The sequence below is a fragment of the Heterocephalus glaber genome, unplaced genomic scaffold, assembly GCF_053883595.1.
Source record: "Heterocephalus glaber isolate CG9 unplaced genomic scaffold, H.glaber_assembly_v1.0 deba00001662, whole genome shotgun sequence".
Lineage (NCBI taxonomy): Eukaryota > Metazoa > Chordata > Mammalia > Rodentia > Bathyergidae > Heterocephalus > Heterocephalus glaber.
This window is the reverse complement of record NW_028258403.1, coordinates 1,124,028-1,196,116: the sequence shown is the minus strand read 5'-3', so window position 1 is coordinate 1,196,116 and position 72,089 is coordinate 1,124,028. Positions and strand designations below refer to the sequence as shown.

Below are 72,089 nucleotides of genomic sequence, written 5' to 3'. Positions count from 1 at the left end.
TGATTGAAGGGACACTTTCAGCTGCTGATTCTGTAAGACTGTTAGACAGGAGCGAGTCAAAGAAATTTTTCAGAGGACAAAATTATCTAATCTTGCTTATTAAGATTTAGAAAGTTTAACTTGCACTTCTGGAAAAGCAAAAGAATATCAAAAATTGTTGTTTGGTTTACTTCTATTAGTGATACTTCTTTTTGTAAGCATTAGAATGCCTTCTTGGCAGCCTGTCCGGCTTAATAAAATGTTCACAGAATTAAGAAATTAGTGTACTCTTTAAAACAGAAGAAATACTTCAGAAACCTTGGCCTTCAATTGGAACTTTTCTAAATCAGAATCTGTATTGTCTCCTAGAAGGTCACAGTAGGCTGGCTTCCCAGGTAGGTCTATTAACATAACCATGATTCCTGTCTAGGAATCATATCCCCACTAATGTTTCAAAAATTATCTTTCTAATAAACCACCAAGGAACTAATTTTGACTCAGGTTTATGTGAAGGGAGGCTGATCTAAGCAACTAAGTAGGGCTGCTACGCTCTACATATATAACCATTCATTTTTTTCCCATTAAGTTTATTGGTACATTTTAGGTATAAAATACAGTTGCATTCATCATTGGGATCTTGTACCATTACATGAGTATCTTGGTTCTTATTTTTTTCCCCTTCCCTTGCCCTCCCTTCATCCTCTTCACCCTTTCCTATTTGCAAAGACTTTGTTTCCATTTTTTTCCTTTTCTCATATTTTTCTTTTCCCTTTTTTCCTTTCCCCAACCCCTCCCACTTCCCCTGCTCCTTTAGACCTTTATTTCCTGTTACACAGTATCAATTATACATTTTTAAAATTACAATATCAAGATCTAGGAGACATTACCACAGATTTTACAGAATTTAAAAGGATATAGAAAGCATATTTCAAAAATCTGTTTTGAAATAAATTTGACAACTTCTAAGAAGTACCTTGGAAGACAAATTAATGAAACTAACTCTGGAGGAAATATAAAATTTGAATAGCACCTATTAAAGAAAGTATATTCCTAGCTTGAAAACCTACCTATATGACAACAGCAGGCTCATAAACATTTTAACTGATAAATTATATCAAACAATTAAAGCAGAAAAAAGAAGAAACACTTTTCCCCTCATTTTAGGAAATCAACATTGTGCTAATCCTAAAACTGGATAAAGATAATAGAGGAAAAAAGTATGAACATAGATAGAAATTGTTTAACAAAGCGAACTATTAGAAGTCAGATCTGGCAGGATGTAGAAAGTGGTTTTGTTATAGGGATGGCAGTGTTGGTTCAGCATTGGAAGATCCACCCCCAAAAGTCATCATTTTAACAGAGGAAAGGAAAAAGCCATATGATCCTGTCAGTGGTTGGAGAAAAAGTATTGGACTAAATTCTACAGCTGTTCATGGTAAAAGCTATCAGGAGACTAGAAGTAGAACAGAACCTTCTCAACAGATTAAAGACATTTACTCCATACTTCCGGAAAGTATGACTTATATGAATGGAGAAGATACAATGCTTTCTCCTTAAGGTGGGGAACAAGGGAAGATATGCTTACTCTTCATCTGTCCATTAAACTTTGAAACCTAGTCCCCATCAAACTAGTCTGGCAATAAAATGACACAATTAGGGTAGGATTGGCAAGGTAGAAGCAAAATCTTTATATGTAGATGAAATGATCATCTACAGAGAAAATACTAAGAAATCTCTAGGAGCCCCTAGAACTTGTATTTGAATTTAGCAGGATTAGAAAACACAAGGTATATATAAAAATTCAGGTCTGTGTATACTTGCTATAACTGAAGACTTGGATATTGAAATTTAAAAGTTATGTAAGAGTACAAAGGACCTAGAAAAGCAAAAAGAAGGAAAAGAAAGTGTAGGATGACATTTAGTACTTAATTTTAAGACTTCTTCTAAAGCTACAATAATCAAGGCAGCATTGGTGCAAGGAAAGACATATAGATCATTGGAATAAAACAGAGAATCTAGAAATAGAACCACACATATATGGTCCACTGAGTTTTGAAAGATTATTTAACATTAGCATTTTATAGAATATAAACTCAATTCAAGAGCCGAGAAAGAGATAGTGTTTTCAGCAAATGGCACTAGAACACCTAGCATCCGTATATAAAAAATTAACCTCAACCCTTTATTTCCATACATGAAAATAACTTGAAGGGATCTATGAACCTAAATAAGAAAGCCTAAAAGTATAAAACTTTAAGAAGAAATTATAAGGAAAAATGTTTATGAATTCAGGGTAGGCAAGAACTACCTAGAATACAAAAGACATGAAGTATAAAAGAAAAAAATGATAAATGAGATTCCATCAAAATTTAGAACTTTAAATGACATCATTAAAATGAAAAGTAGTCCTTAAACAGACCATATTTACAATGGATGTAACCTATGAGCAGAATATATAAAGAATTCTTAGAGCTCATTAATAGACAACCCAATTAAAAAGTAGACATAAGATGATAAATAGCCAGGATAGCACAAGGAAAGGTGTGCAACTCTAGAATCAGAAAAGTACTAATCAGTACAATAACAAGATTGAATTATACACTCATTACGGAGAGGAAGTTAAAAGTTTTAAAAGCCTTGTCATGACTTTTTCTTTTTGTTGGATTCTCCCCCTTTGCATTTAATTTGTCATGCCCAATGGATTCATTCTGCTGGGTTTCCTGGGGTTGTGATCCTCATTGTCTTTTCCTAGGGTATTGTCTAAAATTTCTTGGAGTGGCGGTTTGGTATTCATGAAGTTCCTGAGGTGCTCTTTATCATGAAAGTATCTTATTTCTCCATCAATTTTGAAAGATAGTTTTTCAGGGTACATCAGTCTGGGTTGGAGGCTGTTTTCCTTTAGGGCTTGAAATACATCACTCCAAGCTTTTTTTGCCTTGAAGATTTGAATTGAGAAGTCTGCTGTGATTCTGATGGGCTTTGCTTTGTATGTGATTTGTTTCTTTTCTCTCACTGCCTGCAGAATTTATTTCTTCTGTTGGATTTCTGGAATCCTAACTATTATATGCCTATGTGTAGATTTTTTTGATCAAGGCTAGTTGGAGTCCTATATGCCTCACTTATCTGTATGTCAAGTTCTTTCCCCCTGCTTGGGAAGTTTTCTGCCATCACTTCTGTGAACATTTTTTTTTATGTCATCTGCACTCTCTCCTCTTTCTTCACTGACTCAATTCAGTCATATTATTCTTCTTTGCATTGTCTAGTAGCTGCTGGATTGATTTCTCGTGTTCCTTTACAATTTTAAAGCAATTTTTCTTTTCTTGATCATTAATTTCAAGCTTTTCTTCTATATCTGAAATTCTTTCCTCACATTGGTTCATTCTGCTGTGCAGACTTTCAATGCAGTTTTTAATGTCCTGGAAATCTGTTTGCATCTGTTTTAAGGATTCCATTTGTTTCCTGTGTTGGGATTCCATCATGTTCCTCAGATCCTCTTATTTTTTTATCTGTGTCCTCTCTAGATTTATTAATCATGTCTTGCGCCATGAGCAAACTCTTTGCTGTTATCTGAGTAATTATTTCTGATTTCATTTTTCCCAGATCCTCTTTTGTCATCAGTTCAGAGAGTCTAGGTCATTGAGTATCAGAGTGTTCCATCTCGTTTCCCTCTGGGGTTGTTGTAGGTGATCCACAAGTCTGTTTGTGAGACTTGTTTACATGTCTTCTCATTTCCACGGGGAGAGGGTTGCTTCTGGCGCTGGCTCACCTTCTCTGCCCTAGGAGCTTGGGTTGGCAGCGGGGGAGCTTCCTTCCAGGTGCTGGGACTGGCTCAGCTTCTCTGCCCTAGGAGCTTGGGATAGTGGTGGGAGAGCTTCCTTCATTACCATTCATTTTGATGAAAACTGACATTCAGCAAAGCAAGTTTGCAATTTGCTTGCAGTCTTTAGGGAACATAAGGAATGCTATTATATCTTTTCTTATGATCAAATTACCACAAGTTAAATTATAAAATATCATTTGTACTTATTGTTGCTCTATTGAAAAGAAACTGTCACAGTGGATTCTCATTTCCCATGTTAATAGATAAAAAACAATGAGTAAATGCTATGGAAGAGGAGTAGAAATATGTTCAGTGAGGTAGATACCATATTCAGTTGGGCATGATGAATTGGAGGTGCCTCAGTAGAGATCAATAGCAGGAACGTGGATGTACAATTTTAGAGATCCAAAAATACATCTGGTCAGCAAAATCTGTCATAATGTATCTGTTTGCTCAATCTTTGTATTGCTATCAATATGTCTTTGTTCCTTAATGTATAGATGACAGGATTCAAGGCAGGGGTGATTGCAAAGTCCACAATAAACAGGTATTTGTCAATTGGTGACGTGGGGAAAGGCCACACATACAGAAACATGCATGGAGTGAAAAAAAGAACAACCACAGTGATGTGAGCTGACAAAGTGACAAGTGCCTTGGATAAACCTCCTGAAGATCGTTTCCAGACTGTGACCACAATAAAGACATAGGAAAGGAGAAGCAGGAAGAAAGTGCCTACGATTATAAAGCCACTGTTGGCAGCAACAATAAACTCAAACTTGGTTCCGTCTGTGCATGCAAGTTGTATAATCCTGGGAAAATCACAGTAAAAGCTGTCTATTTTATTAGGACCACAAAAAGGCAAATTTACAACAAAAGAAAATTGAGACATAGCATGGACCACTCCTACTACCCAGCCAAGAGCTATGAAGGAAACACACCTTTTAGGGCTCATAATGTTCAAGTAGTGAAGAGGCTTACAGATTGCAATGTACCTGTCAAATGCCATGACTATGAGCAACACCAATTCCATTCCTCCCATGATGTGGATGAAGCATATCTGTGTCATACATCCTTGGAAAGAAATTACATTGTGTTCACTTAAAAGGTCTGTGATCATTCTGGGAACTGTGACTGAGGAAAACCCCACATCATTCAAGGAGAGGTTAGCCAGCAGGAAGTACATAGGAGAATGTAAGTTAGAATCAGCAATCACCAAGAAGACAATGAAGAGATTTCCCAGGATGATCCCTAAAAAGATCAAGGAGAATGCCAACATAAGAAAAACTTTAGTTTCCCAAGAAGTAGAGAGTCCCAGCAGCACAAATTCAGATACTGTGGAGCTATTTAGTTTATCCATTCAATGAGAAAATGAGATGGTTTCAAATCTCCTGTGGAAAGAAAAGGATGAAAAAATCAGGATCAGTCACACTAAGGAAACAGATTTATAGTGAGGGGAATGATTACATAAAACTAATAAGAAAATGATAAAATAGATGCACAATAATATGTTACCTTCATTCTTACTCCACGACTAGATTTTTTCTGTTTGCTTTGCTTCTCAAGGATTTCTAAATATTTTCTCTGACCTCTTTCCTTATTGTTGTACCAGCATAATAATCTCAGGTCTAGTACTCCTTAATGTTCCTGGACTAACTTGCAGATTTTCTACTGTTGAATATTTTGTTTCATTGATATACAATAGACAATTTTAGCTTAAAAATTTCTTTTTAGCAAATTCTGCTCTTATGTATGTTTAGTTTCTGAGTACACAATTTGTCATGGAGGTGAAGTACTGACAGATTATTCATAGTTTCCTCATGATATATTATTATCATAGTTCATACATGATATCCATATTTAATATCTTATGGATATAAATAAGAAATTCATAATAATTAAACATTTGTTTCTGAAAATTATAGTATTGATAGATAACATTTATTATATGCTTCCTTCAGATAGAAGTTTGTACTAAGCTATCTTTTTAAACTGCACAAAATTCCATATGTAGATACTATTGAATTAGACCCATTATATAAATGAAGAAACTGAGTTTCAGTGGGATGCAGTGTGTGAGCCAGGACTTGTAACTTACAGGACACCAATCATGTTCTTGGCCAAGGTACTGTGTTGTTAAGAAGAGCTCCTTCCACTACATTTGGGACTTATCCAAACATCCTCCAAGCAAACTTGCTTCAACTTTTGCATCCCTTTACCTACCAACATAATAAACTTTCTTTATTAATGGGAAAACTCTGAATTTGGGATTACATCTAATTACACTTTCTCTATCCAAATTTTTCTTTATTTGCAATTGAATAGCATTTTTCATTCAATAGTCAAAACAAGAAGATGCCTTTTTTACAGAAACTTTAGATTCCTGAAAACTTATACAATGTTCAGTTTTCAGTCATCATTTTCCTTTGTTTCCCTACAGGATTGAATGCTATGAAGGCCTTGTTTCTGTAATTCTTCCTATGTTTATCTTCTTGGCTTTATAAAACTACTACCTTCCCACCTCTTGCCAACAAAAATTTTATTTGTTTATACTCTGAGCTAAAATCTCTCCAGAAGATTTTTGAAGGAAGCACCTTTATCTGAGATCAGAAACACCCCATATGGTGTTTCTAAACAAATTGTGACAATCTTGTTTTCCATAAGATTGGTTGAGTCTAATGATTCATTGAGTTTTAACAAAATAGATGTGAATTAACATTTTTAAACTTGATACTAAGAAGTCTTTTCTGAGTTGACTCAATATTCAAAAATTAGATTCAACTTTACATGATTTCCTGAACAGCGAATCTGTCATTGATGTAGGGCTGGGGTGGCAGAGCTTCTGTCTCAGTGGAGAGAATGGGAAGTGCCCACTCACTCCACAGGGAAAGGGAATAATAGATATAAAATCACTTTTAACTGTGACAAAGCAATTCTATGTCATCAAACTATATTGAAAGCAAATAGAGAAAAGAAAAATGTATTTGTAGTACCTATTTACTTTGGGTTTTGCTGATTTTGAGAAACTAAGACAAAAGAGATTTTTAAAATAAGGCACTTTGTTGTACAAAGAGAAAAGAGACAAAAATGTAAATGGCCAGCGGTAGAAAAAGAAATTCATATTTATATTGCAATCATTCCAACACCACTGTTTGCCCTTAGTTTAGCATGTACTTCACTCTCTTAATGTAAATGACTAAATTTTTATTCATTTACTAGTTTCATCCAATGGAGTACGCAAAATTTCAAAGTAATTAGAAAACACCGGCACAAGTTCAATGGTCTAGCCACTATTCTTTTTTTAAAAATTCACTAAGTTTATTGGCACATTTTAGGAATACAATATGATGACATTCATCATTGGGAATTTGTACCTTTACCTTATATATTTTGGTTATTTTTTCCCATTCCCCTGTCCTTCCTTCCACCCCTGCACCCCTTCCTATTTACAAAGATTTTATTTCCATTTTTTCCCTTCCCCTTTGGGCCTTACCTTCCAAGTGAAATAAATAGGACACACATGTGTAAATACCAAATGGTTTCACTGGTGTGAGAAATTGAGAGTGTAAATCAGGATCAAAATGTAGAATAGATAATGTGAAATAGGAAGACAACCACTATTCTTGAAGCTGAGGATCTGGGAAATTGTAAGATTGTAGGATATTGTTTTCATTAACACTTGAAAATTTGATGTAAGAGTTCAGAAGTCTCAGAGATCTTTTAGGAAGAGAAAAACCTATGATGATTTCAGTAAGTGTATCAACTAAAAAATACATTCTGAAGTTTAATCAGGGCTTGTCACATACTTACCCACAGGAATCACCTCCGAAACTACCTCCTTCTTGGTTGATGAAGTTTACTTTAGATTCTACCTTAAGTCTGAAATGAAGTCCAGTTTGTTTTCTGCAATGGTGCACTTTATTGAGAATGTATTCTTCTCAGTGTGGAATACTCAATAGAGTAGCCTTAGGGCAGAGAAACTGTTCAACTGTGTGTTTTAAATAGAGGCAAAATTTGGAAAGACTTTCCCTATTATTCTCCTGGGGGACTCATTAGCCACCAATTTTCTGTAAATTTAGTTCTCAAGTGATAATAATGAACCTTTGTCCAAGCTATATTCAAATTGTACTAGTAAGATACAATAAAAATATTATTAAACATTACTAAATGATATTCAAATGTTTCTTTTTGTTTGGTGTATATAACGTTCTTTCTTTGTTTTGCGTCTAGTGTGTCATACAATTGAACCAAGTTGTGACTTCCAATTCTAAGAAAAGTTAAATAAGTTATGTAGATGGGTACTGACAGCCAGTTCAACATTGGCAGGCTGTCGCTGTGCTCAGAAGTTAGGTTTATTATTGAACATCTGCCACTTGTCAGTTAGAGGAATATTTGGGTCTAATCATTCTACGTGCTTCCTTCATTAGAGTTCTGAAAAGTAACAACTGTAATGTGAAACCATATTATGGGCATATCACTAAGTGATGGGAGGATAATAGGTGGATACTTTGTAATATACTACCCTATTAAAGAAATAATATATGAATACAGTCTAGTTAAGATTCACACAGGGCATTACATTTATTTGTAGCAAGGTCCTTTATTTCTTCTTCCCTATGTTTTTTTTTCTTTTAATGTTTTTAATATATTAAAAAGTAACAGTACAAATTCTGAGATTAGTTTTTAAAAAGGATCAAAGTTTTGAAGGAATGAATTTTATAAACAATTTTGGAATGAAAGGGAAATAGCCTCTTGATACATAAAAAGTTTCAAGGTTTTAAACTTTTAAAAGCAGTAAAATGTTAACATTAAGTTCTTTCCAATGTTCAAACAAAAATCAACTTGGATAATCTCTGTAATAAAATGTGTCCTTGGTACAGGTCTTGGGCACTTGGAAAATGTTAACATTTCTGAAATTTGAGTGACAGAGGCAGCACCTAAAAACTTCATGAATCTTTTTCCCCAAGAAGAATACTTTCAGTAAAACATTTTACTATTTTATGAGTATCCATTGATATTTTTGTTCTCCCTGAAAAAGTAAATTTACATTAATACTGTAATTTTCCATGTAAAAATATACACATATGGATATTTCACCTACAGATACTTAACTTTCTGAGTGACCAGTCATACATCAAACATGATTTAATAAAAAAATTTCTAAAATTTTAGAATGAAATAGCACATGTAGATTTATACTTGTACAAGGTAAAGCTATAAAAAGCATCTCATGGAACATATACTTAAATTCTCTAAATTAACCAACATGATTTATCCTCTAACAATTAATAACATTCTGAAACAAAAAAAAGCACTCGAAAATTATATTTTCTAATTTATTAACGAAATACAGATAGCCACCTGATTAGCTGATAGCTATTCATACAGATTTCCTATTATATGCACCAAAACTGGATTCACTTAGCAAGGAATTTCTTGCAGTACAAAAAATTAAAGTATTTCCTTTATAATCCAAACATCTATGAGGTCTGATCAAAGTATATGGGAATGTTTCTATTTTTAAAATTTGTTACGGTAAAAGACACAATGCCATTATGGCATTATAGAGATGTGTCTTTTACTATAAATTTTTTTTCAAAATCTAAACATTGCATTTTAAAAAATCATGCCTGGTATACAGTCCACCCTTCTGAAGCTGTCTAGATGATTAGGAACTGTGGCACTTTCTTTTGCATAAAACCCTTTCCTCTTCATAAAGCCCTTTCCTCTTCATAAAGCCCTGAGGTGAAAAGTTATTAATGAAATAAGATTGGAGCCACAATTCTTCTCAATTCTGTACTAAAGTGTAGCTATACATTTTAAAAAAAACAAATGTGGCAACTGGAAAAGCTTCTCTGTACAATTTTTCAAAATATTTTCAGCTCAACTTAGTCTAAAGAGCCTAAAATGGCCCTATAAAACAATGTCCTTTTAATATTTGCTAGTGTCGAGATGAGAGCCATATTCCATCTCTGCTACTCTCCTTTCTGTTATCACAGTCATGGCTCCAGCCAGCATGATTCCTATCTTCATGGAGGAAATCTCTGCCTCCTCTGTAATGGTGGTCAGACCCATGATCAGTTTAACTCTGTTCTCAGCTATAATGTCTACCTGCTAGTTAGGGACGAGAATTCTGTCTGATTTTACGATGTGATTGGGTGTATTCTGGCGCCACTGGGAGCTTGAAGACTGGTTAAAAGTATGATTATGTGACTGAACTGATGGTGAAAATCCTGATTGATCTACATGTGGAGAGCCAGATTTCCCACCATATGACATCTGTCTTTAAACATTGTTCATCACTGCTTGTCTCTGATAGTTTTCTGGAGAAGAGAATGATCTCTGAATTATCTGTGATGATGGTGTCATGCTATCTCCAGTCCTTTCATAGCTGGTAGGAGGTAGGGCTTGAATTTCCAACATGATACGGGGAGTATGATAAACTGACATCCTGTGAGGCATGACTGCTTCCTGGTGGAATAGCTCGAAAAGCAGCTCCACAGTCATTTTAGTTTCAAGATTGCCCACAAAGAGAATGCGGTCCACTTCCTCAGCCTCTGCTCCCATGTCAGCGTCACCCCCTCCTCACTCAGGCCAAAGGGTCTTCGAGGCTGATGCAGTGATCTTCCCTATGTTTTTAAATTAATTTTATTAGCACTCTTTAGGTATGCAATATGATGACTTTCATCACTGGAAATTTGTACCTTTACATAATCTCTCTTGGTTCTTATTTTTTCCCCATTCCCCTGCCCTCTGTTTAACCCCTCTACCTCTCCGTATTTACAGACTTTGTTTCCAATTTTTCCTTTTCTCATATTAATTCCCTTCCCTTCTTTCTTTTTCCCAATCCCTCCTACTTTCCCTTCCCCTTTGGACATTTTCTTCCTAGTTCACATTATCTATTACAGCTTTTGATCCTTATTTGCACTTTCAATATCTCATGCCACAGAAATTATTCAGTATTTACATGTCTGGCCTATTTCTTTCATTTGTGTATCACCTCAATATGCATCAATTTACCTATAAATATCTCTAATTTCTCATTATTTAAGGGTGAGTAGTACTCCATTTTATTAATAAAATACACAATTTCTTTATCCAGTTTCCAGTTGATGGGAAGCTGGGCTGCTTCCAAGTTTTAGCTATTACAAACTATGCTGCTATGAACATGGGTGCACGTATATCACTGTGGTATGATTCTTTTAATTCTTTGAGGAAGATACCCAGCAGAGGAATAATTGTGTCAAACGGGACCTCTAATCTATTTCTCTGAGGAATCTCCATACTGATTTCCACAGTGGTTGCACACCAGTCTACTTTCACACCAGTTGTGGAGCATGGTTCCTTTTTCGCCACAGTCTCTCCAAAAATTTGTTATTGGTTGATTTCTTGATAGCAGCCATTATTTCTGGGGTGAGGTGGAATCTCAGCATTGTTTTCATTTGCATCTCTCAAAGGACCAGTGATGTTAAACATTTTTTCGTGTCTTTGGCTGAGAAATGTCTGTTCAATTCAGATGCTGATTTTTGGATTGGGTCTTCAAATTTTGGAGGTGTTTTTTTTTTAAAGCTCTTTATGTATTCTAGATAGTAGACCTTTGTCTGAGGAACAGCTGGTAAAATTTTTTTCCACATTGTGTGTTGTCTATTCATTCTGTTGGTGGTTACTCTTGCTATGCAGAAGCTTTTTAATGAGATGAGATCCTATTTGATGATTCTTTGTTCTAGTACACATGTGATTGAGGTTTTGTTCATGAAATCTTTTCCTAAGCTAATATCTTCAGGAGTTCTACCTAACCTCTCTTCCAGCTGGTTTAGTGTTTCTATTTTAATATTTAGATCTTTAATCCATTTTGATTTTAGTTTAATGCATGGTGAGAGATATAGGTCTAGTTTAAATTTTTGGCAAGTTGAAATCCATTTTATCCAGCACCATTTATTAAAGAGGCTAATTTTCCTCCAGTGAGGGTGTTTGGCTTCATTGTCAAAGATGAGGTACCTGAGTATATCTGGGTTTGTTTCTGCATCTTCTAGTCTGTCCGAGTGATCCTTGGATCTGTTTCTTTGCCAGTACCATGCAGTTTTTATCACAGTAGGTTTGTAGTATAGTTTCAAGTTGGGGATTGTGATACACCCTACCTTGTCTTTGTTGTCTAGTATTTCTTTTGCTATTCTATGGCTCTTCTGGTTCCAAATGAATTTTTGGATTGTTTGCTCAAGAACTATGAAGTGTTCTGTTGGGATTTCAATTGAGATTGGATTAAATCTATATAACAGTTTTGAAAGTATGGCCATTTTCACTATATTGGTTCTTCCTATCGAGTAGCAAGGGATGTCTTTCCATTTTCTGATATCCTCTTCAATCTCTTTCTTCAGATTTCTGTAGTTTTCAGAGTATAGGCCTTTGACTTGTTTCATTACACTGACTGCTAGATATTTCACTTTTTGGATGCTATTGTGAAAGGAGTTCTTTCTCCAGTTATTCTCTGTCTGTTGTGCTTTCTTTCTGTCAGTTGTTCATGTAAAGGAAGGCTATTGATTTTTGTGTGTTGACCCTGTATCCAGCTACTCTACTGAATTTTGTTATTAAGTCTAGAAGACTTTTGGTGGAGTTCTTGGGGTCTTCTATATAGAGTATCATGTCACTTGCAAATAATGGCAATTTAACTTATTTGTTTCCTATCTTTATTCCTTTTATTTCTTTCTCTTGTCTAATTGCCATGGCTAATGCTTCTATAACTACATGGAATAGGAGCAGTAATGGTGGACATCCTTGTTTTGTTCCTGATTTTAGTGTGAAGGATTTCAGTTTTTGACCATTTAGTATGATATTGGCTGTTGGCTTTTCATAGATGGCTTTTATCAGGTTGAGATAGAGACTGTCTATTCAAATTTTCCGTGGGCTATTTATCATGAATCGGTGTTGGACTTTGTCAAATGCTTTTTCTGCATCTATGGAGATGATCATATGGTTTTTGTCCTTGGCTCTAGTTATATAGTGTATTGCATTTATTGATTTGCATATGATGAACCATCTCTGCAACTCTGGGATGAATCCCACATGGTCAGGGTGGGATGAATCCCACTTGGTCAGGGTGGGGTGAATCCCACTTGATTATCTTCTTGATGACCTTCTGCATTCTGTATGCCAGTATCTTAGAGAGGAATTTTGCATCTTTGTTCATTAGTGAAACTGGCCTATAGTTCTCTTTTTTGGTTGAGTCTTTCTCTGATTTTGGGATCAAGGTGATGCTCGCTTTCAGGAATGAGTTTGCTTTTTCAATTTCATTGAAGAGTTTGAAGAGTAGTGGGAATAACTCTTCTCTAAATGTCTTGAAGAATTCAGCAGTGAAGCCCTCAGGGCCTGAGCTTTTCCTAGTTGGGAAGTTTTTAATTACTTTTTCAATTTTGTTGGTTGATATTGGGTTGTTTAGAATTTTTAGGGTTTCCTGATTCAACTTTGGTAATTTATATGTATCTAGAAATCTCTCCATTTCTTCCATGTTTTCCATCTTATTGGTGTATAAGTTCTCAAAGTAGGCATTGATGATCCTCTGGATTTCTGCTGATTCTGTTTTAATTTCACTCTTTTCATTCCTAATTGCCTGGATATGGGCTTTTTCTTTCCCTTTTTTGATAAAGTTGGCTAAGGGTTTGTCAATTTCATTTATTCTTTCAAGGAACCAACTCTTTGCTCCATTGATTTTTTATATCATTCTCTTAATCCCCATTGAATTGATTTCTGCTCTGACTTTATAATTTTCTCCCTTGTATGAGCTTTGGGTTTCTCATGCTCTTATTTTTCTAGAAGCCTGAGGTTCAGCATTAGGTTGGTTATTTGAGCTCTCTTTTTTCCTAATATGGGCATTCAGTGCTATGAATGTCCCTCATAGAACTGCTTTCATTGTGCCCCACAGATTCCTGTATGTTATACTCACATTATCATTTACTTGTAGAAACTGTCTAATTTCTTCTTTAATTTCCTCTGTGGTTGTTCAGGAGAGTGTTACTCAATTTCCATATGTTTGTTGGGGTTTTGAGGTTTCTTATGCTATTGAGCTCCAATTTCATTGCACTATGGTCTGACAATATGCAGGGGGTAATTTCAGGTCTTCTGCATTTACTTAAACATGCCTATGAGCTAGCACATGGGCTATTTTGGAGAATGATCCATGTGCAGCCAGAAAGAATGGATATTCTGATTTTTGTGGGGTGGAATGCTGTAAACATCTATTAAGTCCATTTGTTCAAGAGTTTGATAGAGTTCTAGTATTTTGTTGCTCATTTTTTATCTAGTTGATCTATTTGTGACAGTGGTGTATTTATATACCCTACTACTATTGTATTAGTGCTTACTTGATTGTTCATGTCCATTAATATTTGTTTTATATAGCTAGGTACACTAATATTCAGTGAATATATATTTATGACTGCCATCTCTTCCTCTTGAATTATTCCTTTTACAAAGTAGTGGCCTTCTTTGCCTCTTTTGATCAGTGTTGGTTAGAAATCCACTTGATCAGCAAAGAGGATAGTTACTACTGCTTTTTTTCAGGTTCATGTTGCATGGAGGATTGTTTTCCACTCTGTAACTTTCAGACTATGAGTTTCTTTTTGAATTAAGAGTATTTCTCTATGCAGCATATTGTTGTGTCTTTCTTCTTAAACCATTCTTCCAGTCTACTTCTTTTGATTATTGCATTGAGACCATTAACATTGATGGTTATAACTGATATGTACTGACTTATCCTTGTCAAACAATTTTCCTGTTGTTGGTTTCTCCCCTCTTTCATTTAATTTCTTGTCTTGCATGATGGATTCATTCTGCTCAGATTCATGGGGTTGTGATCCTCATTGTCTTTTCCTAGGTTACTCTTTAAAAATGTTTGGAGTGCTGGTTTGGTATTCATGAATTTCCTCAGGTACTCATTGTCATGAAAGTATAGTTTTTCTCCATTATTTTGAAAGATAGTTTAATAGGGTACAACAATCTGGGTTGGATATATATATATATATATATATATATATATATATATATATATATATATATTTTTTTTTTTTTTTTAGGGCTTAAATACTTCAATCCAGGCTATTGCCTGTAGTGTTTGTGTTGAGAAGTCTGCTGGGATTTTGATGGGCTTTCCTTTGTATGTGCCTTGTTTATTTTCTCTAACTGCTTGTAGTATTTGGTTTTTCTTTTGGGTTTCTGAAATGTTAAATATTATATGCCTCTGTGTAGATTTTTTTTTTTTATCATGGCTAGTTGTAGTCCTATATTCCTCACTTATCTGGATGTCAACATTTCCCCCTGCCCCCATCCCCCCCCCACCCCCGGTTGGGAAGTTTTCTGCCATTCTATCAACAATTTTTTTTATGTAGTTTGGACTATCTCCTGTTTCTTCATTGACTCTGATCAGTCTTATATTGTTCTTCTTTGCATCATCTAGCAGCTGCTGGATTGATTTCTGTTGGTCCCTTACTATTGAAGAAATTTTTCTTTTCCTGGTTACTAATTGCAATCTTATCTTATATACTTGATATTCTGTCCTCACATTGACTCATTCTGCAGCATAAACTTTCAATAGAGTTTTTTTCCTTAAATTCTTTTATTGGTACATTTTAGGTATACAATATATTTACATTAATCATTGGGTACTTGTACCTTTACATGATATATCTTGGTTCTTATTTTTTCCCCTTTTAATGTCCTTCCTTCATTCTCTCCAACCTTCCCTATTTACAAAGACTTTGTTTCCACTTTTTTCTTTTCTCATAAATTTTCCTTTTGCTTCTTTCCTTTACTGACCCCTCCAAATTCCCCCAACACTTTGGACCTTTTCTTCCTATTTCACAATATCAATTATTCATTTTTATCATTATTAACACTTTCAGCTTCTCACACCAGAGAAACTATTTGATATTTACAAATGTATGTCCTATTTATTTCAGTTAAGAGTATGGCCTTGATATGCATCCATTTAGTTATAAATGTCTCTAGTTTCTCATTCTTTATGGCTGAGTAGTACTCGGTTTTATAAAAAAAAATCATATCTTCATTATCTGGTTTCCAGTTAATGATCAACTGGGCTATTTCCAAGCTTTTGCTATTACAAACTCGGCAGCTATAAACATGGATGCACATATATCAATGTGGTATGATTCTTTAAATTCTTTTGGGAAGATACCCATCAGGGGAATAGCTGGGTCAAATGGGACCTCTAGTCCTAGTTCTTAGAGATATCTCCATACTGATTTCCACATTGGTTGCACCAGTCTGCACCACCACCAACAATGTAAAAGGGTTCCTTTCTCCTCACAACCCCGCCAACATTTGTTATTGGTTGATTTCTTGAGAGCAGCCATTCTTTCTGGGGTGAGGTGGAATCTTGAGGGTTGTTTTCATCTGCATCTCAAATGACCAGTGATGTTGAACATTTTTTCATATGTTTATTTGCTGCTTTTACTTCTTTGTCTGAGAAATGTCTGTTCATTTCAGATGCCCATTTTTGAAATGGGTCTTTAAATTTGGGGGGGTTCTGATTTTTTTCAGTTCTTTATAGATTCTAAATAGTAGTCCTTTGTCAGAGATATAGCTGCTAAAATTTTTTCCCACATTGTAGGTTGTTTTTTTAGCTCTGTTGGTGGTTTCTCTTGCAGTGCAGAAGCTTTTTAATAAGATGAGAACCGAGTTGTTGATTCTTTGTGCTAGTTCCCATGCTATTGAGGTTTTTTTCATAAAGTCTTTTCCTATGCCAATATCTTCAAAAGTTCTACCTAATTTATCATCCAGGAAGTTTAGTGTTCTGTTTTAATATTTAGATCTTTAATCAACTTTGATCTTAGTTTGGTGTATGGTGATAGATATGGGTCTAGTTTTAATCCTTGGCAGGTTGAAATCCAGTTTTTCCAACGACATTTATTAACGAGGCTATCTTTCCTCCAGTGATGATGGTTGTCTGCTTTTTCAATGATGAGGTGGCTGAGGGTCTGGAGTTGTTTCTGGATCTTGTAATCTATTCCACTGATCCTCAGGTCTGTTTCTTTGCCAGTACCATGCTCATTTTTTTTTTTTTTAAATCACAGTAGCTTTATAGTATAGTTTCAAGTTGGGGATTGTGACACCCCTGTCTCTGTTGTGTAGAATTGCTTTTTTCATTCTAGGTCTCTTCTAGTTCCAAATGAATTTTTGGATTGTTTGCTCAAGTTCTGTTAAATATATTGTTGGAATTTCAATTGGCAATGCATTAAATCTATATAGCAGTTTTGGAAGTGTGGCTATTTTCACTATATTGGTTCTTCCTACCCAGGAGCAAGGAATGTCTTTCCATTTTCTAATATCCTCTATGAACACTTTTTTCAGAGTGCTGGAGTATTCAGTGTTCAGGTCTTTGTTCCCTCTGTTAGATCAGTTCCTAGATATTTCATTTTTTTGGATGCTATTGTGAAAGGAATTGTTTCCCTAATTTCCCTCTCAGTGAGTCTATTATTTGTGTACAAGAAGGCTATTGTTTTTTGAGTGTTGACCTTGTATCCAGCTACTCTACTGAATCTGTCAATTAAGTCTAGAAGTCTTTTTGCAGAGTTTTTTGGGTCTTCATTGTAGAGCATCAGATCATCAGCAAATAATAACAGTTTAACTTCTTCCTTTTCTATTTTTACTCCTTTTATTTCTTTCTCTTTTCTTTTTTTATTCTTTTTTTTTTTTTTTTTTGGTATATGGGATCAAACTCCAGTCCTTGTGCTTGTGCAGCAGGTGGCGAAACCACTGAGCTAAATTCCCTGCCCTCTTTCTCTTTTCTAATTGCTGTGGCTAATGTTTCCAGAGCTATATTGAATAGGAGTGGTGATAGTGGACATCCTTGTCAGATGATCAGAAAAAGATCAGAAAAAGAGTTTGTTCAAAAAATTAAAAAACTCTCTAAACAACAACAACAACAAAAAAGTCTCATGCTAAATACCATTCCAAACTCCCTGATTGGGATATGTTAACTAATCTGGTAACAAAGGCTTGAGACTACATGTCATCTATGGGCCCAGCCCCCCCGCGAGCCTAGACGCTCAGTACTTTTCTTCCTTACTATGACATCTCAATTAAATTCATCCACTGCTCAAGTAGGTGTAAGTATGTCAGATTGTGATTATTTAGCCCCTCAAAATGATACTAGTACCTCTATAATTAAAGATTGGATAAATGTAAAACTTATAATATATATTCATGATTCCTTTTGGACTCTAACAAAATGTTTGTAGATTCAAACAAAAACTTTTATAAAGTCCAAAAAATAAAAAGAAAAATTGATGGATTACTTTTGTTGAAAATAATAATGTTTGCTATATTAACCCGTAATTCAACATTTATTATGATCATCATTTTTAAGTCATTGTTTTCTAAAACACTGACAATATTTCCCAAAACCAATTAGACCTTACTGGTAATGTTTGGATTCAGCTGACACAATCACTTAATTTGTCTGAGTTCTGTTTAAATACAGATGTAAATTTACATTATGTATTAGGGAGTTGTCTCATCCTGGTGTACACTCCTTTGAGTCTGGATACAACCTTATATCCTGTTTAAAGATATCCCACCCCAAAAATCTTACATATAAAGATAGTTACAATTGGGGGACTCCTTTTTATTTTAATCCAAAAAATGCTATTAAGTTATATACACCTCAGATGATTATGTTAAACAAATACACAATGTGCTATGTATAAAAATTGTACTACAAAATGTCTGAGATTACAAAAGTTAAAAAAATGACCTGTTATAAAAAACAAAAAATCATATATAATGATGGTCATGTACCTTTACTATGAGGATGGTTTTATACATGTGAAGGAGTAACATTTAATTATATCTGCCTACTTCTCTGAGACTCGGTGCTGCCTAAGTCACTTGGCCATAATATTGCCAGATCAAACTGATTTGATAGCACCCTCCAAAGTTATATGTTGGTCACCCTATATTGAATCAGGATGTGATGATGATGTAGGTCTCTTGACAGATGCTCAAGTGATACCTATGATAGCATCTGTGCTTGCTCAGCCTGCCATAAAAATTCATACAAAAAAGACAGTACAAAAATTGACATACAAGGTGGTCAAAGGTTTAAATGCTACCTCATCTGCTTTGACATTAATTAATCAAAGGCTATACTAGACAACAGGACAACAATAGATTACTTACTAATTAATCAAAAGTTACAAAAACACCAACAGGCTATACTAAATTAGTAGGTAATTTTATCACTAGTATCAAGGCTTCCCTAGGAAATGTCTATTCCTCAGAGTTGTCTTCTAGGTGTAGCTAGCTCTTGGTCTTTGTGTCTGTCCCAAGATCCTACCTTCCCAATTTATTAGGGATGTTCAGTTGCTATGTATTTGGCTCAGTTCCTAGTCCTTTGGTACTAGACTATGGTGATGATTATGGTCCCAGACAATCACAGTGTTGCCATACAAGGGTGAACAACTGATTGCAACAGGTATGGCATCCTGGGTAATGTAGTACAATTAGCAGTAACAATATCTTCAAACACAGTTTAGAAATTGGAAAACTGTGGTAATTGCTACTTTGATACTTTTAACCATAGGACCAAGATCTATAGCTATGTAACAATATCCAACATAAACCGTGAACTGGTAATCCATGAGTTTCCCCTTGGTAGAGTGATTTTACCTTTGGGGAGGGGAGGTTTAAGAGGGATAGGGGAAGAAACAGTGATAACTGAAGAGAAATATAGTAGAAGCAATGCTGAGGGAGAGAGGATGATCACCCAAGCTTTGGGAAACAGAAGAGGATGGGAGAGAAAGAATGAAGGGGAAAGCAAAGGAATATCAAAGTGAACCAGTAAGATTGGTAACAATATTCATTCATATGAAAGTATCAAAAAAATCAAGAAAGACAGTTGAGGAAAGACAGAAACAAATAGGATGGGCAGAACAAAACAAACAATAAAGTCCTGACCTAAACAAACAAACAAAAAACCCTCCAAAAGAACAGAAAAAAGAGAGGGAAACAAACTAATAGACAAAGACAGAAAGAAGAAAAACAAAAATTCCTCTGGTGCCCACAGTTCAGTGGTAGTGTCCATGTTAGAGCCCAAATCTGTGCTGGATAATTCTGCCCAGTCTCAGTAGGATTAGTGCTGGGTGTGGAGCTGATCTTGGCCTTTAGATGTGGAGGCTGGGGCCAATCTTTAGCCAGCAGCTTTCTGGACAGCCTGCCCACATCTCTTTACCCTGTTTGTTTCAGTGTCAATCTTCCAGTTGCTTTGGCGCCTTTAGACAGAGACACCTCCAGGCTGTTTGCAGTCTCAAGTACAGTTGACCCCTCCCGGACCTTGCACAGCCTCCTCTGTTCCACACTGCTGGCTCCTCTCAAGCTCTGCCCTCCTGTCCTGCTATGTCCACCCAAGGTTGCTTGTCCTGCTGGCCAGAAATTGGCAGCAGGAGTGCTGACTTCCTGGTTAAAGGGTGCTTGTGCCACTGGTGGTTGGGTAGGGGAGTGTTAATTTCCCACATCTTGTCCCCCAATGCCTAAGGCTGTTCACACCACTAGTTACAGCCACATTCATGGTATGAGTCCCTCTCTCTCTCTCCTGTGCTAGTCATAGGGCATGAGGCGTCATGTTGTTCCACCCCCTATCCTCAATGCCACTGCAGGTCCCTAACCTTGTCACTGGAGGTTCCAGTCAGCCGCTGTGTTTTTAGTTGATTTTCTCAGAGTAGCTCAGGTATGGCTCCTCCTCTATTCAGCCATGTTTGCACTCTTTGAATGTTAAAAAAAATTTTAACTTATGAAAAAAATTTCATAAGAAAATAATTTGAGAATAACAATAGCTAATACACTGTGTATCAGTATTTTCAAAGTTTAACTCAAAGTACTTGTCTTGCCAGGACCTATCTCCCTTTAATTTTTTTTAAAATTTTGAAACAGTGTTGCTGAGTTACTAAATTGCTCTGGCCAGGGTAGACCTTATGATCCCCGTATATCAGCCTCCCAGAGTGCTGGGATTACAGGCAGGCATCACCATGCCTAGCTCTTCTGTTTCTAATTTGGGGGAATCCTCCATGGTGTTATCAATAGGATCTGTACTAATTTTCATTTATACCAAGATTATAAAAGTATTCACTTCTTCACCTCTTCAGCATATTTGATATCTCTGCTTTTGGATAGTAGACATACTAATAAGTACAAGATCTTATTCTATTGTGGTTTTGATTTGCTTTTCCAGAATCAGTGTTTCCTTTTTTAGTGTAGGTGTTTTTACTGAGTCTTTGAGATTCTTCCATGCTGTTGTATGTACTATAGTTTGTTTCGGTTGCTAAGAAGTATCCCACTGCATGCATATTTCTTTCCACTCTAGAACATTATAATTATTCCAATTTATATTGTGGAGAATAGAATTGTGTAAACATTCATGTATTCATAATACATAGAATTCTCTTTTACTCAAGTAAAAAACTAAGAATAGATATTCTGAACCCAAAAGTTTATTGTATATTCAATGATGCAAATCTTTGTAACCATAATTTTCAAAAAGTTGAAATAAGTGGCCAATATTCATAAAAGTTGTATTATAGTGTTAGTGTAAGTTCTTTAAAAGTTATCTCTAAATTGGCTTGGCCTCACCATGATCCTGTGTAAAAGTAGGAATTTTCACAAATAGAGCTGGGAGCAGACAAAGTTTGCACTAGAAGATTAGAATTATATAGTTAACGATGTTGGAGGATCCAAGTTTCTCCAGTGAGGTTATAGGCATTTATTGACCATGTTCGTGGAGGAGCACAGTCCACATTGGACACCTCTGGAAACACCTGGTGCTGTGGATTGTTCCAAAGCCCAGGGTTACTTCTCACCCTCACAGTGTTCTTGAGTGTGAAATGTTATTCATATTTTTCTTGATTAACAATAAGATTGGTATTAATATCTATGAAATTCAATTCATACTAATAATCAGGGAAATAATTCTATTTAGATAATTCTACTTAGTTCTCTTAATATTAACTTTTAATAAGAAGTGCTAAAGGTGGGAATGGTAAATCTTCATGCTCCAAGGTCAAATATGTGCTTCAAGGGAGGCATTTCCCTAAGGAGAATGTATACCCATGGGGAAATAAAAAAGAATAACCTTAGAATATGTACATACCTGTAAGATTTCCAAGAGCTTCTTCTCACCTTGTATGGCATATTTTTCACAATAACCCCATGAAATAAACCTTCTGTTGAGAGATTTTGTCTCTGGGAGTGTAACTTGTGGAAGTTGCAGAACTGGGAGGCAACATTCTGGGGATACATATCTAAGGTTCTTTGGCTACTTCTTATAAGGTGCCATCCTAACTCTCTTTAGTCCTTTATTTTGTGGCAAATAAGTGATTCTGATAGCATTTTGGAAACTTCCTTCTTTATGGTTCATACAGGTGCTTCCTGATGTAAACTTTTTGTAAGCAACACTTAGCAACCATTTCCTTATTAGAAATACTTTTATTTGCCATTACGTATCTTTGTCAAGGGCCATCCCTTAATCCTAAGGAGAACTTCATTGTGATATGAAAATGAGCTTACCAGAGTCTTGATACCAAGGGAACTCTGAGACAGTATAAAGAAAGTATATTATTGATTCCAGAAGATTCTTTTCTATAGAAAGTCCAGGAGACTGAGGAATTATATAAGAAGAAATTTTTAATTCTTATGGAAACTTTACAAAACTTCTAGAATTTCCCAATGAGTATACAGAGAAAGTTGATATTAAAATCCTCTGAAATTTATGAACATATATCACTGTGGTGGTAGCTCAAGTGTATGGAGTAAAAGGATGAAAAAAAAACATTAAAAATCATCATAGAGTATAAGATGTATCTCAGGAACATCATTATCTGAGATCTGATTCTTTTCCATTCATAGTGCTGATTCTCAGTTCTAACAAGGACCTATAATTTATTTGTAACCCAGTGAAGACCAAAGTTTCTCTTTGGACATTGTTAATGGAGAGCATTGCAATCCACGGGAACATATTACTGCGTAGAGAAGACTCTGGAGTGGGAAATTTGACAATTCAGTGCTGTAAGCAAGTCAAATGGATATGTTATTAATGCTGAGTCTCTGGCCATGGTGTTTCCTCAAGTGATATATGTTTCCCTGGACTGGGAGAATAATCTAACAGTGTGCATTTCTCAAATTCAGAAGCAAACATACAAATAGAGTTATAATGTATAAAAATTTTAAAATGAGAATTTAAAAATACTCTGTAGATTTTTTTTTATTTTTGCATGCACACATAAAAATAGTTTATTTTTGTCTATAGGGATATAAACTAACAAAAACTAACATTTCAGTTCCTGTCACTGCAGAAGGCAGATGAATTTTGTAGTTGGGAGATGACAGCCACGTATGTCAGCTGAAACAATGGGCAGGGCATCGACTGCTGAAAGTATCCCAATGACCCTTGGCCATGACATGATCATGACACATGGTCGTGACACATGACCCAAGCTGCTGGTCTTGTATGAATGGTGCAAAGCAGAGAATCAGAGGAAAATTTAAAAAACAGAGTTCTTTGTGCTCATGTATCAAGAAAAATGATAATGATGATGTAATATAAGGTTTAAGTTATTCTTCTGTAAGCAACAAAGCAATATTAGGAGGGTACCCTTTCGTTCACTTTATTAGTAATGGTTCTTTTGTGTAAGCATCAGAACATGTATCTGACAGCTTATCCCAGCTTCCTAGAAAGCACAGAATATTTTATGTGATATGTTGCCCTTTGATTGAGATAATTCTAATCAGAGTTTATATCATCTCCTAGTGGGTCACAGTAGGCTTGCATCCCAGGTGGTTTTTAGCATAAATGTGACTTTTGTCTAGGTATTATTTCCCTATTCATACGTCCACAAATTAACTGCAAAATAAAATGTGTGCATTCAAATTTATCTTTGGGATTTCCTGTAATGTGCTCAACAGAATTAACTAAGCATTTAATTTGATGGTTTCTTAAACTTACCAAGGTAGCATTAGATTTTACTTTTAAACCTATAGGGAAAAAAAGACATGTCATTGTTATCTTTTCTTTTGGTCAAATGAACACAATTTAAATCCTAAAAACATATTATTTTTTCACATTGTTTATGTCTCCTGAATAAACATGTCATAGGGGATTCTCATTTCTTATGTTAATAGAAAGCAATAGGTAAATAAATACTCTATGGGAGGAATAGAACTATGTTTAATGAGGTAGATGCCATGTCCATTGACTACTCTAAAGTCAGATGCCACAGTAGAGATAAATAACAGAAAGGTGGATGTACAGTTTTAGAGATCCAAAAATACATCTGGTCAGCAAAATCTGTCATAATGAATCTGTTTTCTCAGTCTTTGAATTGCTATCAATATGTCTTTGTTCCTTAAGGTATAGATGACAGGATTCAAGGCAGGGGTGATTGCAAAGTCAGCAATGAACAGGTATTTGTCAATTGGTGATGTGGGGAAAGGCCACACGTACAGAAACATACACGGAGTGAAAAAAAGGACAACTACAGTGATGTGAGCTGACAAAGTAACAAGTGCCTTGGATAAGTCTCCTGAAGATCGTTTCCAGACTGTGATCAAAATGAAGACATAGGAAAGCAGAAGCAGGAAGAAGGTGCCCATGCTCATAAAGCCACTGTTGGCTGCAACAACAAACTCAAATTTGGCTCCATCTAAGCATGCAAGTTTTATAACCCTGGGAAAATCACAGTAAAAGCTATCTATTTTATTAGGACCACAAAAAGGCAAGTTTATAACAAAAGAAAATTGAGACATAGCATGGATCACTCCTACTACCCAGCCAAGGACTACAAATGAAGCACACCTTTTAGGGCTCATAATGTTCAAGTAGTGAAGAGGCTTACAGATTGCAATGTACCTGTCAAATGCCATGGCTATGAGCAGCACCATCTCCACTCCTCCCATGATGTGGATGAAGCATATCTGTGTCATACATCCTTGGAAAGAAATGACTTTGTATTCACTTAAGATATCTGAGATCATCTTAGGAATTGTGGTAGAGGAAATCCACACATCATTGAAGGACAGGTTAGCCAGCAGGAAGTACATAGGAGAATGCAAATGAGAATCAACAATTATTAAGAAGACAATGAAGAGATTTCCCAAGATGATCCCTAAGTAGAGTAAGGAGAATGTCAGCATGAGAAAAGCTTTAGTTTCCCAGGCAGTTGAGAGTCCCAGCAACACAAATTCAGAAACCATGGAGCCGTTTAGCCCATCCATTGATTTTTGATGAATGCTGACTTCACATCACCTGAGGAAAGAAAATATTGAAAAGTCTAAATCAGTGCTACTGAAGTACATTTTTAACTTCAAATACTACCTTTTTGTGTGAGTTGAAAGATGTGTAACATAAAAATAAAGTAATTAGAAGTTGTAGCATGATGGGGAATATAATTATGCAAGGAAAGAAAAAGAAGTGTGTACTAGATGAATGCCAAAAGTTTCTTTTAGAAAATTGTTGATCAGGAACTTCGTTCAGTGTGTTTTACTTCTCACAATTATCTTCATATTTTCTCTGACCTATTTTCTATGTTGTCTCAGGCTAATATTCCAGGTGACAAAGTTTTTACACAGGTTGCTCATGGCCTACATTGTAAATTATCCTTTGCCAAAGTTTTTTTCTTGTGAAATATATATTTTTATACCAAGATCTTTAAATACATTTCACCAGTGTTTTCATTTTTTAAGTTGAGCTTTAATTTTTGATAAACTTGTCTTCTTTTTGCATATTACTGAAGTACATAGTGATATTTCAATACATGAATTCAATGTACCTCAAAATAATTCAACCTTCCTTATCCACCCTGTCTTTATCTTTCCCTTACCTCTAGTAATCACTATTCTATATTCAGATTATTTTTAGAATTTCAAATATGAAGGAAAACAAGTGGTTTTTTTCTTTCTGTGTCTAGTTGATTTCACATAACATAATGGCCTCTTATTTTGTTTTACTGCAATTGACAAGGTGCTATTCTTTTTATGGCTGGATATAATATTTGGTTGTGCATATATGCTGTATTTTCTTTATCCCTACTATATACCTTAGCTGATTCCATATCTCAGATTCCATATTGCATATTCCAAAAGGAGAAGGGCTGAATTATATAGTGACTTTGTTTTTAGTTTTTTCAGAACATTTCATATCATTCTCCATAATCACAGGATTAACTTACAGTTCCACCAACAGTGTATGAAAATTCTTTTTTACCCACATCTTATCCAGCATTTGTCCTTTTTTGCTTTCTTTTTGATAATAGCTATTTGAACTTAGATGAATTGTCTCATTGTAGTTTTGACTTGCATTATCCAGATGGCTAATGATATTTAGCATTTGTTGAGCATTTGTATCTCTTCTTTTAAGAAGCATTTATTCATTTATTAGTCTATTTTTGAAACTTGAATACTTGTTTACTTGGTGTCAAGATTTTTCTGTTCCTTAAACATTCTGGAATTAATTTTTGTAACATAGATGTTTGTCAAATATTCCCTGTCAAACTTTAGGTTGTCTCTTCATTCTGTTGATTGTTTCCTTTGCTCTTCAGAATCATTTTAGTTTGATGTAATCCCATTCGTCTACTTTTGATTCTGTTTCCTGAGCTATTGGTTTTATTCCTTCTTCTCTTTCTTTCTGTTTTTTTTTTCTTGGTCTATTTATTTTTCCATGTTGACATTTGGAGGATCAGTTGAATATGATCTCTGCCTCCATTCTTCCCTAAATTTTTCTGTTTTATGATTTAGTTCCAGATCTTTCTGTGTAAAGTCAAAGAGGATCATTTATCTATCTTACTAAAAGCAATAATGAGTCTATGACAAGAACATTCTTGATCTCAGAGCATATCATATAAAGCCCTGAGAAAATGTTAGCACAGTTTGATTTCAGAGGGTATATGCATAAACATTGTTTTGACAGTGATAAGGATCAATCTCAGAGTTTTGCACATGCTAGAGAAGCACTGTACCCTAAACTCCACTTCTATCTCTTTTATAAATATTTTAGTGAATTAATTTACTGAGCCATTCCTGAATAAATGTAAATCTTGAGCACTGACAAAAAAATCTTAATAAAATAGGAAGCATTAAGAAATATTGCAGTGGTTCCACCACTCCCAGACCAGAGGAAGGGGCTTCTGGGCCACTGTTCCATTACTCCCAGGCCAGAGGAGGTGAGCCACGTGGGTGAAAACAGCAACCCCCAACCCCATTGAAATGAGACGACACTAAACAAGTCTCAAAACCAGACTTCCAGATCACCTACAGCAACCCAAAGGGAAATGAGATGGAATACTCTGATACTCAACCACCTGGACTTCCTGAACTGTCAACAAAAGAGGATCTGGAACAAATTAAATCAGAAATAATTTCTCTGATAATAGCAGAGTTTGTGCCCATTGTACAAGACATGATTAATAAATCTAGAGAGGACACAGATAAAAAAAAGAGGAGCTTAGGGACAAGATGGAATCCCAACATAGGAAACAAATGGAATCCATAAAACAGATACAAACAGATTTCCAGGAGATTAAAAACTCCATTGAAAGTCTAGACAGCAGAATGAGAAAATGTGAGGACAGAATTTCAGATCTAGAGGATAAAATTTCAATTAGTGACCAGGAAAATAAAAATTGTTTCAAAATTGTAAGTGACCATGAGAAATCAATCCAGCAGCTGCTAGATGATGCAAAGAAGAATAATATAAGACTGATTGGAGTAAATGAAGAAACAGGAGAGAGTGCAGATGACATAAAAAAAGTGTTCACAGAAGTGATGGCAGAAAACTTCCCAAGCAGGGGAAAAGAACTTGACATACAGATAAGTGAGGCATATAGGACTCCAAATAGGCTTGATCAAAAAAAAAAATCTTCACATAGGCATATAATTGTTAAGATCCCAGAAACTCAACAGAAGAACAAAGTTCTACAAGCAGTTAGAGAAAAGAAACAAATCACATATAAAGGAAAGTCCATCAGAATCACAGCAGACTTCTCAACCCAAACCCTCAAGGCAAGAAGAGCTTGGAGTAATGTATTCCAAGCCCTAAAGAAAAACAGCTTCCAACCCAGATTGATGTACCCTGCAAAATTATCTTTCAAAAGTGATGGAGAAGTAAGATACTTTCATGACAAAGAGCACCTTAGGAACTTCATGAATACTAAACCAACACTCCAAAAAATTTTAGATAATAGCCTAGGAACAGACAATGAAGATCACAACTCCAGGAAGCACAGCAGAATGAATCCATTGGGTGCCACAAGAAATTAAATGTAAAGGGGGAGAATCCAACAAAAAAAGAGTCATGAACTTCATCTCCCTAATGAATGTATAATTTAATCTTGTTATTGTACTGATTAGTATTTTTTCTGATTCTAGTGTTGCACTCCTTTCCATGTGCTGTTCTGGCCTTTTATCATCTTCTTTTGTCTACTTTTTAATTGGGTTCTCTATTAATGAGTTGTAAGAGTTCTTTATATATTCTGGTCATAGGTTATATGCATTATAAATATGGTCTGTTTAAGGGCTACTTTTCATTTTCTTAATGATGTCATTTAAAGTTCTAAATTTTGATGGAATCTCATTTATCAATTTTTTTCTTTTATACATCATGTTTTTTGCATCCTAGGAAATTCTTACCTACCCTAAATTCACAAACATTTTCCCTTATAATTTCTTCTTAAAGTTTTATAGTTTTAGTCTTTTATGTTTAGGTTCATAGATCCTTTCAAGTTATTTTTATGTATGGAAATAAAGGATTGAGATTAATTTTTTTAATGTATGAATACTAGGTGTTCTAGTGCTGTTTGCTGAAAACACTATCTTCTGCTCTTGAATTATTTATGTTCTATAAAATGTTAATGTTAAATAATCTTTCAAAACTCAGTGGACCATATATGTGTGGTTCTATTTCTAGATTCTCTGTTTTATTCCAATGATCTATATGTTTTTCCTTACACCAACACTGCTTTGATTACTGTAGCTTTAGAGGAAGTCTTAAATTTAGGTACTAAACATCTTCCAACACTGTTTTGTTTTTCTTTTTTACTTTTCTAGGTCCTTTGTACTCCTACATAACTTTTACATTTCAATATCCAATTCTTCTTTTATAACAAGTATACATAGACCTGAATTTTTATATATACTTTGTGTTTTCTAATCCTGCTAAATTCAAATACAAGTTCTAGGGGCTCCTAGAGATTTCTTAGTATTTTCTCTGTAGATGATCATTTCATTTACTTATAAAGATTTTACTTCTACCTTGCCAATCCTGTCTTTTTTTTTTTTTTTTTTTGGTACCAGTGATCGAACTTGGGACCTTGTGCTTGCGAGGCAGGTGCTGGAACCACTGAGCTAAATCCCCAGCCCGCCAATCCTATCTTAATTGTGTCATGTTATTGTCAGATTATTTTGGTTTGGGCCTATGTTTCAGAGTTTAATGGACAGATGAAGAGTAGGCATATCTGCCCTTGTTCCCCACCTTAGGGAGAAAACATTGTATCTTCTCCATTCATATAAGGTGTTTTTGCTGGAAGTATGGAGTTCATGTCTTTTATCTATTAAGGATGTTCTGTTCTACTTCTAGTCTCCTGATAGCTTTTACCATGAACATCTAAAATTTAGTCCAATACTTTTTCTCCAACTACTGACAGGATCATATGACTTTTTCTTTCTGCTTTAAGTGTTTGATATAATTTATCATTTAAAATGTATATGAGCCTGTTGTCATAGAGGTAGGTTTTCAAGCCAAGAATATTCTTTCTTTAATAGGTGCTATTCAAGTCTTATATTTCCTCCAGAGTCAGTTTCATTAATTTGCCTTCCAAGGTACCTCTTAGAAGTTGTTGAATTTATTTCAAAAAAAGTTTTTGTAATATGCTTTCTATATCCTTTTAAATTCTGTAAAATCTGTGGTAATGTCTTCTAGATCTTCATATTGTAATTTTAAAAGTGTGTAATTGATATTGTGCAAGAGGAAGTAAAGTCTAAAGCAGTAAGAGAAGTGGGAGGGGTAGGGGAAAGGAAAGGAGGGAAAATGAAAAATATGAGAAAAGGGAAAAAATGGAAACAAAGTCTTTGCTAATAGGAAAGGGTGGAGGGGGTGCAGGGAGGGCAGGGGAAGGGGAAAAAAATAAGAACCAAGATACTCATGTGAAGGTACAAGATCCCAATGATGAATGTAATTGTATTTTATACCTACAATATACCAATAAACTTAATGGGGGAAAAATATTGCAGCAAGATTCTTGGAGTATGATGTTTTAACTAATATTCTGTGTATACATGAAACACTAAGTGAACAATAAAAAAGAAGACATAATATTGCTATGGTAAAACAATTCTATGTAGACAATAATAAATCAAGCAATACTCTTTAATAAAAGACGGCAAAATAGTAATTTTTCACAAACTACACAATTGTCTGCCTCAAAATTAATATCAAGTAAATTAAATCTAATACAATAATTTAAATAAATACACAAAATACTACCTTAAATATAATTAAAAATATCATTTAAAAATGAAGTAAATGTGCAATATAAGCATTCAGTTAAAAAAGCAAACCCTTCTGATATATTTGAAATTTTAAATAAAATGAGAGATCCAATCATGCTAATAGTTAAAAAAATAGAATCAAATTTATGAAAATAAAATTTTTGTCTGAAATAATCTATAAACAACTATAGTGCTCATTAAATGTCCAATAGTTCTTTCCATTTCCTCTCAAGTGATGCAAATGTCCATTTCACACACAGAGAAATTTTGAAAAGAAAATATTGCAGAGACAAGAGAATGTTTTCTGTAAAGTGTATCAAAATATAACCCTGTAATTATTAAGCGATGATTAATTTGACTAAAATGAAAAAGAAATGGAACAAAGTCAGTAAAAATTAGGTATGTATTGCAGAACTTAAAATATGGTAAAGAACACATTGTAGTTACTATGCTGAAACATGGAGGATTAATAAAAAAATCACAATGTTTAATAGGTGTTAAACTTTTAGGTCAATATTAGAATCATAAATTTCTGAGTGTTTTACCATAGATATTTTGGTAAAATAGTTTTGTATGATTAGAAGTCTTTAAAGTAAAATATAAGATTTTATACATATGTATGTATTGATATTTTTGTTCTTGTTTTCTTCGAGGTACAGGAGTTTGAACTCAGTGTCTTATGCATGTTAGACAAGTACTTTGCCACTAAGCTACATTCCCGACTAAATATTTTTACAGTTGATGTTCAGAAAGCTTTTCTAAGTTGACTCCAAATTCAGAACTCGACTCTATTTTATATTATTTTCTGAACAGAGGATTAAACTTATTGCTTTTGTGGGACCCGGAAGATAGTGTTTCTTAATCTCAGCTGATAGAATGTAAAGTATTCATTCCCTCCAGAGGGTTAGGGAGTAGTACATGCAAAATTTACTTCCTATGTCATGGATCTATATTGAAAGGAAATAAATAGACAAAATATGAAATAAATCTGTAACATTATTTTGATCTATGCAGTATTTTTGAAACTGTACATTAATTAGAAATTAACTAAGGATAAAGGATTGCTTAAATGAATACATTTATGCAATATAGATTTTTAAACTACTCTTAAATCTGTAGTAACTAGAAGTTAAGCTCTCAATAAAGAAACACCTGGAGAGCAGAACACTTTTTAACTTGATAGTGGAAGCAATGACATTTTGCATAAGTAAATATTTAAAATTTACTCATAATAATCCTTAACCCAATTTTCTATTTTTTAGAGGTATTATTTATTGTTTTTATGATTTATAAACCAGAAGTCTGAAAATCAATGCAGAAGAAGGGTACATTTCTATAGCAGCAATTTCCAGTGCATAATGTAATACAGTACAGAAGACTACAGACTCAGAGGCCAGCTGTCTGAATCTCCAGCACTCTTTTTACTAGCTGTGGTCTAGCTCGACTTACTGGCATGCCTGGTGCCTCAGTTCCTTCATCTGCAAAGATTGATATTAAAGGTCACTACTTCATATGTTTACTTTGAGGACAAAATAATTTGAAACAAGAGAACCACTGGAAACTGTTCAGGGCCATACCAAGTGTTAACGAAGTTCTGTCTAACATCATAACTTCATAAAATTCAGGAAGGCGATCTGAAACTTTTCAGGCTCCAGTGAGCAAAACCCTTTAGGCAATAGTAAAGGTAGCCTGATTTTTTTTCATGTATTAGTAGGCCTGGAACAACCAGGACATCGACAGTAGTTTTGTTTTTATAATCTTAATCTTCAGACAGTAAGGGCATGAAAGATTTGAGATACTTCACTTGTGTTAAACAAAGATAATAGAATTTTGAAGAACATTTTATATTCAATTCATAATGTACTTTTAGTTATGGGAATCAGATTTTAAGGATGTCAGACAACATGAGTAAAAATCATGAAGTAAAAAGAAGTAACAGAAGAAGGGAGATAGAATGAAAATAGGTCATGGGGAGTAAAACCAAGGGTGGAAGGTAATTATAGATGTAGGTTCTGAAAAAGTATGGGCATCTTACTGACCTGTTCAGGCTCAGGTTCTGTCTTCAGCATCTTAGAGGGATGATAACAGAAATTCACTATCCTTTATATTCATTATTATGCTCAAATAATTCTTTCAGAATTAAATCAATTAGCAGAACTGGAAATTAAGTGCCAATATCTATCTTATGCATTGACTGACCACTGGTCTTCACTGACAAAAGGGCTTTTATTTTTCAGCCTAGCTTATATGATAGGCTTATAAAAGGTACTTCTGTTCCTATGGTTATTCATAGAAAACATGTATTTAAGTTCATTTGTTTTTATTAAACTCTTTATTTACATTATTTATATCAACCTTATGGATTAAGTAGTCTCTAAACCAGATTTAAATTTTTTTTTCTTTTTTGGTACTGGGGATCGAACTAGAGACCTTATGGTTGTGAGGCAGGTACCGGCACCACTGAGCTAAATCCCTAGCCCAGGATTTTAAAATTTTAAAAATTTCCTTCCTCCTCTCTTTCCTTCTTTCCTTCCTCTTTCTGGCTTTCTTTTTCTTCTTTCATCTTCTGTCTCTTTTATCCCTCTCTCTCTTTTTTGTCCTTTACTTTATTATTTTACACACTGGAACATGGCAAGATTTCCTAACTAGCATGTATTATGTAGCACTAAGCACTTTACAAACATTATGTTTCAATAATCATAACTTTTTTTATTTGGAAGATGTGAAAGCTTGATTGTCCTAGTCATAGAAAAAGACAGTGACAGATCTAGAAGATAAACTGAGCTCTGTCTGACTCCACGTCCTCCAACATAACTCCACATTAGACATGGTTTCCAGTAGAACTTTTGATATTGAGAAAAGTAAGACAAAAAGACAAGATATCTAAAATAAGACACTTTGTCCTAGCTAGAAAATCCAGACACACAAATTCAAATGGTCGAAACAGGTTGGATAGAAGTTTGGGTTATTATTAAAATCATCTTGGTGTCTTCTTGTATTTCATCATACTGGGATACACTTCACCTTCTTAATATCATAACTAAGCTTTCCCATATTTAATGCTTTGTTTAAATGATGAAATGAGCAAAATTTGAAAAGAATTAGAGAAGTTGAATAATTCAAATGACCTATTGAAATCATTGTTCTCCAAACTGAAGGCTTGGGACTGTGAGATTGTAGGATTTTGCTTTTTGTCAGAATTAAACCTCTGTTCTAAGAAGCCCAGAAGTCTCAGATATTTGTTGCAAAAGAAAACCTATACTATTTTGGTAAGTACAACAACAAGTAAATAACACATTCAGAACTCTAAGATCTATATGTTGGTATGACAAAATGTTTCCAAAAGATGTTTAAATTAGTGAATGGCAAGAAAGTGAGTTTCCAAATCAGAGAGTTTGTGATTTACTTACCTACAGGAATCACCTTGAAAATAGGGTCCTTCTTGGGTGATGTTATTTAATTAGATTCTATATTAAGGTTGACATGAAGCCCAATTTGTTTTCTGCAATGATGCATTTTATTGAGAATGTGTCCTCCTCAGTATGCAATACTGTATAGAGTAGCACCACCGGGGCAGAGAATCTGTTCAGCTGCGTGTTTTAAATAGAGGGAAAATTTGGAAAGACTTGCCCTATCATTTTCCTGGGGAATCCCTTCACTACTTACTTTCTCTTACTTTAGAGTTCAAGTGATAATGATAATTTATAATAAGATACAAGAAAGAATGTTACTGCAGCATAACAGAATGAGGTTAAAATGTGTGTCTATTCTGTTTCTTAGTAGGATATGATACCCGACTGATACTTTGTTCTGTGTCTAATGTGTCATACAAATGAATCAAAATGCAGATTCCAGACCTAACAAAAATTAAATGAGTTATATAGATAGGCAGTGACAGCCAGCTCACCCTTGGGAGTTTGTCATTGTTCTCAGGATTTAAGAGCCTACCTTAAGAGCCTACTGAACTCCTATTTCTTGTGAGTCAGAGGAACATATGATTCTCATCTTTCTCAGTCTCTCTCTCTCTCTCTCTCTCTCTGTCTCTCTCTCTCTTTTTAGTACCACGACCGAACTCAGGACCTTGCACTTGTGAGGCAGGCATGGTTCCACTGAGCTAAAATCCCCAGCCCTTTCAGTTCTTTTCTTAGTAGTGTTTTGAACATCATCAGTTTCATTGTGAAGCCATATTTCAGTTATATATATAAGTGATGGAAAGATAATGCAAGGATAGTTTCTAATATTGAAGTTCTTTTGAAATACTATTGTTTTAAATTTCAAATTCTTCCCCCTTTTCTTGCTGAGTTGGAAAGCAATAGACTTTATATATATGGACCTTATATCCTGCAAACTTGTTAAAACAGGTTGTATTCTGAGAACTGTTTATATTATCATAGAGCAGGTGACAAAACAACAGAAATTAATTTTCTTACTTTCCTAGAGGATGAAATCCAAGGCCAAAGAATTAGCAATTTCAATTTCTTCTGATCTTTCTCTCTTTGACTTGCAGATGGCCACCTTCTTGCTATGTCTCCAAATGGCCTTTTCTCTATACTTGAACATCTCTGTTACTTCCTTTCTTTCTAATAAAGACATCACTAATATTGGATAAGGATCTCCTTCAAATCCTATTTTACCTTAATCACTTCTTAAAATACCTTATCTCCAAGACAGCTTTTTTTTAGAGGTACTGGGGATTGGAATTTCAATGTATGAATTTGGAGGGGCAAAATTCAACCCATAACACTAATCCTTGTAATAGTTATTAACATCTTGAATTGGTAGGGAAATCAAATCTGCCATTTGCCCTTAGCTTTTCTAGAATTTTTATAACCCTTTGACTCTAATAAACCAAATTCCACAGCAGAATTTCAGAATTCCAGTCATCAGTGAACTGCTTAAAATATGGTTGACCATCTCAGTGGTATCTCATGGACATTGGCAGAGAATATATTAAAAAATCTCGGCAAATCATTAAATAGTTTACAGTGCTTTCAAAGTATTTTGCAAATTGACTTTTAGCTACTTAATTTGAAAATAGACCATGTGCTATGAGGTCACATGACTAAGCAACTTTTAAAATTTATGTGTAACCTTCTTGCAACTGCTGAAGAAAATTAATATTATAAAATAGTTGCTGAAGAATTTATTGGGTATTATAAATTAAACTGATAAGCTAGGCTATTTAAAACAATTTATAATTAAATTTTCAAGATAGGGAATTTTGACTAAAAGAATTTAAGATTCAGTTGTAGATGGAACATTTAAATTTAGTAGAATTGTTTTTATTTTCAGACATGAAAAAGGAACACTGTGAAAGCTATTATCCATAATTCCAGATTAGAAGATGACTGATACATTGTCAGTGATAGGGAATCAAACTACACCTCAATATAAGAAAATGTCAACAATTAAAACTTTCAAAAGGTACTCTGTGTGCTGGTCAGTTTCCCAGGCCTGGGTGTCTCAGAACACAGGTTTCATCACTGAACACAGAATGGTATTCATCCTTTCATTTTATAAATTGTTGAGTGGGATCATATCTGAGGTTTTCTTCTTTAATAGTTTTGAATCTCAAGTTAGTTTTACTTTGTTAGCTTAATATCACTTGCAAATTTTCTACTTTTCCTTACAGTATACATTTAAAGGGCAAGGTTACAATCAAGGTTGAGAAGAAAAGGACATGATTAAAAGTATTAATAAAGAAGAATTGATACTTTGAAATAGGAAAAGGTCCAAAGGGGTAGGGGTGGTGGGAGGGGAAGGGGAAAAGAAAGAAGGGAAAGGAAAAATTATGAGAAAAAAAAGGAAACGAAGTCTATGTAAATAGGGAAGGATGGAGGGGGTGACTGGCACACAGGTAACGGGGAAAAAAATAAAAAACATGATATATCATGTACAGGTACAAGCACCCAATGATAAATGTAAATGTATTGTATACCAAAAATGTACCAATAAAAGAATTTAAGGAGAAAAAAAAAGAAGACAAATATTGTCCTCTTAGTGACAAGATCCCGAATGACATTGCAAACACATTTGTTTCTTCATCAGCTTTTTTATTTTCTACATATGTGAATATTAAGCAATATATATTTTAATAAACAAATTAAACTTCTTTCTAAAATTATATTCATATAATTCAGGACATTTATTAATATAATCAACAGAATAAGGTATGAACAGAAAGAGCAAAAATCTGATCAATATATAATGTCAATCTGCTTAGGTTAACAAATGCCATCATGAGAAAAACTGCACTGTTTAGATGAGAATATTTTTAACCTAATGAAAGAAGAAAATATCAACTTAAATAAATACCTCTGCAAATATATACTGTGGATTGGAGGAAATTTTTTAGTTTTTTTGCCAGGTGTGGTGGTGCATGCCTGTAATTCCAGCACTCAGGAGGCAGGAAGGGATGTCATCAGAAGTCTGAGGTCAGTCTGGGCTACATAGTGAGTTCAAGGACAGTCTGAACTATGTGGCATTGACCTATCTCAAAAAACCAAATCAAACCAAAACAAAACACAAATGAACAAATAAAAACAACAGTTTTTATGGAATAATCAATATATGATCCACATAAAAACTGTATTTTAAACTTTTAACCTATGCAAAATTGCTCATAGATAACCCACTAAACATATAATCAAGATGTTGGTTATAAATATGAAATAAACTACCCAAGGTTTTTGAAGGGCTAAATGACAATAAATGGTCTCAAGGAAACAGAGTCCTAAAAGCTTATAGAAAGCACCACTTGTATTCTTGTAAATTATTTAGGAAATTTTCCTGAGACTCAGCAGCTGATTAATAAATCTTTGCATTGCCAGCTTCATGTCCTTGTTCCTCAGTGTGTAAATGATGGGATTCAGAATGGGTGTGATCATAAAGTCCAAAATGGCAAGAAACTTATCCACTGACACTGTGGGAAATGGCCACATATAAACAAAAATGCAAGGTCCAAAGAACAAAACCACCACAGAGATGTGTGCTGAGAGAGTAGAGAGAGCCTTGGAAGACCCTCTTGAAGAATGTTTCCATACAGTGAATAGGATGTAGATATAGGAGATAATCAATATGAAAAAGGTGCCTGTCGAAATGAATCCACTGTTGGCAGTAACCAAGAACTCCACCCTGTAGGTGTTTGAGCAAGTAAGCTTTATAAATTGAGGAAGATCACAGTAAAAGCTGTCTATCTCATTTGGACCACAAAATGGCAAATGGACAACAAAAGCTAGCTGGGCCACTGAGTGAATGAGACCAATAACCCAAGCACCAGACAGAAGCAAAATGCACATCCGTGGGCTCATGATGGTCAGATAACGGAGGGGCTTGCATATGGCCATGTATCTGTCCAAGGCCATGGATACAAGCAGCACCATCTCAGATCCACCCAGCACATGAAGGACAAATATCTGGATGACACACCCCTTGAATGAAATGGTATTGTGCCCAGAGTACATGTCAGAAATCATTTTAGGAACTGTTAAGGTAGAAAGACATAGATCAATGAATGAGAGGTTTCCTAAAAAGAAGTACATGGGGGAATGCAAGTGAGGGTCAAAAACCACTGTAAATACAACAAGGATGTTTCCTAGGCAAATTGTTATATAAAACACTGTAGAGAAGGCAAGGAGAAAATGCTGTATTGGTCTAGATGCAGAAAGTCCCAGAAACACAAATTCAGATACTTCAGTGTAATTTTCTTCATACATTTATTTTGTCTGGTATTACCTATAGAAAAAACTAAAATAATTATAAAAAGAATTTATCAGAAATACATATTGAAAGAAATAGATTTGAATTATTGTAAAATTTTGAATTAAAGAAAAATATATTTTTACCACAGTTAATTTAAAAATTTTTCACATTCATTGTATTTGTTTATCCAGCCAACTAATATTTCTAATTATCTATTACATCCCAGGAAATATTTCAAATTCTAAGATGAAATACTGATCATAACTTCAAGTAGAGTTGAATAAATAGCAATAATCCATATATATTTTATTAATTAATTTTAAGGAAAAGGACAGAGTGTTATGGGAACAATGTGATTTATAACAGTATTTGCTCAGACTCTGCTAAATGGGTAGAAGGGGTACTACTGAACAAAGCAGAATAAGAATTTTGCCTTTTACCCTAAGTAATAAAAAGGATTCCAAGATAATAAATAGTAGTCTGATCATATTTCTGCTTTCAAATTGTCACAATGTAAAGGATGGAATGTAAAGGCTAAAGAATTTGTAATAACTATCAGGGCATTACTGAAAATCATATCACATCAGGTGGGTAGGCTGAAATTGTTCAATCCATGGTCTTCACATTTAAAATTTTAAAAAATACAAAAATTGCTTCTTAATATAAACTCAAAGGAGTTTCAAATGGATATTTAAATGTTAAAAACAGAAACAAACCTCATGGAAACATAGGAATATTTGGATAAATATTAGGCTGGAAAATTCATTTTTAATCATATACCTACATTCACAAATCATCAGAGAAATGATAGTTTCCAAACTATTAAAATAGAAATTATTATTTGAACATGCAGAACTATAAATATAGTATACATAGGTAAATAGAGATATTTTGTATGGATGCATACGTACTACAAAAATATGTTTTATTTATTTATTTATGTAGTTAGTTTTTGGTACTTGGGATCGAACTCAGGACCTTGCACCTGCAAGGCAGCCTCGGTGCCACGGAGCTAAATCCCTGGCCCCTTATTATTTATAATATTGTTGAAAATAGTTTCAAAATTTCAAATGATCAACATATTCCATATAAAATTATTTCTTTTAAATGTTTAAAGAAAAGATGGGAAATCAATTTAAAAATGAAAAAAAAAAAGCTTATAGCAAAAGACAAAATCTAAATAGTCAATCATATTGAAAGTAAAAGTCATACAATCAAAGAGATAAAAGTAGGATAGCATGGGGTGCTATGTTGTAGATAATAAATTGTCAAAGTCCTTAAAAATTATAATTTATTATGGATGAACCTCTGTAGACATAGATGCTCATGCACTGGTACTGACAGTGCAAACTGATGCAATGCCTATAGAAGGTACATTTAAAGTAGATCTTACAAATGTAAAATTCTTCTTCACTCATGACAAAGAATACTACTTCAAGAAAATTTACTTAATGAATTAATGATAGATGAACTAAAAAGTAAGCTATAAGAGCAAAACTGAATGCCTGTATTAGGTACTTCCAACTAGAGAAGGTATTCAATCTCATATATAGAAATAAAAATCAGTATATAGAATAACATTAAGTAAGTATATTTGAGTAGAAAGTGAAGGTTAGAAGTTATAAACTGTAGCAATCCTATTTTTAAAAAAATTGTCTAGAATGAAGTCTAAAGATCCTTATATTTAATATTTATATAAATAAATTGATAATCTTCAACCTTACATGTACTTATTAGTTAGAACCATATAAAATTATTCTTTTAGTACATAAAAATATGGTCAAATATCACCAATTTTATACAGTTTAATCTTATTTGTTAACTTATTTTTTTCTTATGTAATTTTTTAAACTACTTTATCTTTTTTTTTCTTTTTTTCTTGGTACATTTTAGATATACAATACGTTTACATTTATCATTGGGTGCTTGTACCTGCACATGATGCATCTTGGTTCTTATTTTTTTTCCCTATTACTTATGCATCCTTCACTCCCTCCACCCTTCCCTGTTTACATAGATTTCATTTCCATTTTTTTCTTTTCTCATAATTTTTCCTTTCCCTTCTTTCCTTTCCCCTTCCCCTCCCAGCAGCCCTACAGCTTTGGATCTTTTCCTATTTTAAATTATCAATTATTTGTTTTAATCATTTTAATCCTTATTTACACTTTCAGTTTCTCACACTAGAGAAACTATTCAGTATTTACACATGTGTGTCCTATTTATTTCACTTAAGAGTAAGTCCTCAATAGCAGCTAAATTTTATAGATGATTTGTCTAAACCTGAAAAAGTACTATGGGTTACCCAATTTTGTAGCCACCAACATGTTCTGACATAGGACTGGGTATCCTAGAGGTTTTTACCATAGAACAAGCACTGTAGCCAAAAAGGAGCACTGCAAAGGTAATGCTGGAGACCTTTGCATGAGGGCACTGGAGGAGACATTTTATAGGAAAAGGCTGGGATAAAGTAGGGAAGGACTGAACAAGAAAGAATGGTACCGGCTGAATGACAATTGGTGTAACTTGCAAGTAGTTTGAGACATGTACCTATCTAAAAGTTTTAACAATACAATATATGGAATTAAAATATGCATATTATGAATTTCAAAAAAATCAATGGGTTGCAGGCTATGCAACATAAATGAAAATGTTTAGTAAACACCAAAAATTTCAGTTAAAAAAGCAGTACTAATAGTTTTCTGAGTGATAGAAAGATGGGTGATTTTTATTGCTTTCCTGTTATTTTATAACTGCTTGAAATTTTTTTATAAATTTTTATAAAACTATTCAAGGGAAGGCAAAATATTGTCATCAGTCAATCAGAATATTGTGAATTATAGAAAGGTCAGTATATCATCTCTACAAAGAGAAGGTTTTATTTGGGAAAATGGCAATGTATGCACAAGTACTCAAGATAGAAAGAACACATACAGTTTACCAATAAATATATTCCTCGAAGTTCAGCTTTATTAATCATTAGGGTACTTCATTATTTTTTGTTTTACCAATTAACAGGGAAATAAGAAGAGAGAAATATAAAGAGAGAGAAAAGAGGTAGATAAGAGAAAGAATTCCCAGACTTTCTGAGGTTTTAAAAATAAAAATTACTCATATTTCTTTAAGGTACTATGAATTAAAAATATTTATCATATTTTAAAATGAAAAAATCTATTTTAGATATTCTAGCTGAAAAGCAGATGTTTGAAATATACATACATATATATATAATGGTAGCATGTTTATTTACATATATACAAATATATAATAGAATGTGACTGAAACATGTCAATAAACAGTGATCATATTAATCACATTACAGTACATGTCTACAATGGAATAAAGCTATTAAATCTTCTAAAGAATCCTGCATATATAGGTCAAAAATTATTTCTGTATAAGCAATAAGTAAGAGAATGTAAAATAAAAATAGTAATGTGATACTTTATAAAAGTGTTTGAGTAAAGTTCTCTAAGAATGTATACGAAGTATTACCTATGGCGAATTTTGAAAAGTAGGATTTCATTTCTTGTGGTTTATATTTATGTATTGTTTAAAAGATCAAAAACAAACTTGTATGGTCTTATTTAAAAATTGACTTTTAAAAGAACAAAATAAAGGTTCAAAATCAATTTCCTTGTAAATTTAATTTACTGATGTCGGAATCATTAAAATAAGTATTTAAAAATTAAAGTTTTGTAAGTATGAGAACAATTTTCTTATTTTATAAAATCACAATGTTACTTAGAAAATGTGCTCTGTAAGAAAATTTGTCTCTAAAATAAAACCTCACATTCCTCGATCGCTAGTTTCTTTAAAATGCATTTACTCTTTAGTTGCTTGATACAAGTGAGGAAGAGATGAAAGGCAAAGACCAGAGCATAGTGCAGAGAGAAGAGATATGGCCAAGGAGAGGACAGAAGTAGAAGAAAGACAGAAGGAACACCATACAGGTTAAAAGGGAGGAAGTTGAAATGCAGGACACCAATGGAGCATTTCTGAGTCTATTCTTGCCTACTTTTTCTTAGAGTCCCTACTGATTTCTGTCTTCAGAACACCTCAGTCCCGCAATAAAGCTCTTGGAATTTGTCGAATTTGCCCAACCTCTTATCTGGCCTGTCCACCTCAGACTTGATGAACTAGATGACTTCTCCTTGTTCTTTCATGAATGCACTCATGCTTAAAAAATATTTTTCACTTAACTGATTATTTCTCATTGTAAACATTTCATCTCGTGCATCAATTCATCAAGAACATCTCACTTTCTACTCCAGTATGGGTTAGACAGTCTTCCTTTGGGCTTACACACCATACCGTGAAACCTCTTATATTACCTGTTTCATAATGTCATTAACAATAAATGTTTTCCTTGTCTCCTTTACTAAAACCATGAAATTCTTGAGAGTAAGAACTGTGTCTTCTTCCTAAATCCTGGCTTGTAGTAAGTGTTGTGAGTTTGACAGAGAGGTGAGTGATGTGGTGAATGTTAGCTTGCATAAGTATTTAAATGGATAGATAAATGATGATGATGGTTTTTTAATGAAGAAAGCTATCCAACATCTTTATTCTATTGAAAACTGATACCATCAGAACTATTAAAAGTAATTGTTTCTCTAGAAATTATCACTCACATATAGTAGGTCTGAGTCAATTCATTGTAAAACACATTTCTAAGGTCTTTGTTAAATCTTTAGGGGCATAAAATATACACCCAGAAATTTTCCACAAATTAAGACTGAATCCAGGCTTATGGACAAATGACAATTTTAACAGCCTTTTGGAAATTCAGGGTTATGTTGCTATTTAACAAATGCATTTGAAATGAAAAATAGAAAGCAGGATGAGTATGAGTTTTCACACTATGCATTACCTATATAAGAAAAATAACATGATATTTTTAGGCTATTGACTTTAATTTGTAACATCCTCACTTACCTGTACCCCCCACCCTGCCCAAGAGAAGATGCCAGAAAACAGCATTCCCACTATTCCTGGATCTCTTAAGATACGTTTTCCTCTGATGTTGTGTGTTTAGTGCTTCTCACAACTGCTGTAGCTCTAAAAACAACCAAACAGCAACATTTGGTGACCACTGGATGGCCTGTGCTCTGAGTCCCTAGATAATTTACCATGGGAGTTCTACTTCTGAATCTGTTACCTTAAAAGGAAAAAGCCCTGTAAGTTTTATTAAGAAACTAAATAGAAATAAGAGGAAACTATGTCTAATAAAATATGACAATAAAATACCTCAAAAGAAAATTAACATCTGATATTTTATTATCTATTCATAAATTAAATATGGTTTAGAATAATATTAATGAAAAAAGAATAGCCTTGATAATATATAAACAAATAGGAGATCATATGGTACTGCATTAGTCACACATATTTAATATTGTATATTTTATAAACTCTTTTTCAATGCATTGTTTTGACAAACTTAATTTTCTTAGTTAAAATTAATTATCCCAATTTTCCTATTTTTAGACCAAGTTTTATATAATACCTAACCTATAGGATTTAAAATGTGAGAAAAATTAATGTATTAATTATACTATTATTTCAAATCAAAAGTATATTTTTCCTAATATCAAGCAAAGAGAAACATGAAACTACATCAAGTATGATATTGAACGAACTATTAAGCCAAATTGAGTGATAAAAATATTACTTAATAATATAAAATATTTCCTCATTTATCTTTTAGTTTTAATTTTATTTATTTTACTAAGTTAAAATTCAGATAAAATTCATTTTAGGGATAGAATTCCTTAGTATTTAGCATATTTAGAATTTTGTACAGTCTCCACCTCCATCAAATTCTAAACCATTTTCATCATTCTAAAGGAAAATATATCCATTCAGCAGTCACTTTCAAGTCTCCTCTTTATTCAACTCCCGCAACTACTGATCTACCATCTGTATGAATTTATTTACTCTGGATATTTCATATAAATGGAAGACAAACAGTATGAGAACTTTAGTGTCTGGCCTTTTTTTTTTTTTTTTTTTTACCTAGAATAATGTTTTCAACGTCTAACTCTACTGAAGCATGTGTCAGCACATCACTATTTTTGTTTGGTGAATGATAGTCCATTGCAAAGATATAGCATATTTGTTTATTCATTAAGTAGTGAATGTCTACATTGTTGTAACTTTTGGCTATTATGACTATGGCTACTATGAACATCCATGTATGAATTTTTTGTTTAAAAACTTATTTGTAATTGTGTTGGGTAAATACCTACAATGGAATTATGGGTCATGTGATATATTTAACATTCTTAGGAAATGTCATACTGATTTCCATGTTGGCTGTACTAGTTTATATTCCCAGTGGTAATGCACAAGTGATTCAATATTTTCACATTTGTGAATATTTATTTTATTTATTTATTTTTGATAATAAACAGCATAGTGGGTTGGAAGTGGTCTTACATTGTGGATTTGAGTTTACTTCCCTAAAGATTAATGTTGATGAGTATATTTTTATGATTTTTGGTGATTTGCATAGTTTCTATAGAGAAATGTCTGTTCATATCCCTTTTCCATTTGTATTTGCACATTTGTATCTGGGTTATTTTTATTTTTACTTTATTTCTTGGGAGAAGATGAAACTATTTAAGTCTAAGCCACTAGCAAAATATATTACAACTTTGACACAGCAAACAGGCAGGCTATGGTGACATTTCAAGTAATAACTTGGTAAAAAGACAAAAAGTCCTTCCCAAAAGGTAAGGCACTATGTATAGTCCCAGGCAAAGTTTGTATGTATTTGTTAATAGTGGGGACTGCCCCACTCCCTAATGTGAAGCAAGTCACAGTTTATCCTAGTTCAGGCTGCTTGCTTTCTACTTTTCCCACTGCCAGGGATTTATCTTTAAAAAGTGCTGTTAATTCAAGGGGTTAAGTAAACAATTCTGGGTTAGGCTTTTATTCCACTCTGTTGTATACAAACCAAGTTCAGTACATCACAACTCTCTTAACAAGCCAACAGTTTCTATTTTATATTTTCTTGGATACTAGCATATGTATCATAGTCAAAATCGTTTACCCTTCCTTGGGGGGAAAAGTACGATATCAATGCAAGATTGTCCTGTTATTGCTACAAAAAGCCCGAAAGACCTTAAGGCAATGAAAGAAGTTCTGTTTGCCTTACTGACTGTCATGTTTGTGCAATGATCTCCAGGTTGGAAGATTCCAGGTAAGAATTTCAGGAAGTATACATTCTTAACTTGTTAGCTGGAACAATTATACATAAGGAACATTCCAGAGTTCTTACTGCTCTCTCTCTCTCTTTCTCTTTCTCTCTCTCTCTCTCAGCTGCACATAATACACTTCAGCCCCTTGCAGATAAAAACTCCAGCAAAATTAAGACCTTAATACCTTTGTGCCCCCTTCTAAATTAATACTATGGATGTCGTTTTACATCTTATAGAAAATGGAGTGGTGATACTTCTGGTAAATAGGATGTTGGGTGCAAACAGAGGCACCTATCTTGCAACTCCACCAGGTCCTAGGCAGGTTGGAGGAAGCTACCAGCCTGTTGGAATCTGTGTACTATGAAGAATCTAGGACCTTGGAGGGCTCTGGTTTGGTACAAGGGAGATCTCTATTGCCAGGAAAAGGTCTTGCCACATTGGTGACCAAGCCCTGGGCTTGGACTAGAGGCGAATAGAATGTTCTATGCACTGGCACATCTGCTGCATAGATGCCTGGTTGTTCTCACAGCACTTGGCACTGCATAGGAACATGAGTTCCTGCATTTTCTGGATGTTCTCTTTCTATGCTCTTCACCATGGACTCCACTGCCTCCTGCAGTCTGAGCTGCTGCAGCTCTGCATGGCAATCCAAAACTGCACTGATCATTTGTATTTTAATTCTTAAATTGTAAGAATTTTTAAAAAGTTCTGGATTCAAGACACTTATCAGACATATGATTGCAAATATTTTCCCCGTTCTGTTGTTTCTCTTTAAACTCTCTTGATAATATCTTTTGATGATGTTTTAAAAATTTGATGGAGTCTAATTTGTGTATCTTTTCATTCCCCTGTGCTTTGATGTTAAACCCAACTCATTATCAAACTGAACATCATGAAGATTTAACACTATGTTTTCTTCTAATGTTTTTGTAATGTTAGCTATTACATTTAAATCTTTAGTTTTGTCAATTTATTTTTTTTATGTGGTGTGCGGTATAGGTTTGGACTTCATTTTTTACCTGTGGATATCCAGTTTGTTCCACACAGTGTAAAATACTATCTTTTCCTCCCTTGAACAGTCTTGGTCCTTTTTCAGGAATTATCTTACATGTATGTTTGGGGTTATTTCTGGAATCCCATTGTATTCTAATGATCTCTGTGTTATCATGCTATGGGCGCCACATTTATTGTGTTACTGTAGTTGTGTAGTAAGTTTTGAAATTGAGAAGTGCCATTTCTCCAGTTTTGATCTTCCTTTATTTGTTTAATGTAAGGTAAAATTATCTATGATAAAATAATTTTAATAAATATAAAATAGTGTCAAGTGAAAAAGCTCTCTCCCATCCACCTCACCCCCATTATCTATTATAAGCATTTTCTTTAAAACATTTTATATTTTTATGGTGTTTTTCTTTGTTATCTTTAATTAATAGACTATTTTAGGAAGTTTAAGATATACAGAAAAATTGAACATATAGAATAGAGGACACACACACACACACACCCTGGTCAGTTTCCTCTATTATTAACATCTTAAATTAGTATGGTATTCTTTTTACAACTAATGAACCTATATTAATTGTTATTTAAAGTGCATAATGTATTAAGATTTCCTTAATTTTCCTGTATGTTATTGAAAGAGTTGTAAAGTCCAGGAGACTTCTGCCCTATTTCAGATAAAGCCCCGGGAGACCAGGCAATGTACTCCTTAGAAGCAGTGCATGAATGCTGTGGAAATTCAGTCAAAGGTGTAATGGAGACCACAGAGAGTTGGAAATGCCAGGAACATGGAATATCTGCTAGGGAAAGTAACTGGCCAAGAGTGAAGCCAAGCCAAGAAAGAGAATATTTGGGCTGCAACGAGGAAAGCCATAGTGTGGGCCCACCCGAGGCCTCTAAAACTCACATGTCATCACCATGTGCCCCAGATGGTGAACATGGAGCTATCAGATTTAATGCTTGCCCTGTTGGATTTTGGGCTTGTTACAGCCCTATTTTTTCCCATCTTCCTTTTCTTCCCTTTTAGAATGAAGGTGTTTAAGCAGCTTTGTTACACCATACTGTTTTCCCTTGGAATCAGCTGACCATGGTGTGAGTCAACAATAAACCAAATTAAACTCCTCTTCCTTTGAGTTGTGAGTGTTGGGTAATTTGCCCCAGCAATGGAAAACTGACTAATATGGTACTTTTGCTGTCATGTTTCTAGGCTATTTTCCACTGTGGCAATTTTTCAGGGGTTTCTTGTGTTTGAGAACCTTGACAGCTTTAAGGAATACTGAACCCTTGGCCTGTAGAACCTATGGATCCTGATAGTGTCTCTAAGTATAATGGTTGACATATGTATATAATTATTTAATTTACAGAAAGGAAGCTGGATCAATGCCCACCAGAGTGCAGATGAATATGACTTACAGTGAAAAAGTACTAAGAATAACAAGATGCAAACAGACTTGTTTCTTAAACTCTCGTGTTGGAATCTCCAAAAATAAAATAGAATTTAACAACACTTTTTAACAACCTTTTTTCAATGAAGATATTATAAAAGCTAGACTCTTTTGCTTTATAATTTTGAAGAATATGAATAATATAAGTTTTTACAGAAAATATTAAACTTAGAACATTGTTCAAATTAGCATGGGAACTTTTGAGACTTAAACGTGTTTCTCTATTCTGAACTAAGTCCTCAAAGCCATTCAAATCTAGCCATTCTGTTGCAGGTGAAGTTGGTCTCCTCAGCTACCCACTCACCTCTACTGGTTATCATCCAGTTCCACTCCCATAACTCATCTGGCCTCTGGGATGAGAAATGGCAACTCAATTCTGAAATAAAGTAATAATTTAATTTTTGGAAAAGTTATTATAGAAATAAATATTTTAAAACTGTGCTTACCCATATTGTCAGAGACTTTATTCTTATTGTTCTTTTTGTCTTCAACAACAGACATACTACCAGGTGATACTTTCAATGGAGAAAGTCTCAGAAACTACATGGTCCCAAAGGAACATGATAGAGGTAATTTGAAAGTTTCCTGTCTTAAAGAGCACTCTCTGAAGTAAATAAATACCCCTCATTCTCTTGTGAACATTTGTCACAGCAGAAAATGGATTGTTTTGTTGCAATATGATTTTATTTCAAACTCAAGTTAGAGTATGAGTAATATTTTATCCATGGGAAAAAATCCAATCAGATTTGATATTTCTCTGGTAAGATATAGTCCATACTCTATTTCTAATTTAATCCTTAATTCTCTTGGTCTAGCATATTTAGGACATTTCACAGTGTTTCAATACCATCTTACTATGCACACAGGCACAGAGAAGTAAAAGTAATTAACAAAAATTTCCACAAGGGGAAAATTGATTATTAATAATTTATATTGGGAAAAATCCTGCTGAAAATATGAAGAATCTCTAAAAAGCTGTAAAAGTGAGTGTTTATCATTGAAATGGAATCTTGCTTGGGAACTTAAAATTAGGAATAATAGCACAGAAGGAGAAGGGCTAGAGTCAGAGAACACTGGTGTGCATCCTGCTAGGCTCCTCCTCAGCTCAGAGGCTTCTAACAGGTTGTACTGAGAGTCCATTTCAGAGGAAGACCCATGTCATGGGTTATTGGAAAAATTAAGGTACATGATGTGGTAAGATTCTGGCACCTTGGAAGATGCAGGAGACACAAGGAACTAGTTTTCACATAGATCTGAAATTAGCAGCTTTAAAAGAAAAATGTGAATAGAGCCATTTTCTTAAGTTTGTATTTCCTTTAAAAAATTCTACTTTGAGTCTTTGTATGAATAAATCTATACTTTTAGAATCAACCACCTAGGGATGCTTTAAAGTTAATTCTAATGATACTTTCCATAAATTGCTTCAGTAGTAGTACTGTTTTGTAATTCAACTAAACATTAATGACTTTTGAAGCAAATAATAAGGTGAGCAAAAATGCATAGGTGTTTACTTTTTTGGTATAATGTATAACATTCAGAGTCTATTGTTTTTTGATCTGACTTACCCAGTAGGATTTATTGTATCCATTAAGAAAATACTTGATGAATTCTTGTTGCTCTCCTGGAAATGACAAAAACCCCTTCTATATCTGGTACTTCTAATTCTTTTCTTACTATCATCTCTGGTATTTGATAACACCGCTGAATTCAAACAATAACATAAACACCTTCAATTATATTAACAGCAGGGCTATGCACAGATTACATAGGTAGAAAGTTTGGAGATGATTATGCCAAAAACAACAATAATGTAATTTTTATAAATATGTAAAACAAGAACAATAACAAATTACTGTCTAGTTGGCAACTTTGAAAGAGGGTGATGAATGCCAGTCATTAGGACATAGTAATGGCTGTTGGAATTAACTGATAAACTCTAGCAAAGCCCATGAGGTAGGAGAAGAATACACTATTAAGAAGGAGGATAAAGAGAAGGAAGAGGAAGAGGACACAAAAAATAAGAAGGAAAGGGAAGAGAAGGGAAGGACAAACTAAATTTAGTGGAAGGGAAGAGAGAAAACTAGAAGGGAAAAGAACAAATCTATTTTCCAGCTTGACAGAATTAGATTTCCACAGATGTGAATTTAAATAGTGAAATGAATAGAGACAAAGTTTCTATAGCTTGTTGGTAAGAAATCCAGTTAGCTCATATGTCATTTGCTGTGACATTGCAAAAACTTCTATTAAGGTTAGGAGGAACATAATGTATTTCAAAAATCATAGCTTCTCTGTAAGGCAGATAAGAGTGAGTAGAAATATCACCTATGAAGACGTTGAAAATGGCAATTATTGACCTGTGAATATATGCGGCAGAAGTCTGAGTTCCCAAGCATGTTTTTATTTGTAACTCTGAAGTCTTTATCTTAAATTATTTGATGCATAGTTCCTGTCTCAGACTTAACCACAAACTTTGGCTTATTTAATTCACATAAATATTTTCAGTTTCAGTTTCTGAAACGCCATCTCTTTTGAGTGGAAATTTAATGGCAGTTGGTATATTCTATGCATTTTAGAGTTCTATACTGAATACTAATCTGCAGGAGCCAGACTTCAGATCTTGAGGCAGACCTCAGGTTTTGAGTTATATCTTTCAGGTTTAATAAGTTTTTGGACTCATGATCAGAGAACTTTTCTTCCCAATGCTCATGATTGATCCTTCCTTTATGTCTGGGACATTTATTCTACCAGATTGTTAACTACCATCTCCCTAACTAGTTTATGTGCTCTTGTACTTATCTGTTTATTTGTGAAAATAGTTTTGTTAATTTTATCAAAAAGAGGTATTAATAACTCTACTTTTACTCAACTGACTTATGTATGTATTCATTAGTGAAATAATCATTGACCTTCAATAATATGCTAAATATTCCTGGAAGATTTTAAATTTACATATAGGGACTATTTTTCCAAAAACAGCTCCTAAGCAATGAAATGTACCTTTAAAAATGTATGGTATTTAATCTCAGTTCTACTAAATTCAATTAATTGTAATTTTTGGTTCATACTGTAATATCATTTTTCTATAAGCCCTGTTTCTTTATTCAATAAAATTAAAGCTATGAAAATATGACCTAATATAAGAAGTAAACAACTTGTAATTTCTTCGTATGCTTATGTGTTCAGCTTTGTACCTACCTCTGACCTCTTCTCACTTGAAGTTACTAATGTCTTACATTTTCACTTTAAAAAAATTTCATATGTAGTTTTATCATAGCCTTACAAGGTATTAAACTACTTTTCTGTTCCTTGTTTCCCCTTGAAAATCATGTGGAATGTATTCTTTTTGATCACATTTTGTTACTATATTTTACTGCGATATTTCTATATCATCTTACAGAGAAGCACCTCATCAGTTGTGGTTCAGAATAATATTCAGTGTTTTGTCAGTGGGCATTATTATAAACTTGTATACAATGCTTGCATACATATGCAAGAATTGATCTTGAGAGTGGACTTGCTGGGCTTTAGAATGTGCGAATGTTCCAAGATAACATGAAGTATTTTTCAAGGTGATTAATCTAGAAATCATTTCTTTTAGTAATGTTTAAGAAATCTTTTTGATTCATATATTCAGAAAATCTAATGCTTTGTCTTTTCTTTTAGATAAATCTAGAACTGAACTAAATGGAAAAAGTAAACCAATCTGTGGTGTCAAAATTCATTATTCTTGGTCTTTGTGACTCATGGGAGCTCCAGGTCTTCTTTCTAGTGACATTTTCTTCACTTTATTTGATCACCGTGTTAGGCAACATCTTCATTGTGGTCATAATCATTACTGACCCCCATCTCCACTCTCCCATGTACTTCCTGTTGGCCAACCTTTCCTTCATTGACTTCTGCCTTTCCTCAGTCACTACCCCTAAAATGATCACAGACTTTCTCAAAGAAAATAAGACCATCTCTTTTGGAGGGTGTATGTGTCAGATTTTCTTTGGACACTTCTTTGGTGGAGGTGAGATGGTACTGCTTGTTTCAATGGCCTATGACCGTTATGTGGCCATCTGTAAGCCACTCCATTACTCTAGCATCATGAACACACATATGTGCTTTGGGTTAGTGATGACATCATGGATCATTGGCTTTGTACATTCAATTAGCCAACTAGTTATTATTGTAAGGCTGCCATTCTGTGGACCTAGAGAATTGGATAGTTTTTTCTGTGATATTCCATTGGTGATCAAGCTAGCATGCACGGACACCTATATTCTAGAAATTTTGATAAATGCTGACAGTGGCATACTAGCAACCATCTGCTTCATTCTGTTGCTGTTCTCTTACTCTCATATTCTGTTTACTGTGTGCCTTCATTCTAAGAGTGAGTCATCCAAGGCTCTTTCTACCTGTACTGCCCACATCACAGTGGTGGTGTTATTCTTTGGGCCCTGCATCTTCATCTACCTGTGGCCAGTCAGCATTACATGGTTGGACAAGTTTCTTGCTGTGTTTTATGCAGTGATCACTCCTCTACTAAATCCAGCCATTTATACCTTTAGAAACAATGAGATTAAAATTGCCATGAGGAGACTAAAATGTTAGCATATGGATTTCATTGGTTATTTCAGGGACACACGATATTAAAGTGTTCACTGTAAGTCTCTAAATTAGCCATAATTGTCCTATTACACAGCAAAATAAAAATAATCAGGAAAACAATGATTATGACTGTTTGTATAACCTACACATAAGTTTGAATCAGGGATATTCAATATTCAGAATTCTCTCATGGTTTAGAAGGAAATTTGGCTCTGTTTTCTAGTTTTGAAAATCAAATAAAAATTAAAGATTAGAGTTTGAAAAGATGACATACACAAGTATGTGTATACACAAATATGCATGCCTGTTGCACCCATTTGTTGATCAAGGAATGACATATACAAGGCAAATGACTACAGAAAATGTGTCAACAAAGGATTTGGAGAAAGTAGTTTTTAGATAATAATTGCAGCCATGGTCTGGTTGAGTGAATTTTTGTAGGTGATGTATGCTAAGTGTTTAATTTTATTTTTCTATGTAGATATCCCTTGAAGGCATTATCTTTACTTTATGAGTATTCCTTTGTCAAATATTAGCTGACCATAGATGTTAGAGTTTACTTCTAATCTTTCAACATGTTCTATTGGTGCATGTGACTGATTTTATCCCAGTAACACACTGTTTTGATTATATCGCTTTATAATATAATTTCAATTGGAAAGTATTGTGCCTCCATCTTTGTTCTTCTTGTTTAAGATTGTTTCAGCTGTGGGTTTTTTTTTTTTTTTTTTTTTTGGCTGTGGGTTTTTGTGATTCCATGAAATTGTAGATTTTTTTCTGTAAAAAATGCCACTGGAATATTGTTAGAGATTGTGATAGCCTTGAGTAGTCTGAACATTTTAACAACAGTAATTCTAGGGAACTGTGTACATGGGCTATCTTTCCATTTACCTATTAGAATTCTGTTTCTTTCATCTATGTTCAATAAATTTCAGTATGCAGTTTTTTTCTTTGCTTAGTTCAATTTATCACAAAATATTTTATTCTTTTTTATTTTATTTTAAATATTAGTATCTTGATTTGTTGTTTGGAGATATTATTATTATTGTATAGGAATGAAACTATTATATCAAATTTGTATTGTTCTTGTTTAGATTTCAACTTGATTTTGAAAGTATAAAACTGAAATAAAGGAGGAAAAATCTGCATGGCATTGTAGTGAGTAAAGATTTTTTAATATGACATCAAAATCCCAAGCAACAAAAGCAAAAATAAATGAGTCAACTAAAAAAAATCTCCTTATAAAGGAAATAATCAACAAAATGAAAAGAAAACCTACATAATGAGAAATATATTTACAAATAAATTCTCTGATATAGAATTAAATCAAAGATATATGAAAAACTCACACAAATCAATGGCTAGCAACCATATAACTCAATTTAAAAATGGAGAGATGGCTGAAATGAAATTTTGTCCAAAAAATATGACAAATAGATAAAGCAAAGGTTCTCAGTATCACTAATTACCAGGGAAGTATAAATACAAGCCATAGTGAAATATTATCATACACTCGAGAAGAACGCTAGTGTCCAAAATCAAGAGACAGTGCTTGGCGAAATAACGAAGAAGAGGAAACCTTTCTATACTGTTGATGGGATTGTAAAATGGCACAGCAAAACCAACACTCCACTCCAGGCTAAGATAGCTGGATTATCACACATATAGCAGCATTACTCACAATAACCCTTGCAAAAATGTGGAAACAACTGAAGAGTGCCTTGATGGGTAAATAAATAACAAATTTTGGGCTATATATACAATGGAATTTAGGAAATCTTGCAATTTATAACAATATAGATAGATCTAAAGTGGATTATCCTGTTATGTAATGTAGGCAGAGATAGAAAAATACTACATGATCTCACTTATATGTGCAATCCAAGAAGTTGAGATTATGGAAACAGAGTTGAGAAGTTGGAGAAAAGGAGAGATGTTGATCAAAAGGCATAAATTTTCAGACATGGAATGAATAAATTCAAGAGATCTAATAAAGAGCATGGTGAGCTGATATCTATGTGAATTAACTTGAAAAATATATATATGTTAAATCATCACACTTAAGATCTTAATCTACACTTAAGACCATATAAATTCATCAATTATGTATCAAAGAAATCAAAAAATAACTTTTTCATAAAAGAAAAAATTAAAAAATTAATTATTCAGAAATCTCTCATGTTATTTACAGTATCACATTTTTCTAAAGAAAAATGTCTTAAAACTGGAAAATTTTCAAATATTTTAATTAAAATGAAAATTGAAGATTGAAAATATAGATGAAATAAAAATAATACCTGCCATACAATAATCAGATCAACATCCATTGATGTGTAAATCATATTCTTTGTTTGTTTCATAGACACTCAGTTCTCAAAAAGTACAATGTAAGCAGCTTATATATAAGTGTCACTACTGTAGAACAACTGGAGAGGGCTTTGATCAATTCAAATTGAGACAAAAGGTAGTGTAGGAGTTGCAAACCTAACCCAGGAAGCAATCTATCTCTGAGGCTCTCTTTTGTTTCTCTTCCTAGTATATATCAATTCCTCCTTATTACACCTTCATATCAATTATCTCTTCAACCTTTTTCTCCCATCTGTTCTTCCTGCCTCTAAATACTAAATCCTCTCTCCCCATGCACTTTTGGCTTTCAGACAAAATATAAATATAATAATTCATATTGGGTTTAAATCAAAGCAAAACTGTATATTTCAGAGTTTCTTCAGAAGCTTGAATGCATTACCTCTAAGTTAATGAATTTGAATCCAGGTTGTTTGACTTTTGAGGCTATTCTTTCAGCAAAATTCTAAGGTTGTAGTCTATAATTTTTTCATCAACTTCCTATAAAAAGATCTTAAGGATGTAGCTCAGTTGCAAGTAACTTATTCATTAGAGACTTTATGTATTGAGTCAATGTAATCTCATAATTAATAAATGGTTAATTTAGGAAATTATTTAAATCTAAAAAAGTATATCTCTCACAATGAGAAATGAAAAGCATTTTTAGTGTAAATCATATGATAATCACTATAAAAAGTAATTAAACATGGAAGTTGTCTCTACTTGGTTTTAAAGGAATAAATGTGTTGAGAGCAAATTTGTGTTTTATGAAAAAGACTTTCAATTTATAAATAAGAGAAAAATATCAAAGTCTATTATGATTCTATTATTAAAATATTTTTGTCTGAGTTTTATAAGCATTTCAATGTTATCAATTGACTACCAAAACTAAAATACAAAACTGTACCTTCTATATCTGGAAGTCTTAAATTACATAAAATAACCTATAAATGAGAAATTATGAAATAACAAGTTTATATTGACTTTGAAAAAAAACTATCCAAGAATTTTAGACTTCCTGTGTCTAGAATAATTGACATATTTTGTGCAAAATATGGTCTATACAACAAACATTTTGAGTATCTGTCAGGCATCCCCAAATTTTGTATAATTGCTTAACCATTTGATTTACTTCAGTCATTTAAAAATGTTAAGTAATTTGTGTTCTCATGAATTTTTTAGAACATTTCCTCTGACTTAGAAATTGATTACTTAGTCTTCTCATTGCCAGCTTCATGTCCTTGTTCCTCAGTGTGTAAATGGTGGGATTTAGAATGGGTGTGGTCATAAAGTCCAAAATGGCAAGGAATTTATCCACTGGAACTGTGAGAAATGGTCACATATAAACAAAAATGCAAGGTCCAAAGAACAAAACCATCACAGAGATATGTGCTGAGAGAGTAGAGAGAGCCTTGGACAAGTCACCTAAAGAGCATTTCACAGTGAACAGGATGAAGATATAGGAAATAATCAATAAGAAGGTGCCTGTTGAAATGAATCCACTGTTGGCAGTAACCAAGAACTCCATTCTGTAGGTGTCTATACAGGACAGTTTGATAAACCAAGGAAGATCATAGTAAAAGCTATCTAGCTCATCTGGACCACAAAATGGCAAATGGACAACAAAAGCTAGCTGGGCCACTGAGTGAATGAGACCAATAACTCAAGCACCAGACAGAAGCAAAATGCACATCTGTGGGCTCATGATGGTCAGATAACGGAGGGGCTTGCATATGGCCATGTATCTGTCCAAGGCCATGGCTATGAGCAGAACCATCTCAGATCCACCCAGCACATGAAGGACAAATATCTGGATGACACACCCCTTGAATAAAATGGTATTGTGCCCAGAGTACATGTCAGAAATCATCTTAGGAACTGTTAAGGTAGAAAGACATAGATCAATGAATGAGAGGTTTCCTAAAAAGAAGTACATGGGGGAATGCAAATGAGGGTCAAAAACCACTGTAAATACAACAAGGATGTTTCCCAAAACAATTACTACATAAAACATTATGGAGAAGCCAAGGAGGAAATGCTGCACTGGTTTGTAGTTAGTAAGTCCAAGGAATATAAATTCAGACACTGGAGAATAATTTGCTGTATACATTGGCTTTGTTTATATTATCTGAAAGGAACAAAAGAGAAATAATTGTTAAAGAATGCACTGGAAGTATTAAAAGAAGCAGTTGTCATTGGCTTGTTATTAAAGAAAAATTCTTACCCTCAATCACAAAAGCCCTTTTAAATATATATTCATTTTTGTTTATCAACTATTCATTGAGTGGTGATCAAGAACAACACTATATATATACCAATGAACATATCAGTCACTGCATCACATTCTGGAATAATCACAGAGCCTATCTTTATGTAGTTTCAATCTAGTTGTGAATTGATGCATTAAGTAAGTAATCACATAACTGAGTAATTTTTATGGAAGTAAGTTGGGTTGAGAAAAAGAACCAAGTGCAATCCAGGAGAGCTCATCACAATGGTATCTTCCCTAGTCTAGAAGAGCTAGTGCTAACATTCACTAAATTCATGTGCTAACATACAAAATATTGATAGAGTGAAATAAACTAAGAAGAGAAGCAAAGGCCACTTATCAGAGAAAACAGTCTGAGGCAGAAAGTAAAACAACCTGGAATAAATGAAAGACCTGTAAAGATGTTGTCAAAGAAGAATCCTATAGATGTATCACAATTTTGTACTATACCTAAAAGGTGATAGAAAACTACTGAGATAGAACATTAAAATAATCTGTTTATGCTTGAAGGAGTGGACATTATCTACCAACAAAGATGTAATAGAAAGTGCTAAAGGGAAGGAAGACAGACCATTTAGAAAGGATGATTTGTTAATAAAGCCTGTAGAAATAATTTACCAAATATGACAAAAATGTGACTTATCTTTAAAAATTAAAATTAATTTGAATGATATCTTTAAAAAACCTTTTTTAAAAAGGAAACTTGACAAATATACAAATGTTTAGGTTATTATGTGAGAAAAATATTTCTGACTGTAAATCCAAGATTTACACAGAAAATCTTGACACTTTCCCCTTAACAAATCTGAAATTTCAATATTCCATGTAAGTTTTAGATGTAAATAAATGTAAGAAAGTAATTATAAAATATAATGAAAAATAAAACTTAAATAAACACATAAAGGCTATGAGCAAAAGAACTTCAAATAGTCAATACATATATAAATCATATTTACATTCACTTGTAACAAAGAAATGGAAATAAAAATATAGAAATACTATTTTTCTATAAAACTGTAAAAGTTTAAAATAAAAAAACAAAATTCCAGGGGTGGAACTGTGAAGGACTCTCCTCTGTAAATGAAATTATGAATTCTTATATTTCTAAAAGACAACTTCAAAACATATATTAAATATCAAAAAATTACCTTATGACTAAGAATCCTATTAGAAGTAATTTTAAGTTAATACCAGTGCCAATGCCATTAGGAAAATATTTTATAATTATTTATTGAAAAATTGAAAATGAGCTAAATTTGAAAAATTGGCAATTATATTATTCCTAGTTAACTATATTGAGGTAGAAAAAGTACTAGACTCTATATGTAGAAAAATAATCATTGAAAATACCACACTGTTTTTTATTTTGAGGAAACAGCTTACTAAAGAAAATACACAGCAATACATCTTAAAAACTTAACTGTAGAAGGGCCAGGGATTTAGCTCAGTGGTTCTGCCACCTGCCTCGCAAGCACAAGGTGCCGAGTTCAATCCTTGGCACCAAAAAAAAAAGTTTAACTCTAAAAAATAGAAATAAAGCATAAGCAAAAATTGCTAATCTCTGGGCTTATAATACATTTACTAGTTTGAACTATATGAAATTGTGATTTCAGTTTCTAAATTTTTTTTGGGGGGGGTACCGAGGATTAAACTCGGGACCTTGCGCTTGCAAGGCAGGTGCCATAACCACTGAGCTAAATCCCCAGCCCTCAGTTTCTAAATATTCTATAATGCAATACCATTTTTGAAGGGTTCCTTCTGAAATTTTGCTTTATTTTTTTCTTGCAAGATCTGCTTAAAAGATTTCTTCATAAGTTTTTCTAAATTACTGTTCCTTTTTTAAAGCAAAACCTCAATTAAGCCTTGTTACACATTTGAACTGAATACCAGGTGCTGCTCACTTGCACAGCTACCACCATATCCTCCTCCTGGTCCCATATCACTGGCTGCTTTATGTTGTCACACCTCCTTGTGCCATTCCACAGTGTATCTGGGCTCTTGTGGCATTGCTTTGGCAGAAGAGTACATGAGTTGGTGAGAGCTCTATGAACATATCAGAAATAAGGCTGCCCTTATGAGCAGCCATGTGTGCAGGACTGCACATTCTGAAAATTATGGACATGGAGAAGGCACTATATCAAAAAGGAGTACTACAGAGGTGATGCTGAAGGCCTTGCCACAGTGGCCAGGGTGGAACATTTTATAGGAAACAGCTAAGATGACATAAAACAGGACTGAACAAGACAGAATGGTACCATCACTGAAGTAAATGACAATAGGTATGACTTGCACAGAGCTTCAGTTGCTTTTATATTTTGACCATGTAATTATGGACTTTAAAAGATTTACATTCTGGAAAGCAAAATGTACATTCAGCAGGATTGCAATTCTACAAGATAAAGAAATAAGTGTTCTACAAACAACTAAATTAAAAATAGGCCAAAGATTCTAAGAGATACCTCAACAAAGAAGATATACAGATATAAAGATGCCAATTACAGTACACTTATGAAAACATGCTTCCCATTATATACAACCAGGGAAGTGAAAACTAAAGCAACAATGAGATACTGCTACTCACCTATTAGAATTACTGTTCCAAAATCCAGGATAGTAATAACATTAAAGGCAATAGGCACACTCATTCACTGTTGGTGAAAATGCAAAATGGTACATTCATTTTGGAAGACAATCCAGTGACTTTTTACAAAACCAAATATATTCTTATCATATGATACAGCAATCAAGTATCTAGAGCTGGAACCTTCTAGCTACACAAAAGTGACCACACAAATGCTTATAACAGCTTTATTAATATTGCCATAACTTGGAAGGAACAAGCATGTCATGAAGTAGGCGAAGAGATGAACTGAGATGCACCCAGACAATGGAATACTATTCAGCAGTAAAAAGAAATGAGGTATCAAGGTATGAAAAAACAGAGGAGTCTTGACTGCACATTACTAAGTGAAAAAAGTCTTATCAGGCTAAACACTTTATGGCTCCAAGTACATGATATTTATGAAAAGGCAAAACTATGGACATAGTGAAAAGATCAGGATTTGTTGGGGTTTAGCAGGAAAAGATGAGTAGGCAGACCATAAGGCCTTTTTAAGGCATTGTAATTATTTTGTATGAGCTTACTAATGGTCAATAAATTTAAACAATGCTCTAAAAAGTGATCTTTTTACAGTAAAGAACTTCTTTAAAGACTCAAACAATACAGTAAATATTACCAGTTTTTTCTAAGCAATGGAAAATCATGATTTTATTGCATCTTTCTACTTTTCATTATTTTCTAAAAGTCAGAATTTCTTAACACCAGTTAATTGTACTTGCTACTTACATAAAGAAGAAATATACAAATGAGGAACACGTGGGTATAAAAATACAAAAAACTAAACTTATTTAAAGATAGTGATCATACCAATCCTTAGGACATGCAATTAAAAAAGACGAGCTGTTTTGTTTTCATTTTTCCTAACATGTTGACAAAGACAATAAAGAAAAAAGAGAAAAAGGGGTAAGATTTAATCTCAGTGTGTTCAAGGAATCCTTATAATAGAAATTCTCATTCATGTTAAGAGTTGAAGTTTTTATGAAAATTTAAAATGTTTAAATTCAGGCATAACAAAGGTTTTTGAGTTCCCTAACACTGAAGAAAGAATTAAACTCATAGAGGAAGTATTATAACCAAAAGGAAATGTCACAGCTTATTTACATATAATTAATATATATATTCTATATTCATTGCACTATTATTTCAATAGTAATAGTAAAGAATTATAAAAAAAAATTTAAATTGACACAGAATTTAAAAATCAAATTATAATAATATATATTTTTAATATAGTATGGTTATTAAAAACTATGGTTTTAAATCAACATAACAGACCTAAAAAAATATTTCTGAGTAGAGTCAATAGCATGATTCATTGTTTCATAGAATATGCTTAGCAACTCTTGAGGAACCTATGCCTTACTTTAAAAAATTAATATTATAGTAAAAAATAATATATATATGGCTTCCTAGAAACCTTACTTCTATATTTTAAATGCCTTTTGTAATTAATTAACCTTGTTCATAAAAATATGGACTTTTCCAAATACAAAAGTGGAAATTTAAGTTACACAGCATATTAAATACAAAAATACAACATGAACACTGAAAAGCATGAAGGAAAGCATATTAGTAGGTGAATATTTCTTTTCTCATAAAATAATCAAAATTATTAGTATAGTAAAAGTTCTAAGCAAAGAGTCTACCCTGAGGTTGAATCATATTTTTATAATTATATATATTTATGTATAATTATTTATTAATAATTGTATGCAATTAATTATATATATAATTCTCCTTTTGGTTGACTATGGATGGAGCCATTGTATTTATCAACTCATGAAGTAAAGAAAATGTTGTACATGTACAACATGGAATATTGTTCAACTATAAAGAAGAATGAAAAGCCATCATTTGTGATTAACTGGCTCTACAACCAGAGATCATTTTTTGCAGAGAAATAAGCCAGGTTAAAGAAAGTTAAATACCACATGGTCCTCTCAAATGATGTGTTTAAAATTTTTTATCTCATAAAAGTTGAGAATAGAATGGTGATTACCAAATGTTTGAAGAGCATTGGAGAGGGAAGGAACAAAAAGTTCTGGTGTGCTATCGCACAGTACAGTAAGTATAAGCAACAATGATACTATATCTTTGAAAAACTAAAAGTAAGGATTTTCAATGCTTCATCAAAAAGAAATGATAAATGTTTGGAGAGTCACATATGTTGAACTCGATTTAAAGTTTACACAATATATTCATGTACTGAAAATTGTGCTGAAACATTATTTTTATGTATATCAAAAATCAAAAAGAAGAATATCTGTAAAAGAATGAAAGTAATAAAAGACATAAAGGAGGGAAGAGATAGAATAAAAAAGAGGCATAGAAGTAAGCATTTGAGAGACTAGAAAAAGGGAAGATGGCAGTGCCTCTGAGTTGTCTTATTAGTTACCATCCAGTTTAAACTCTTTCAATCATGTCTTCTTCTTCATAAAAGTTCACACTTGTGTAGGCTACCTTTCCTCTAAATTTCCAGTCTCACATCTTGTTTCTTCCTTACCACTCACTACAAAATGCTCTCCAATTTTCTTTCATTGTCTGAATAATCCTATTTCTGATTGTTTGTTACAGCTTTTGGTTCTGTAGATTGCTTCTTCTCTATAAGTTCAACTCACACATTACCTTCTCAAGGACCATTTCCTTTTTCTTTATGGCCTACACTAGACCTATAGCTTTATTCTCTCAGGTCACTTTGTACAAGAATCCATCATAAGGCTATTTATTGATTCATTATGACTGACATTTGACTACTGTATTTATTGCTTCTCCTATGTCTATAAGGGCAGAGATACATTATTATTCACAGATTCCAGCCCACAGTAAGTGTTCATTAAATATTCATGGGTATGCAGATACTCAGGATAGGTTTTATCCTATGTTTTGATCCTGCCTGTAGAAAGGTAAACTATATTGTCAATTAAATTGTTCAAACATCTGACAGGATGAAATAAAGCTGCACAACATGTTTATCACAGTACCCTAAGTCAAGAAGCTGAATTCAACAAGCTTAAGGGATGTTCATCCAAAGGATTATCTAAATCCAGAATTGACTTTTGAAACATATGTAGGCATCTTATTTTATTAATTTTGATTAAAAAATAATTGACAAAGAAGACTTCAGCAGTATCGTATCCCTGGAAATAATTTGCTGCAGTAAGATAGAAAGAGTTAACAAATGAGTAGGTCAGTACAAACCCACTGTACTAATTGAGGAGGCTGTCCACAGGATCCATGGTCTTATCCATATCTTCAAGAGGTGGAGAAACACAGCCAGTGGGCTGCACTTGTGAGCACTGCTGATGACACATACGCCTGGCACCTCCAGGAGAGTTTTACTCTGTTCTTTATTGCGGAAATATTTCTTTTATCAAATATTTATTTCCTCATTTTCCTTAGATAATATACTCTATTATGTTTTAAATTCTTCCATAATAATGTTAATTAAAAATTTTCCATTCACTTCTGAGCTTATGCCGTTGCAAATCCTCAGATCTTACATCCTAAGGCATCTTTCACTGCAGCTGAAAGCTACGCTATTTCCTTCTAATGGCACTTAGTTTTTCATTCAGTGGCGCAGGGACTGGAAACAGGAACAGTAGCTATGGATATTGTTTTCAAGAACAATTACTTAGTGGTATTTTTCAGTCATTATAAGCAAACTATATTTATTCCTGTTTTTTTTTTCGTTTTTTGTACCAGGGATCGAACTCGGGACCTTATGCTTGCAAGGCAAGCAGTGGAACCACTGAGCCAAATTCCAGGCCGTTTTAAATCTATCTTGAATTATAGGTTTATTTTCCATGTCCTCCTATTGATGTCCACAGTTATTTTTTGCACTCTTCTTTTATGACTCATTTGTAGCTTTGAGTATTTCCACATGTGAAAATTACTTTCTCCAATAAAAATGAAGTAACCAATAAGTAAATAGAAAATTGTGTCTGTCCAGTGTATCACAACATTCATCATTTTTTCCTACTGATCTTCACTAATTCAAAATGATTAAAATGTTTATAAAGAAACACAAATTTTTGTATTTATCTAGTTCCTTAGATGAGTCTTTCCTTTGTTACTACTCATTTCATTCTCTTTTTAATAGAGGTTAAAAGTTATTGAAATAAATAGCATAATGTTTTTGTAAAAATCCTATCCTTTTACTCCTCTGTCAAGTCTTTGAGATCATTGTAGCATGTGTTCTTAGAGTATTTTACTTAACAATTTTTTTCTGTATTTAAAAAAGTGTTTATAAAAAGGCATTCCTTTTGAACACATTCCCTATGACTAAAAACTCTATGATCTACCAGTGATATGCAAATATATTGTTCACTCTTGAAGAAGTGTTAAAAGTATGAAAAAAATTTGTCAACATCTTGAATACCTGTCCAAAGAAAAATAAGGCACTCAATTTCATTTGCAGGTTGAATTTATGTTTTTGACTTAAAATATATATTATTGTCTAACAAGATTCTGTGACACATTAAAATTTTTATGCCTTCTACAAATCGATGACTCCTTGAAAGTATAGATATTTTTCCAACATTTTATATCTACAGCTCTATGATTTTCAAGTGAATTTCTCTACTTCACAATAATGAAGCTGCTAAAGCCACTGAAGTATAATTAACAGATCTCAAAAGTGCATTTTTTTCAAATGAGATTCATACTATTACATGTTTCTATTTTCAGAGGAATGTTTGTTAAATTTAACAGGCCCATAGACTCCCACCTCTCTTTACTTTCCCCACTCCTATTCCTGCTCACCTAGAAAGCATGAGACCTAGAACTTCACTAAAGAACAATTAGTTTTTCTGTAGTTTTGTGAAATGTATGATATCAAACCTAGAGTAGAAGCTGATGTGCTCTGTGAAACTTCTTAAATAAACAGTGATGAACAACAGATTCATTGAGATCAGCAGTATAGGAGATAGAAAGAAAAAAGCAGCTCTAGATTTAATGAGTTTTTAAAAAATCTTCAAGGCACAACCCAAAGAAGTGCAGTTAGCAATCAACCATTTAAGACTTTCTACTCCCTCCTGAAATATGTTATAATGCAGACAGAAAATATCCCCATGAGTCAGGATGTCTTCTAGATCTAAAGAACAACACTTTGAGCCTGAAACCACAGTTTTAACTTCCTCTTGTGAGAAGTTAACATTTGAGAGTTATACAACCAAATGTTCATTGAATTGGAAAACAGAGATTCTTATAATTCTGGGATTTCATTTGACTACCAAATTCAATTTATCTTACTGCTTACTTGACCAGAAAAATAAAGAGGACCAAAACAATATTAAAAGGCAATCTCTTCAGATATGCCCATATAGTTTTAAAATTTTTTCTTGTGATGCCTTGTGGTCATTATTGGGACATAACTAGAGTGAATGAGATCTCTACAAGATTAATTTCAGCTTGCAATGACCACTTGGTGCTTGGTGACCTAATAGTTTTGGGGACATTTATCTTGGGAATTCTGCCTTGGAATCCCTAATGCCTGAAAAACAAGAAATATCAAAGTGTGATGATACACAGTAAGATCAAATTAAAGGACAATAAAGAAATATCCATGCAAAAAATCAGAACTGAGAAATTCCTTCAAGTAGAATCAATATTCTCAGGCACTAGAATGTCTATAACTTAGTTACCTTCAAAACTAATATCAGAGATCAGGTAGTAGCTATTAACACATTAAATATTCATAGTTTATAATACATAAAAATAGAAATCCACAAGTTTTTATAGCATTTAAACTTCAAAAAATGTGAAATACATCGTTTATAATAAGGTTGTGAGGTAAAAGAACAATATTCTTTTGAATTAATAGATTAAAACAGAAATTGTAGCATATGACTTACTTAAAGTTGGTAGCAGATAAATACTAGAACTTATATCGATCTGAGATTCTGCCTCAATACCAGACATACTAAACGCTACTCAGAAAACAAATTTAAGCAAGTACAAAATGTAATCCTGTATGCCTTAATTATGGACACTCAAAGCTTGATAGCAATTTCTTTTCAACACATGGTTTAGCAGAAATAAAAATGCTAACTTGATTGTTGTTAATGAAATTGCTGTATTATTAGCTTCTATTTTAAAAAATATTAGGCCACGTTCTTCATCAACACTAATTCAGCAAAATTACACATGTCTGAGAATTTTTTTGAAATTGTTTAAAAATCTAGCATATGTAGAGAGGATAGACAGTTAAGTGAGATTTTTGAAAATCACATGTACCCAAAGTAAATGAACAAGTAAATGCACAAATGAAAATTAGCACCTTAAAGTGATTGGAATCTATGCAAAATTGAAATTAAACAAATAAACAAATAATGATGAGTGGAAAAACAGTATACATATATTAGCTTTGAAGAAATAATGATCAATTGTATTTTAGGGAGTGAGCCTTCTGTTGCTAGAAGAATTAAAGCAACAATACATAATCATCTGACAGAACAGCCATAGCATTAAATTATATTAGAAAAATTTCAAAGTCTTTATGTAGTAGAGTTATTACTCATTAATATAACTTCCTCTTTTGAAGTCTAATGTGAAATACACATTAAATGGTAAAGTGGTGGTTGGAAAGTAAAATAATGTACTCATCATCCATCATACTTGAACTACAAAGTATATTTCAACATTCACTAATTCAAGTATTATAAAATTGCAAAATTAACTGGCACAAATTTATAATCCACTCATTCAGTATAAAAAGAGACAAGATAGAAGTAGAAACCTTAGGAATATACCAATTCTTTCATTATAATGTCATTAAACAAAATTTTTGACTGAAAAAATCACTTGGGATTATATTACAGAAATAGCCTCAACCATTAATGGCCAATGCAAGGCTATATATTTTAGAATGAGAAATTTCCAAAGGATATTTACAACCAAACATGCCTTATGATCAATTCTGTGAGAGTGACCATCATAGCTTTCTTCCGTTAGTGATTAAATGGTTATTGACTATCATTTGTTTTTTACCAAGAAATGTTTTTGAATGTTAAAATATCATATCTAGTTGTAGAAAATTATTCCCTATGGAGGTCAAAACTGTGTTTCATGATTTGATGTCTTGACAGTTTTGAAAAGTTTCTGTATGTGTTTTGTGCAATTTCTGGATGTGTTTTATGCATTAGTATATTCAGAATCCCAATGTAAGATGGAAATATATTACCTTAAAATATTTTTATTTATTTATATGTTAGACCAAACAACATATGAAAGATGTAAGACAATTGTACTAAGTCAAGGTACACTTTTACGTATATTTTCCACAGTGGATTACAATACTTTTTCTCTTTTTCCTATCATCTGTCTTTTATTTCATTTCATTCTCTCTCTCTCTCTCTCTCTCTCTCCCCCCCTCCATATATATAAAGATTTTCATGTAAGAAAACTCATGAGATAGTTATGCTTGTGTGTGTGAGTTACTTAATTTAGCATTATGAACTCAAGGTGCAAAATAACTTCTTGAGTTAGTTTTGGCAATGTGTATTTTTCCTGAAACTGACTGGATTTATTTTGTATTTTAAATTCTTTACTGAAAATGTAAAAGTCTCTTAAAATTCCTCTGTGCTCATGCATATTTTATCTCCAATTAAAATATTGTGAAATTTTATTTCCTTTACTTTTTAATCACCATAATTTTCTAGGAGCTATTATTTTGGAATCTTATTGATTCTTATATAAATCTAGTAGTAACTCATTAATATTCACTTTGTCTTATTTTCTGAATATTTGGGTTTATTCTTTTGTTCATTACTTAAATGGAAAATTTGAAAAATAATTTTAATATTTTTATTTGTATTATATGTGAAAACTTTAAGAGCTATTAATTTTTCTCTAGTAATGTTTTCTCCTCAATCTGTGTTCTGCTGACTGTATTCAATTACTTGGTATTTTAAATTGTATTTTATTTGAATTAAAATTTGTAAAAGAATATTTTCTTTCTATCTTTCATTCCCTTGTATCTCTTCTCTCACCTATCAGTTATACATTTAAAACAATTCATAGTTACCTTAGAGTTAACTACACATATTTTTACCTGAATCCATTTTCAAATAACTTTACACCACTTCACATGTAGTACAAATATATTATAATAGAATATTCTTAGTTCTTCCTTTTTTTCCCTTGTGATATTGCTGACATTCCATCTCATGTCCATCTCTTCATTACCTGTTAGTTGAACTAAAAATGAGGGCAAATATTTTATTTTCCTTCATCTATTCCATCTCAAGTTCTCTTCATTTATTTATAGGAATCTAGTTTCCCATCCTGTATCATTTTCTTACTGTCTGGAGAACTTCTTTCAATTTTTATTTCAAGAAATCTTTGCTAGTGATGGTATTATAGATGGCTAAGTTAGGTAGAAGATAGCAAGCAGCTAGAGAGGCACTGGGTCCAAGGTAGAGTCAAGAAGACTAGGCCTTGGTCAGATAACCGGGAGCCTGAGTTGAAGAGTTTATAAAAACTGGATGGACAATTAATAGGATGTAATAAGAGAGGTAACAAGCAAGGTGATGGATGGCCACTATAATAGCCCCTGTTCCTATCTGGAAAACATTTTTCCTTTGCACTTGGCTCTTTGAACCACTTTGGATAGGACAGAGGCTAAGATGTCCCTGAAGACATATACTTCCTATGTGCCTCAACTTCTCACAGGCCCATTTCTAGTTTAAGTAAGCTTGTTTTAATCCCACGGGTTCACTTTCATTTGACATAGAGTGGTCTGAGCCCTGATCATTTTTTCTGTAAAAAAACCACCTAAACAAAAAGAACCCTTGACAACGCACTTTTGAGTCCCCTCCTGAATATTGGGAGCTATTTCTCTCTTCTTAATAAGCTTTCCTCCTGTCTTCCTCTTTTGTCCTCTACTTCACTCATTAATTTTATGAGACATGGACTCAGACTATGCTGTTACAATGGAATTCTTCCAGTAACTGTTGGTGAAGTTTGTTTCTCCTCAGTTGTGAAGTATAATTTTACAGGATGTAGAATTCTAGGATGATGGAAATATTTTGTTCCAATGAGTTATTTCAGTCTATTCTTTTCATGCTTGCATGGGTTATAACAACAAGCCCAGTATAATTCTTGTCCTATTCCTTTATATGAAAAATATTCCTTCTCTTTCATCACTGTCGTTTCTTTCAAAATTTCTGTCTTTGGATCTGTGCAGCCTGTATAATGTATGTCTACCTGTTGGGTTTTTGTTTTGGGTTTACGTATTTAGTATACCTGGTGATCTCTGGAATTGTTGGGTCTATGGTTCTTTCATTAATTTTAGACAATTTTCTCCCTCTTGTATCCCACCAATATCTCTTTATATTATCTCCCAGTTGGGGATGTTTTTCTGCTTTCTTTTGTATTATTTTTCTCATCAAACTTCAATTTGGGAATTTTCAATCTCATGATTTCTTTCTTTGGCTGTATCAAGGTAAAATTTCTAATGTCCTCATACTATATCCTTTCTTGTTTTGACTATGTGCTACAAAAGTGAGCATACCTCTCTTGTTTTGGGCCTCATTCAGTATTTCTCCCTACAGAGAATCTGTGATGTGTAACTTTTTCAGCTGTAATCTACTGTTACCTGCATAATCCCCGTTCATATGATAGTAAATTGTAGGAGAAAGTGTCCATTCTGTAATATTTTGATTAAATTTTCTTTTAATTCTTTGGTATGTCTGTGATTATCACATGAATATCTCCAGTGGTTTAGCTTAATTCCTCCTCCTTCTGTTTTCTTCCCTGCTTTGGCATTCCTAGTCTATTATCTTGAAGCCCTGAAACCCGTTAAAGTTTTAAAGGCATACTTGGAGGTCTCTGCCAGATTTTGCTATGGAGAAGGTTCTTCATATATTTTACAGTGTTTCATCTTCTCTTCTTCCTGATATCAACATAAATAAAAGATTTCTTTTCAGTCTTTAGAATGAGAAGCATTTCAAGATCCTGGAGGTAAAGATCCACAAAATTATCTTCCTAGCTAGGACTGTCATGCTAGATTACACCCAGCCCAGCACAAATAATCAAAATTCTCTTTCAAATTCCCCTACCAGTTTATGGTTCCATCGGTCTCTCCTACAGCTCATCATATCTCAGTAGGGTCTCTGAATTTGCCTGTCCTGTCCTTCCAGGGCTTGGGATGGCAGTTTACCTTATAACTTCAACTCTCCTTATTCTCATCCTAAAAATATAAGTAAACACCTACAAAATCTGTATGCATTTAAAAAACTATTTTCATTGGTACAGTTTGATATGCATAATAATCATATTCATCATAGAAAATTTATACTGTACATAATATATCTTGATTCTCTTTTATTCTCCATTTCTCTCTCCTCTCTTCAACCCTTCTTCCCTTCCCCGTTTACAAAAGCTTGGTTTCCATTTTTTTCTTCCACTCTCTTTTTTTCCTTTTCCCTTTCTTCTCTTCCCCTACACCCTCCCTTGCTCTCATTCTCATTAAAAATAATGCATCCTTGTTTAATCTTCAAATCTGTATACTATTTCATTGAATCTGTCTTCTTAGATGTTATATTGTGAAAGATGGTGGGAAAAATTGTAGAAGAAAAGTGATGCTAAATAATATTATATGAAATTGTGGTAGCAGAATCCCTGAAAATTACCTGTTTTGTTCTCTTCTACCTATGAACAAAGGAGAATATATCTATGATTCTAGCAGTAGAGTGGACACAGCTGAGGGAAGAATCAATGAGATTGAAGGTTTGTTAATAGAAACATTGTAAATGCAAATTTATAGAAAATAATAGGATAAGAACAAAATATCTAGGAATTGTGGAGTAATTATAAAGAGTACAATATGTTTATATTTGGAATACTTTAAAGAAAGAAATATATAAAGAAGAAATATTTAAAATAATAATGAGTAAGATTTCCCCAAAAGTAATGATAGACATGAAACCATTGATCAAACAAACAAACAAGCAAGCAAAAACAAAACCTAATAGGTAGAATGTATATAAAAGACAAAAACTTTACAACTAGTTATAGCATTCACAAACTACAGAAACCCCCCAAAAAGAATCTCAAAAAAAAAATAAATAAAAAGGTTAGGGAGGGATCAGATTATTTCTACACTAACAAAGATACAATCAGATTTCTTATAATCTATGTAATAGAAAGATACTGAAATAACATGTTTACAATGTTGAAAAATCATAAACTATAACCCTGTGTTCAGCAAAGTTGTCTTTTAAAAGTAAAGAAGAAAAAAGTAGAAGATAAATATTGAAAAAGAAATAAATGAACATGAAAATAGGTCAATAGAGAAACTCAACAGAAAAAAGGCTGTTTAATTAAAAGTCGGGAAAAACAATAAGCCACTATAATCATCATCATCATCAACAATAACAAAGCAGAGAGAGTGAGAGAGGAGACACAAGTTATTAGTTTCAGACACAAAAGAATCATTTCTGATCCCATGAGATATTAAAATGATAAAAGTTTTATGAACCACATTAAAATCACAAATTTAATCCCTAGATGAAATGTGCTCATTTCTTGAAATATACAAGTTATTAAGAATCATATAAAATATAGCATATGAATAGTCACATCTAATAAAGAAATTGAATAATTTCTCAAGGAAATGAAATTGGCCCATAGGTTTCATTGTTGAATTTTACAGTACATTATCAAAAAATATTACACCGAGTCTTTAAAATTTCTTCCAAAAATAGAAATCGAGACTAGACACCTTCTAATTCATTTTATGGACTAGTAATTTCTTTGTAAACTTTTTTGTTTTTTTGGCACCAGGGATCGAACTTGGGACCTTGTAGTTGTGAGGCAAGCGGCAGAGCCACTGAGCTAAATCCCTGGCCGTGGACTAGTATTTTCTTTATACCAAAGCTTATATGATTACAAAAACTGAATCACACAAACCAACATCTCTTTCAAACAGAGGTCTAAAAATATTTAACAGGATTCTGTGAATTTTAGGGACTTAGAAAGGTGAAAGGAGGGAGGGCCTTTTGGGTAGAAGAATGAATGGACATGGTCAATGTATGATATATGTATTGTATGAAATATTATACTGAACCCCATTAACATTTTAAATTAATACATGTTAATAAAAAACAAATGTTTTACAACCATGTCCAAATGGTATATTTATTGTATTCTTGGAAGGCTTCCTTATTGCTTTAAAATCAATGCAAATACATCAGTAAGTTAAAAAAGGAAAATCATATGATTTTCTCAATTGATGCATTTGGTTCGTGCCATAATTCAACACCCACTCATGATAAAAGTTCTCAGCAAACTAGAAATAGAGAAAGAGCTCTCATTTCATAAAGAATATATGTGAAATAAACAATAGAACATGTTATACTGTATACTGTATACCTAAAACGTACCAATAAATTTAATGAATACAAAAACCAACAACATAGCTGGAGGGGAAGGGGAAAGGGAAGAAAGGAAAGGAAAAATTATGAGAGAGAAAAAAAATGGAAACAAAGTCTATGTAAATAGGGAAGGGTGGTGGGGGTGCATAGGTAATGGGGAAAAAATAAGAACTAAGATACATCATGTTCAGGTACAAACACCCAATGATAAATGT

At 33.3% G+C, this 72,089-nt stretch overlaps 4 protein-coding genes and 2 pseudogenes across 4 annotated transcripts; 1 reads left to right on the top strand and 5 right to left on the bottom strand.

Annotated features, from left to right (window-relative positions):
* Positions 1–4,220: 4,220 nt before the first annotated feature.
* LOC147822309 (olfactory receptor 4F21-like) lies at positions 4,221–5,156 on the bottom strand. Its single transcript, XM_087197277.1, has one exon. It carries the CDS (start codon positions 5,154–5,156, stop codon positions 4,221–4,223), a length of 936 nt encoding a protein of 311 aa, XP_087053403.1.
* Positions 5,157–9,737: 4,581 nt separating this feature from the next.
* Positions 9,738–10,659, bottom strand: LOC101717629 (RNA-binding protein 7 pseudogene; annotated as a pseudogene).
* Positions 10,660–24,130: 13,471 nt separating this feature from the next.
* LOC101709712 (olfactory receptor 4F21) lies at positions 24,131–25,066 on the bottom strand. The gene has a single exon (XM_004865121.1). The coding sequence runs from the start codon at positions 25,064–25,066 to the stop codon at positions 24,131–24,133; it is 936 nt and encodes a 311-aa protein (XP_004865178.1).
* A 12,041-nt stretch (positions 25,067–37,107) lies between these two features.
* LOC101709359 (olfactory receptor 4F15-like) lies at positions 37,108–42,622 on the bottom strand. The gene is made up of 2 exons (XM_004865120.2): positions 42,614–42,622; positions 37,108–38,055 (listed from the first exon to the last, which is right to left on the bottom strand). The coding sequence occupies exon 2, from the start codon at positions 38,044–38,046 to the stop codon at positions 37,108–37,110; it is 939 nt and encodes a 312-aa protein (XP_004865177.1). The 5' UTR covers positions 38,047–38,055; positions 42,614–42,622.
* An 8,734-nt stretch (positions 42,623–51,356) lies between these two features.
* LOC101708986 (olfactory receptor 4K3-like) lies at positions 51,357–52,271 on the top strand. The gene has a single exon (XM_004865119.4). It carries the CDS (start codon positions 51,360–51,362, stop codon positions 52,269–52,271), a length of 912 nt encoding a protein of 303 aa, XP_004865176.2. The 5' UTR covers positions 51,357–51,359.
* A 3,490-nt stretch (positions 52,272–55,761) lies between these two features.
* LOC101708627 (olfactory receptor 4F15-like) lies at positions 55,762–56,733 on the bottom strand (annotated as a pseudogene).
* Positions 56,734–72,089: the final 15,356 nt, after the last annotated feature.

Bases quoted from the DNA above. Each gene is read 5' to 3' on its own strand.
- LOC147822309 (XM_087197277.1), bottom strand. From the start codon at position 5,156: ATGGATAAACTAAATAGCTCCACAGTATCTGAATTTGTGCTGCTGGGA.
- LOC101709712 (XM_004865121.1), bottom strand. From the start codon at position 25,066: ATGGATGGGCTAAACGGCTCCATGGTTTCTGAATTTGTGTTGCTGGGA.
- LOC101709359 (XM_004865120.2), bottom strand. From the start codon at position 38,046: ATGTATGAAGAAAATTACACTGAAGTATCTGAATTTGTGTTTCTGGGA.
- LOC101708986 (XM_004865119.4), top strand. From the start codon at position 51,360: ATGGAAAAAGTAAACCAATCTGTGGTGTCAAAATTCATTATTCTTGGT.